This window comes from Hypanus sabinus, chromosome X2 (genome assembly GCF_030144855.1).
Source record: "Hypanus sabinus isolate sHypSab1 chromosome X2, sHypSab1.hap1, whole genome shotgun sequence".
Classification (NCBI taxonomy): Eukaryota; Metazoa; Chordata; class Chondrichthyes; order Myliobatiformes; family Dasyatidae; genus Hypanus; species Hypanus sabinus.
Window position 1 is genome coordinate 21,364,157 of NC_082739.1, and position 72,089 is coordinate 21,436,245.

The window sequence follows — 72,089 nt, forward strand, 5'->3', positions numbered from 1 at the left end:
TAAGACTCTGTTAGACATATAACCATATAACAATTACAGCACAGCAACAGGCCATCTCGGCCCTTCTAGTCCGTGCCGAACGCTTACTCTCACATTGTTACATTCTCACATTGTTAATATGGAATGCTGCAAATCTGATTCACTGATTTATTGGCGGCTGGCAGGGGCAGACGGCAAGGGCTGCATCGTCTCAGTTGTAGAGAGTACTAGACCTCAAGCAGGGGAGTTGCCCGTTTACAGCCACGCAGGAGAGCAATGTCAGAGATGGTGCGCTCCAGCAGAGGCATTGTGGCCCGGCATCCAAGCTCGAGTTGGTGCTCCCTGCTGGTGTTTCCTTGGGAAAAGTCAAGCCATTTTGTGTTGGATTGCATATAAACCGTAAGTCATAGGAGTCATAGGAGCAGAATAAGGCCATTTGGCCCATCAAGTCTGCTCCACCATTCAATCATGTCTGATCCTTTTATCCCCTCCTCAGCCCCACTCCCCGGCCTTCTCCCCAAAACCTTTGTTGCCATGTCTAATCAAGAACCTATCAAGCTCTACCTTAAATACACCCAACAACCTGGCCTCCACAGCTGCCTGTGCTAATAAATTCCACAAATTGACCTCCCTCTGGCTAAAGAAATTTCTCCGCATCTCTGTATTAAATGGACTCCCCTCTATCCTGAGCCTGGCTAAAGAAATTTCTCCGCATCTCTGTATTAAATGGACTCCCCTCTATCCTGAGCCTGTGCCCTCTTGTCCTGGACTCCCCACCATGGGAAACATCCTTTACACATTTACTCTGTCTAAGCCTTTCAGCATTCAAAAGGTTTCAATAAGATCCCCCCTCATCCTTCTGAATTCAAGTGAGTACAGGCCCAGAGCCATCAAACGTTCCTCATATGATAATCCCTTCATTTCTGGAATCATCCTTGTGAACCTACTCTGAACCCTCTCCAATCTTTTCTTAGATGAGAAGCCCAAACCAATTCACAATACTCGAGGTGAGGCCTCACCAGTGCCCTGTGAAGCCTCAGCATCACATCCTTGCTCTTGTATTCCAGACTTCTTGAAATGAATGCTAACATTGTATTTTCCTTCCTCATCACTGACTCTACCTTTAGGGTGTTCTGCACAGGGACTCCCAAGTCCCTTTGCATTTCAGATTTTTGGATTTTCTCCTTGTTTAGAAAATAGTCTGCACATTTATTTCTACTACCAAAATGCATGATCATGCATTTTCCAACATTGTATTTAATTTGCCACTTTCTTGCCCATTCTCCTAATCTGTCTGTCCTATCTGTTTCCTCATCACTACCTGCCCCTCCACCAATCTTCATATCATTTGAAAACCTGACAACAAAGCCATCTATTCCATCATCTAAATCACTGATAACAGCATAAAAAGAAGTGGTCCCAACACCGACCCCTGTGGAACACCACTAGTCACTGGCAGCCGATCAGAAAAGGATCCTTTTATTCCCACTCACTGCCTCCTACCAATCAGCCAATGCTCTAACCATGTCAGTAACATTCCTGTAATACCATGGGCTCTTAACTTGGTAATCAGCCTCATGTGTGGCACCTTGTCAAAGGCTTTCTGAAAGTCCAAATATACAGCACCCACTGCATCCCCTTTAACTATCCTACGTGTAATCTCCTCAAAGAATTCCAACAGGTTTGTTAGGCAGGATTTTCTCTGAAAGAAACCATGCTGACTTTGTCCTATCTTGTCCAGTGTCACTAAGTACTCCATCACCTCACCCTTAACAATTGACAACAACATCTTCCCAACCACTGAGGTTGCATTGCTGCAACCATTTTCGACTCAGAGTCTTGGTCTATTTTTTTTTGTATGACTGTATTTTACTGATACCTTATACGTGCTTGCTATCTTATATGTACTAATGTTCTCTGTGCTGTGTGTGACTGCTGGTACTGTGCTTTGACCCTTGGCCCTGGAGTAGCACTGTTTCATTTGGTTGTATTCATGTTGAATAACAATTAAACTTGAATATAAAGTGAATATAAAAGTAAAGGAAAGTTTTTTTACACAGGGAGTGATGGGTACTTGGAACACTCTGCTAGGCTGGTGATATAACAGGGACAGATGAACACAAATGGAGGATTATTGGTTGTGCGGGAGAGAAGAGTTAGAGGAGTAAGTTTATATTGGTTGTGGGCTGAAGGACCCAATCTGTGCTATAGTGTCTAACCCTGAATCTAGAGATGATGGGAGATTATGGCCAGGCCATTTCTAATTCCATTGGTTACGTTTCTCAGCAAGTTGGGATATATTCTATCTGGATGGGGTTTACTTGCCTCTACCGTCATGAGTAGATTTCCGTTTTGGTCTTTCCTACAGCCCGATCTCCACTGACATTAGAATACATTTCAATTCTATTTTATATTTGCTGCCAACCTTTTCTGGCACTTGTGGAGACAATGGGATAGTCAATGTTTCAGGTTGAGATCCTGCATTGCATCTTGTCTTAATTGAGGGTCTTGACCTGAAGCATCAGCCGTTTCCTTGAATGCTGCCTGGGTCACTAAATTCTTCCTGCAGTTTTTTTCTGCTCCAGATTTCAGCCTCTTCGATTTCTTGTGTCTCCTCCTTTTTGCATACTTTTTTTGCCTCTCCTACTTCCTCCTGTACTTCCTATGATCTGCCTGGTTCTCTCACTTGTGTTCACAACAAGAAACAAGACAGTAGTGTGGTGGTTAGCATCATGGTTTTGCAGCTTGCTAGGCAGGAGGCCACTGCAAATTGCCTCTCCTACACTGCTGTGTCCATAGCAACATCTTCTCATCGGTGCGCCCCATTTCCACCAAGCTTGCTATGTCCTGGCACGACCGACTGTCCGACGGTATATCTGGGTGGGTAGGCTGGGCTTGTTAGCCATGTCAGGCCATCCACCTAGGAGAAGGACACTCCGATGTACCTCCTACGACCCGAGGACCTCGCTGTCACCGTCCCAGCTTGCTAGGCTATGGCAGATGAACCCTGGGTATAAAGGGTGGGGACAGTACTGCGCACACTGCACTCCACCTAAAAAAACATTGCGCAGGCCAAAGGACATGCCCACGTCTATGATCATCCTCCTCGATTTTCCCTTGCAGCCGCTGCGACCGGGTCTGCCTGTCCCGTATTGGCCTCATCGGCCACCAGCAAGCCTGCAGCAGACATGGGCAGTTCACTTCCTAAATCTTCGTTCGCGAAGCCAAGTCATGATTGCAGCATCAGCTGTAATATCGGGGTTCACTTCCAGCCATGTCTATATGTTCTCCCTGAGAATGCATGGGTTTCCTCCAGGTCCGCTGATTTTCTCCCACATTCCAACGATGTATGGGTCAGGGTTAGTAAAGGGCATGCTATGTTGGTGCAGGAAGCCCCCTTGTGGGCACTTGTGGGCTATTCCCAGCACATCCTCTGACATATTTCACTTCATGTTTCAATGTTTCAATTTGTATGTGGCAAATAAAGCTAATCTTTGATTTTTAACAGCTGACGACAGGTTTCCTGTGGTGCCCCTTCTCCTTCCCTTTCTCCAGTGGTCCACTGTCCTCTCCTTTCAGACTCATTCTTCTTCAACACTTTATCTCATCCACCTCCCTCTCCCAACATTTTATTTTGTTCAACTCCCCCAAACCACCCACCTTCCCTTTCACCTGTTCTCCTACCCCTTACCAGCTTGTACTCTGTCAGAAACACACGGAGTCTCAGCAATTTGCAGAACGGTAAACTTTATTTTTCGAGTCTGCAGAGTCGGACCCAACCAGCTCCTGCTAGATTGAGTGCCGAATTACACTTTGCACAGTTTTTTATACCCTACTTGTTTACAACTTTGTGAGTTGCACCCATGTGAGGTGCAGACATTCTTCCTTAATCTCATTACAAAATTACAAATGTGATTACCCTTTGGCCCACTTATCAGCCTCAGCGCATTAACACCGTTTTTGTTCAACCGTTAAGCATGTCTTCCCGTTACCCGTATCGCTTCTTTAATCAGCAAGCTATTGTTTCATCCTGATTTTGCAAATTGGTTTATACGTTGCCCTGCAAGTTGCTTTGCACGCTCTTTCTGTGTCAGCACATTCTAAATGGACTCCTTAAGTACCGTCTTTAATTTAATCATTTCTCTCAATCCACCCTTTTTCTTTTTAGAATGTGCCATCAGTTGGGCTTTTGCCACGGGTTTACATAAGCTTCTTCCTCTAGCTCTATTTCCCTTTGTAGGAGTACCTGAACAGGATCAGCTGGGGCCCCTGGTTGCATGACTTGTCTTGCCACCCGAGCTACTAGCTCCCGCAAGCAGGGGATCAGACATGGTAGCAGAAGGAGGACCATCAATCCCCCTCCTATAACCCCTAAAGCGGTTCGCCACCAGCCTCCTTTCAACCATCCATCCAGCCAGTCCCAATACCCCAGCGGCTTCCAGGTCTGTACTGGCACGTGGGCCAGTTTCCTTATTTTATCTGATATTTTTTGAACCACCTTTCCGTTGTCATGCACTTATCACATCCCCCTTCAGCGCTTCTCAACAATAGCAGTATATACATTACAGTCCCAAAGTTCATTCTGTCCGTCTTTTGAGCTTTAGCACCATCGGGTCTTCTCCCTGGACGCAAGTCCATTCTGCACCTTCTTCGGGCTTTACGGGTCCCTTGATTCTCGCGGCGTGGGTCCACCCTTTTTCTTTTGTCCTTACTGCGGCTTCGGTGGTCAGTAGCACCTGGAATGGGCCTTCCCACTGCGGCTGTAACTTCTCTGGCTTCCAAGTCTTAATCAGGACCCAGTCACCGGGCTGAGTTCGGTGGAGTGCGAAGTCCAGAGGTGGGGTTTGTGCGAGTAACCCCTTCCTGTGCAATTCTGCAAAAGAACGAGACAGTGCCTGTAAATAGTCCCTTACAAAGACATCTCCCCCTTGCAGGGAAGGATAGCCCTCCACCTTGTTCCAATATGGAAGGCCAAACAACATTTCATAAGGGGATACTCCTATATCTTTTCGAGGAGCCGTGCGGATTCTTAGTAGGGCCAGGGGTAGACACTTGGTCCAGGGTAGCTTGGTTTCCATCATTAGTTTTGTCAATTGCGTCTTCAAAGTACTGTTCATCCTCTCAACTCTTCCTGAGCTCTGAGGGTGCCAGGGGGTGTACAGCTTCCACTGGATTCCTAAGGCGTCACAGATTAGCTGGTGTGTTTTTGAGGCAAAGTGTGTTCCCCTATCTGAATCAATAGACCCCATTATTCCATATCTCGGGACTATATTTTCTAATAGGATCCGTGCCACTGTAGGGGCGTCCGCTTTAGTGGTTGGGAATGCTTCCACCCACCGAGTGAAGTGATCCACAATTACTAACAGGTACTTCCATCTCTGAACTTGTGGTAGTTCCTGAGAGAAATGATTCTTAAGGAGTCCATTTAGAATGTGCTGACACAGAAAGAACGTGCAAAGCAACTTGCAGGGCAATGTATAAACCAAATTGCAAAATCAGGATGAAACAATAGCTTGCTGATTAAAGAAGCGATACGGGTAACGGGAAGACATGCTTAACGGTTGAACAATAACGGTGTTAATGCGCTGAGGCTGATAAGTGGGCCAAAGGGTTATCACATTTGTAATTTTGTAATGAGATTAAGGAAGAATGTCTGCACCTCACATGGGTGCAACTCACAAAATCGTAAACAAGTAGGGTATAAAAAACTGTGCAAAGTGTAATTCGGCACTCAATCTAGCAGGAGCTGGTTGGGTCCGACTCTGCAGACTCGAAAAATAAAGTTTACCGTTCTGCAAATTGCTGAGACTCAGTGTGTTTCTGACAACGTGGGGGCTCGTCCGGGATCCACACTCCGGCCGCGGTGGACACGAGGAAGGACATCGGAGACGGTGCACCCCGCCGAGTTTGGCGGTCCCTGACTCCTTGCTCGTCGCTCCGGCGCGGCTTGAGCGAGTGATATCCGGACAGCGCAGAGTGGTAAACGGGGAGAAGGGGACAATACCTGGTACTGGAAGTCCCCAGGACGCACCGGGTAAGTGCCTACTATTATAGTAGAAGGGTGCGGGAATAAGTAAGGACGGAGAAGACCGGGATCGCTACCCGGGGGTCCTCCTGATAAAAGTCCTTGGGACGCACCGGGTAAAGTGCCTACTGTTGCAGTAGAAGGGTGCGGGATTAAGTAAGAGCGGAATAAGATGGGAGGGGGTGGCTCTAAAAAGAAAGAGGAAACGGAAAGACCGGGACCATACCCGGGGGTTCCTCCTGATAGCCCCCTCGGTAGAATGTTTGAGAATTGGGGATGTGGAAGACTAAAAGGGAAACAAAAAAAAAATGATACAGTACTGTTTAATTTGGTCGAAACAGCCGATAGAAAAACCTGCGGTCTGGTGGCCGCGGCTTGGGTCTGAGGAGGATTGGGTACGACAAGCCTTAAACATTTACGTTAATTCAAAACCAAATGTAAAACCGGAAGAAATTGCTTATGCTTTTTGTTGGGCTCCCTGGCCAGGAGTAACAACAAAGAGTTTTAAATTGGGCATTAAAGGGGAGCGGAAGTGGGACCCACTCGATCATTTACCCCCTCCCTATGTCCAGCCTTCTGCGCACCTTGCGGGAGCAGAGGGAGGACGTGAAGAAAGTTAAGGAAACTATAATCCAGAATGAGAAAAAGAAAATAGCTGAGGAAACTCAACACAGACAAAAAGCTGCAGTCTCCACAGACCCATCGATATACCAAGAAATAGAAAGGGAGATTACGCTACCAGACGTAAAAGAAAACCTCTTTATAGATCTGGCAACTCGGGTAGCAGGCAGTCTAAATATTAGCAACTGTTGGGTCTGTGGAGGGCCACACATGAGTGAACAATGGCCTTGGCGGGGTGAAAGCCTAAATACATGGGAATTAATTCAGCGGAACTGGACGGTGGTTAAGGATAGAAGGAAGCAGGGGTGGGAACTAACGAATCTCCCCGAAGGACAAATATGTGTTGCGCGGGACGGGGAAATAAAAGTAGGAAAAAGCCCCTGTCAGAGCATTAAGTATAAAGAGCAGAGCGGAAACATTACCTGGTGGCCAGAGGAACCGAAATGGTATATTACCATAGAACCAAAAGGAAATTGTACGCCCCTCGGGAATACCCCCGAAGTATGGAATTGTACTGGAACGGACCCATACCACGGAATTCCCGGGGTGAGCGAGGTTTGGGACAAAGGACAGGGTGTTGCCCCAGAGGGATTGTTTTGGATTTGTGGAGGTAGGGCATACACACGCCTGTTGCCCAACTGGGGGGGAGTGTGTTTCCTGGGAATTATCCGGCCTGAATTCTTCCTGTTGCCCGGTGAGAAGACGGCAATATCCCATTGCCATGGAAGGGAGGAGGGGATTACAACCTGTAATTGAGACATTAGTATCAGATGGACTCCTGGAAGAATGTATGTCACCCTTTAATACCCCCATCCTACCGGTCCGAAAGCCCGACGGCATGTATCGAATGGTTCAAGATCTGAGAGGCTTAAATGCGGTAGTCCAAACACGATACCCGGTAGTGCCTAACCCCTATACATTAATGAGCAAAATACCTCCTGAACATGAATGGTTCAGTGTGATAGATCTAAAAGATGCCTTTTGGAGTTGCCCGTTGGAGGAAGGTAGCCGAGATATGTTCGCATTTGAATGGGAAAATCCCTTCACTGGGCGGAAGAAGCAACTCCGGTGGACCGTCTTGCCCCAAGGGTTCACGGAGTCCCCAAACCTATTCGAACAGGTACTGGAGCAAGTATTGGCTGGATTCCATTGTACCGAAAAGAACCAACTATTACAGTATGTCGATGACCTACTACTATCGGGACCAGCAGAGGAGGTAGTGCGAGACGATACTATAAGACTCCTGAATTACCTAGGAGAAAAAGGATTGCGGGTGTCCAAGAAGAAACTGCAATTTGTCGAGAAGGAAATAACATATCTCGGACACAGAGTCAGTAAAGGGCACCGCCAAATAACCCCAGAAAGAATAGCGGGAATAATTAAAATACCGCTTCCCAGGACAAAGAAGGAAATAAGACAATTTCTGGGCTTAGTGGGCTATTGCCGGATTTGGATAGAGAATTATACCTCCCTGGTGAAGTTTATGTACGACAAATTGGCAAAGGAAGACCGGGGAATAATCAGCTGGACCGAAGAAGAAGAACAGAAGTTCAGGAAAATAAAAGGGCAACTAATTCGGGCCCCGGTATTAACACTGCCAGCACTGGAAAAGCCCTTTCAGCTGTATGCAACAAACAATGAAGGAACTGCGTTAGGAGTACTAACCCAAGAAAAAGGAGGAAAGCGGCAACCTGTGGCCTTTTTATCAAAAATGTTAGACCCGGTATCCCGGGGATGGCCGACGTGCATACAAGCCGTAGCGGCAGCAGCCGTACTAGTAGAAGAAGCACGGAAATTAACCTTTGGGGGAAGAATGACGGTGTATACCCAGCACTCCGTTAGCACCCTCTTAGCCCAAAAAGCTCAGCGGTGGTTGACGGACTCTCGCATACTGAAATACGAAACCATTCTGATGGTCGGGGATGATGTAAGCTTTGAAAGGAACAATAGTTGTAACCCGGCACAGTTCTTATACGGGGAATCAACAGGGGAGCCCGACAAACATCAGAAGGCGAGTGGAAGACCCCCGACGGACGGCAAGTACTGAATAAGGAAGTAACTCGTCATATACTGCAACAACTACACCAACAAAGCCATTGGGGAGTGCAAGCTATGTGCGACACTATCCTAAGGGACTATGTTTGTAAAGGGATATTCACACTAGCTCAACAGGAGGTGTGGGGCTGTTACACCTGCCAAAAGGTAAACAAGAAAATGATGCGTGCCACCCATAAGGGGGGACAAACACTAGCCGTCCGACCGTTCCATCGGATCCAAATAGACTTTACGGAACTACCCCAAGTTCAGAGATGGAAGTACCTGTTAGTAATTGTGGATCACTTCACTCGGTGGGTGGAAGCATTCCCAACCACTAAAGCGGACGCCCCTACAGTGGCACGGATCCTATTAGAAAATATAGTCCCGAGATATGGAATAATGGGGTCTATTGATTCAGATAGGGGAACACACTTTGCCTCAAAAACACACCAGCTAATCTGTGACGCCTTAGGAATCCAGTGGAAGCTGCACACCCCCTGGCACCCTCAGAGCTCAGGAAGAGTTGAGAGGATGAACAGTACTTTGAAGACGAATTGACAAAACTAATGATGGAAACCAAGCTACCCTGGACCAAGTGTCTACCCCTGACCCTACTAAGAATCCGCACGGCTCCTCGAAAAGATATAGGAGTATCCCCTTATGAAATGTTGTTTGGCCTTCCATATTGGAACAAGGTGGAGGGCTATCCTTCCCTGCAAGGGGGAGATGTCTTTGTAAGGGACTATTTACAGGCACTGTCTCGTTCTTTTGCAGAATTGCGCAGGAAGGGGTTACTCGCACAAACCCCACCTCTGGACTTCGCACTCCACCGAACTCAGCCCGGTGACTGGGTCCTGATTAAGACTTGGAAGCCGGAGAAGTTACAGCCGCAGTGGGAAGGCCCATTCCAGGTGCTACTGACCACCGAAGCCGCAGTAAGGACAAAAGAAAAAGGGTGGACCCACGCCGCGAGAATCAAGGGACCCGTAAAGCCCGAAGAAGGTGCAGAATGGACTTGCGTCCAGGGAGAAGACCCGATGGTGCTAAAGCTCAAAAGACGGACAGAATGAACTTTGGGACTGTAATGTATATACTGCTATTGTTGAGAAGCGCTGAAGGGGGATGTGATAAGTGCAGGACGACGGTAAGGGTGGGCATGACGGTTTTTCCAGGGTCCTTTGTATCACACTCGCATGTAAACGAGAAATGTTATGACTACAACAAAAAGGAGGATAATGTGGAAAGTTTAATCTAACCAACTGCTGCTTAAAGATAGATGACAACGGAAAGGTGGTTCAAAAAATATCAGATAAAATAAGGAAACTGGCCCACGTGCCGGTACAGACCTGGAAGCCGCTGGGGTATTGGGACTGGCTGGACGGATGGTTGAAAGGAGGCTGGTGGCGAACCGCTTTAGGGGTTATAGGAGGGGGATTGATGGTCCTCCTTCTGCTACCATGTCTGATCCCCTGCTTGCGGGAGCTAGTAGCTCGGGTGGCAAGACAAGTCATGCAACCAGGGGCCCCAGCTGATCCTGTTCAGGTACTCCTACAAAGGGAAATAGAGCTAGAGGAAGAAGCCTATGTAAACCCGTGGCAAAAGCCCAACTGATAGCACATTCTAAAAAGAAAAAGGGTGGATTGAGAGAAATGATTCTTAAGGAGTCCATTTAGAATGTGCTGACACAGAAAGAACGTGCAAAGCAACTTGCAGGGCAATGTATAAACCAAATTGCAAAATCAGGATGAAACAATAGCTTGCTGATTAAAGAAGCGATACGGGTAACGGGAAGACATGCTTAACAGTTGAACAATAACGGTGTTAATGCGCTGAGGCTGATAAGTGGGCCAAAGGGTTATCCCATTTGTAATTTTGTAATGAGATTAAGGAAGAATGTCTGCACCTCACATGGGTGCAACTCACAAAGTTGTAAACAAGTAGGGTATAAAAAACTGTGCAAAGTGTAATTCGGCACTCAATCTAGCAGGAGCTGGTTGGGTCCGACTCTGCAGACTCGAAAAATAAAGTTTACCGTTCTGCAAATTGCTGAGACTCAGTGTGTTTCTGACAGTTCCGTAAAGTCTATTTGGATCCGATGGGACGGTCGGTCGGCTAGTGTTTGTCCCCCCTTATGGGTGGCACGCATCATTTTCTTGTTTACCTTTTGACAGGTGTAACAGCCCCACACCTCCTGTTGAGCTAGTGTGAATATCCCTTTACAAACATAGTCCCTTAGGATAGTGTTGCACATAGCTTGCACTCCCCAATGGCTTTGTTGGTGTAGTTGTTGCAGTATATGACGAGTTACTTCCTTATTCAGTACTTGCCGTCCGTCGGGGGTCTTCCACTCGCCTTCTGATGTTTGTCGGGCTCCCAGCTGGCTCATAGCGTCTATTTCTACTTGGGTGAAGACTGGTAGTTTGTTAAGCCCTTCCCTTATTGGTATCAGGGTTAGAAGTCGGACCGTTTTTTCCATTGCTGCCCGTTTGGCTTCTTCATCTGCGAGCCGGTTTCCTATTGCTTCCGGGGCTGTTCCTCGTTGATGTCCTGGAACGTGAACCACTGCAATTTCTTGAGGTAATGTTAGGGCTTCCAGAGTCATGCTTATCATTTGTTCGTGAGCTAATTCCCTTCCCCTGGCTGTTATCAACCCCCGTTCTTTCCAAATCTTTCCGAAGGTGTGTACCACTCCATAGGCATACTTAGAATCGGTGTATATAGTGCCTATTTTGTTTCTTAACAGTTGCAGTCCCCTCTGCAAGGCATATAGTTCACAAGACTGGGCTGACCAATTACCCGGGAGCCAGCCGGACTCCACCGTCTCCCTAGTCCTCCCGTTTATAATAGCATATCCACTGTGTCGTACCCCATTGATGCATCTGGAGGAGCCGTCGATATATAGTTCCTCGCCTTCAATTAGGGGAACTTCTTGTAGATCTTCCCTACTTTTTGTCTGAAGGTCTGTTAGCTCCACGCAGTTATGCTCGGTTTCCTCCCCTGTTGATTCCCCGTATAAGAACTGTGCCGGGTTACAACTATTGTTCCTTTCAAAGCTTAAATCATCCCCGACCATCAGAATGGTTTCGTATTTCATTATGCGAGAGTCCGTCAACCACCGCTGAGCTTTTTGGGCTAAGAGGGTGCTAACGGAGTGCGGGGTATACACCGTCATTCTTCCCCAAAGGTTAATTTCCGTGCTTCTTCTACTAGTACGGCTGCTGCCGCTACGGCTTGTATGCACGTCGGCCATCCCCGGGATACCGGGTCTAACATTTTTGATAAAAAGGCCACAGGTTGCCGCTTTCCTCCTTTTTCTTGGGTTAGTACTCCTAACGCAGTTCCTTCATTGTTTGTTGCATACAGCTGAAAGGGCTTTTCCAGTGCTGGCAGTGTTAATACCGGGGCCCGAATTAGTTGCCCTTTTATTTTCCTGAACTTCTGTTCTTCTCCTTCGGTCCAGCTGATTATTCCCCGGTCTTCCTTTGCCAATTTGTCGTACATAAACTTCACCAGGGAGGTATAATTCTCTATCCAAATCCGGCAATAGCCCACTAAGCCCAGAAATTGTCTTATTTCCTTCTTTGTCCTGGGAAGCGGTATTTTAATTATTCCCGCTATTCTTTCTGGGGTTATTTGGCGGTGCCCTTTACTGACTCTGTGTCCGAGATATGTTATTTCCTTCTCGACAAATTGCAGTTTCTTCTTGGACACCCGCAATCCTTTTTCTCCTAGGTAATTCAGGAGTCTTATAGTATCGTCTCGCACTACCTCCTCTGCTGGTCCCGATAGTAGTAGGTCATCGACATACTGTAATAGTTGGTTCTTTTCGGTACAATGGAATCCAGCCAATACTTGCTCCAGTACCTGTTCGAATAGGTTTGGGGACTCCGTGAACCCTTGGGGCAAGACGGTCCACCGGAGTTGCTTCTTCCGCCCAGTGAAGGGATTTTCCCATTCAAATGCGAACATATCTCGGCTACCTTCCTCCAACGGGCAACTCCAAAAGGCATCTTTTAGATCTATCACACTGAACCATTCATGTTCAGGAGGTATTTTGCTCATTAATGTATAGGGGTTCGGCACTACCGGGTATCGTGTTTGGACTACCGCATTTAAGCCTCTCAGATCTTGAACCATTCGATACGTGCCGTCGGGCTTTCGGACCGGTAGGATGGGGCTATTAAAGGGTGACATACATTCTTCCAGGAGTCCATCTGATACTAATGTCTCAATTACAGGTTGTAATCCCCTCCTCCCTTCCATGGCAATGGGATATTGCCGTCTTCTCACCGGGCGGCTGTTTGGCAACAGGGTGATTTTCAGTGGGGTGATGTCCAGGCCGCCCCGATTACCTTCTTGATACCAGACACTGGCCTTTATTTCCTGATCATCCTTTTCAGTCATTACGAACAGTTTCACCTGAATTTCACCTTGATATGGCACCGTCCCGATCCCTAGCAGTGCCTGCAAATCTCTTCCCAATAAGTTGAATCCGGCTGACGGAAGTAATAACACATCCTGGATACCTTCCCGGTCGTCGCATTTTATCTGTACATCTTCTATTATTGGGACCTGCATAGTTTTTCCTCCTATTCCGGAAACCCCAATGGTTTTGGTCCCAATCTTGGTTCCCGGAGGGGCTTGGATTATACTAGTTCTTTCAGCTCCTGAGTCGACCATGAAGGTTACTTCTGACCCTTGAGGACCTAATTTTAAATTTACCAGGGGTTCCTGTTTGTATCTCGTCCCCAAGGGTTGGGACCCCTGACACCCCTATTCTTCTTCCATGAGGGCATAAGCTCGGACTTCTTTTCGATATCTTGGGCACTCCCTCTTAAAGTGGCCTTCCTCATTGCAGTAAAAACATCGTGCCGCCCTCCTCATCCTCCTTCCCTCTCCGGGTCTATTTCTTCTGTTTTTTTCACTTTCTTCATGTCCTCCCTCTGCTCCCGCAAGGGGCGCAGAAGGCTGGACATAGGGAGGGGGTAAATGATCGAGTGGGTCCCACTTCCGCTCCCCTTTAATGCCCAATTTAAAACTCTTTGTTGTTACTCCTGGCCAGGGAGCCCAACAAAAAGCATAAGCAATTTCTTCCGGTTTTACATTTGGTTTTGAATTAACGTAAATGTTTAAGGCTTGTCGTACCCAATCCTCCTCAGACCCAAGCCGCGGCCACCAGACCGCAGGTTTTTCTATCGGCTGTTTCGACCAAATTAAACAGTACTGTATCATTTTTTTCTTTTGTTTCCCTTTTAGTCTTCCACATCCCCAATTCTCAAACATTCTACCGAGGGGGCTATCAGGAGGAACCCCCGGGTATGGTCCCGGTCTTTCCGTTTCCTCTTTCTTTTTAGAGCCACCCCCTCCCATCTTATTCCGCTCTTACTTAATCCCGCACCCTTCTACTGCAACAGTAGGCACTTTACCCGGTGCGTCCCAAGGACTTTTATCAGGAGGACCCCCGGGTAGCGATCCCGGTCTTCTCCGTCCTTACTTATTCCCGCACCCTTCTACTATAATAGTAGGCACTTACCCGGTGCGTCCTGGGGACTTCCAGTACCAGGTACTGTCCCCTTCTCCCTGTTTACCGCTCTGCGCTGTCCAGATATCACTCGCTCAAGCCGCGCTGGAGCGACGAGCAAGGAGTCAGGGACCGCCAAACTCGGCGGGGTGCACCGTCTCCAATGTCCTTCCTCGTGTCCACCGCGGCCGGAGTGTGGATCCCAGACGAGCCCCCACGTTGTCAGAAACACACTGAGTCTCAGCAATTTGCAGAACGGTAAACTTTATTTTTCGAGTCTGCAGAGTCGGACCCAACCAGCTCCTGCTAGATTGAGTGCCGAATTACACTTTGCACAGTTTTTTATACCCTACTTGTTTACGATTTTGTGAGTTGCACCCATGTGAGGTGCAGACATTCTTCCTTAATCTCATTACAAAATTACAAATGTGATTACCCTTTGGCCCACTTATCAGCCTCAGCGCATTAACACCGTTATTGTTCAACCGTTAAGCATGTCTTCCCGTTATCCGTATCGCTTCTTTAATCAGCAAGCTATTGTTTCATCCTGATTTTGCAAATTGGTTTATACGTTGCCCTGCAAGTTGCTTTGCACGTTCTTTCTGTGTCAGCACATTCTAAATGGACTCCTTAAGTACCGTCTTTAATTTAATCATTTCTCTCATACTCCATCCTCTTCCCTCACTTTTGCCCCCTAACTTTCCAGTCTTGATGAAGGGTCTCTGTCAGAAATGCTGACTGTTTTTCCCCTCCATAAATGCTGCTTCACCTGCTGAGTTTCCACCAGCATTTTGTGTGTGTTGCTCAATATTTCCAAAATTTGCAGAATCTCTCATGTTTGTGTGCCATTTGCTCTTTCTCCCTCTGCTCTGTTTTACTCTGTATCCTCAGTAATGCAGAGAGCTTTTACCATAATTTCCCAACCCTTCTCTCTCATGGGATGTATCTGTGCTGTATGTAACATCTCCGCATTAAAGGCCTCTCATTGTTCAATAATAGTTTTACCTGCCAAGCTTTGATTCCAATGTATACAGACTTAATCTGCTTTCAACTGATTGAAATTAGCATTTTTTACAACTGAATAAAACTATTCAAAAGGCTCATGGCACATGTCAAGACAGAAGCATTAATTACCAACATTTTAAAACTGCTAAACAGCAATATCTTTCAAAGTCAATATATGACAATGAACTGCTCTTCCAAAGTGCATTGGTTGGAGATATTATTTAGTTATGTCTATGGATCATTATTTAAAACAATCTATAACCATTACCCAAAGGAATGAAAGGCTAAATATTTTTCCTTCACAATTAGAACATAGAACAGAATCGGAATTAAAATCAGGTTTAATATCATTGGCATATGTCATGAAATTTGTCATCCTTGTGGCAGCAGTACAGTGCAATACATAATATTAAAAAATGTAAATTACAGTAAGTACATATTTTAGTTAATAATAAGTCCTGTAAAAATAAAAATTGAAAAGATGTAGTGAGATGGTGCCCATGGGTTCATTGTCCATTCAGAAATTGGATGTCAGAGAGGAAGAAGCTGCTCCTGCAGCATTGAGTGTGTGCCTTCAAACTTTTGTATCTTCTTCCTGATGAGAAGAGGGTGTGTTCTGGGTGATTGGGTCCTTAATAATGAATACTGCCTTTTTGAGGCATCACTCCTTGAAAATGTCCTGAATACCAGGGAAGCTAGTGCCCATGATGGAGCTGGCTTAAGTTTACAATTCTCTACAGCTTATTTTGATCCTGTTCAGTAGACTCCTCCCCATATCGGATGGTGATGCAGCCAGTTAGAATCCTCTGCATGGTACCTCTATAAGTTTTCTTAGGTGACATACCAAATCTCCACTAACTTCGAATGAAATCTAGCCACTGTCATGCCTTCTTTGCAGCTGGATTAATATGTTGGCCTCAGGGTAGATCCTCAGAGATAATGACATGCAGGAACTTGAAATTACTCATTCTTTCTACTTCTGATCCCTTGATGAGGACAGGTGTGTGTTCCCTCATCTTACCCTTTCTGAAGTCAACAATCAGTTCTTTGGTCTTAGTTATGTTAAGTGCAAGGTTGTTGCTGAGACACCACTCAACTAGCTGATATATCTCTCTCCTGTACGCCCTCTCATTATCACCTGAGATTCTGTCAACAATAGTTGTATCATCAGCAAATTTGTAGATGGCATTTGAGCTATGCCGAGCCACACAGTCATGTGTGTAGAGAGAGTAGAGCAGTGGCTAAGCACACACCCCTGAGGTGCATCAGTATTGATCGTCAGCAAGGAGGAGATATTATTACCAATCCACACAGGTTGCGGTCTTACGGTTAGGAAGCTGAGGATCCAATTGCAGCAGGAGGTACAGAGGCCCAGGTTTTGTAGCTTTTTGATCAGAACTATAGGGATGATTGTGTTAAACGCTGGAATGATTGTGTTAAGTGCTGAGCTGTAGTCAATAAACAGCAGCCTGACACAGGCATTCGTATTGGTCAGGTGATCCATGGCCTCTTGAAGAGGCAGGAAGATACAATGAGAGCCGATGAGAAACAGTCCTCCAGAGGAACAGGTCCTTCGGCCCACAATGCTGTACTAAACCAATTAAATTAGTAATCAAATGGCCAACTAATCACTTCTGTCTACACAATGTCTGTATCCTTCCATTTTCCTCACATTCATGTCTCTATCTAAATGTCTCAAGTTTCAAAGTAAATTTATAATCAAAGTACATGTATGTCATCATATACAACACTAAGATTTATTTACTTGCAGGCTTACACAGTAGGTACAATGAAAAACCATTGAATCAATGAAAAATCACACACCACAAGATGGACAAACAATCCCATGTACAAAATACAACAAACTGGGCAAATAATAGTAACAGCTTTAGAGTCAGAATCCCACAAGTTATATTACGACTGATATTACAGATAGGACAATCGAGAATAACCATCTAGATATAATAGTACAGGATAAACCAACAAGAACAATTTGCTTAATAGACATAGCCATTCCAAACACACAGAAATCAATAAGTGAAAAGCACCAGAAATATACTGAATTAAAAGTGGAAATTGAAAGACTATGGAACATAAACATGTCCCAATGGTGATATCTGCAACTGGTGTCATCCCAAAGTCACTGCACAACAGCACTAAACAATTAGGGCTACACAGCAATATCTATGTAAATCTTCAGAAAGCCATAATACTAAACACAGCTAGAATAGTCTGAAAGTTCCCAGCAAGTGAGAAATGATCGTGGTTGGCTATGCCCGCATCTCAGGTTTTACCAGCTTGACCTGAGCAAAGTCGTTTTTAAACAATAATAATAAATAAATAAGCAAATTCTTATTGAGATCATGAGATGAAAAGTCCTTGAAAGTGAGTCCACAGGTTGTGGGAATAGTTCAGTGTTGGGGTGGGTGGTTAGGTGATGTAATCGCCTCTGCTTCAAGAGCCTGAAGGTTGACAGGTGATATCTGTTCCTGAACCTGGTGGTATGGGACTTGAAGCTTCTGTACCTTCTTCCTGATGGCAGCATCAAGAAGAGAGCATGATAGCAACAGCTCCCTTAAAAGTCCCTAAGGTTTCTACCTCTACCACCACTCTAGGCTGTGCATTTCAGGCATTCATTACTCTTTGTATAAAAAACTTGATCCCCACATCTCCTTTGAAATCACCCCCTCTCACCTTAAATGCATGTAAACATAGAAGCATAGAAAACCTTCAGCACAATATAAGCTGTTTGGCCCACAAAGTTGTGCTGAACATGTCCCTACCTTAGAAATTACTAGGCTTACCCATAGCTCTCTATTTTTCTAAGCTCCGTGTACCTATCCAAAAGTCTCTTAAAAGACCCTATTGTATCTGCCTCCACCACTGTTGCCACAGTCCATTCCACGTACTCATAAAATCTTGAATGCTGAACTCTGATATACTTTGGTATTACACATTTAAATCCTGGGAAAAAGATATTGTTTCTATTTATACCTCTCATAATCTTAGAAACCTCTTTTGGATCTCCCCTTCGTCTCTGCCCTTAGAGTAAACAAACCAAGTTTGTCCAACTTCTTGTCATAGTACATGCCCTCTAATGCAGGCCACATGGAAGGATATGCATCACATCATCACATGCATATTCTTCCATTGCATGCACTTTCTCTGTAACTGTATTCTGTATCAAAGCATACAAATACTGGAAGAACTCACCAGTTTAGGCAGCATCTATGCAGGGAAATAAATTCAGTACTGTAGAAAAATCTCAGGTGCATACTGTCTTCATAGCCAGGCTGCCTGAGACTTGTGCACAGTACTGTATTTGTCAATGTGAAGTGGAGAGCGAGTTTGTAGATCTGGCAGGAGCAAAGGATGTTGGGAAAATAGTGAAGGTGAAGCACCATGGGTGTGTGGGACAGGTGGCAGAGAAGGAGTGTCAGGGCAGGGGATGCCCCGGGTGCAAACACACCAGGCAAGCTTGTTTGATTCCAAACAACTGGTTCATTGATCATTATAGATTGTCACTCTGGTGTTTCCCTCTCCCTTCCCCTTTTTCCAACCATGATTCCCCTCTCCCTGCCCCCTTCCCACTCTCAGTCCACAATAGAGACCCATATCAGAATCAGGTTTATCATCACTCACATATGTCATGAAATTTGCTTTGTGGCAGCAGTATAATGCAATACATAAAATTACTACAGTATTGTGCAAAAGTCTTGGGCACGCTAGCTATATACGTATATAAATGGCTTTTTCACAAAGCTCCCTTCTGGAAGTTGTTATAGGGCTATTAAAATGAAAAATTCACACTAATTTAAAAGTCTCTTTCCCTAGGTAGTTAATCTGATTAATCATTATAGATAGCCCCTCTATCTATTGGCTCAGTTACTACACTGTGCTGTAAACACTTTAAACCACTTTTCATAACCAAGGTAATATGCCAGAATGACTGGCATCCTGTCGCACTCACCTCAATAATAAGCAAATGCTTTGAGAAGCTGGTCAAGGACTACATTTGAAGCTTGCTGCCACCCAAACTGGACCCCCTACAATTTGCCTACCGACACAACTGATCAACAGATGACACAATAGCCACTGCCCTACATACCGTCCTTACACATCTGGAGAAGAAGGATGCTCATGTGAGAATGCTGTTATTGGACGACAGTTCAGCATTCAACACCATGATTCCATCCAGGCTCGACAAGAAGTTCAGAGACCTCAGCCTTCACCCTGCCTTGTGTTTCTGGATCCTGGACTTCCTGTTGGATCACCAGCAGGTAGCAAGGATGAGCACCCTCACTTCTGCCCCTCTGACCCTCAACACAGGAGTTCCCCAGGACTCTGTCCTGCACTCCCTATACTCCCTATACTCTCACAACTGTGTTGCCATGCACAGCTCCAATCTGCTGATCAAATTTGCTGATGACATGACATTGATAGGCCTTAATTCCAAAAATGATGAGACAGTCTACAGAGGAGAAGTCAACGTCCTGACACAGTGGTGCCAAGAAAACAATCTCTCCCTCAAAGTTGAAAAAACAAAGTTGATCGTGGACTACAGGAGGAATGGAGACAGGCTAACCCCTGTGATGTCAAGGGACTGTAGTTGACAGGGTAAGTAGTTTCAAGTTCCTTTGTATACACATCACCAAAGATCTCACCTGGACTGTACATACCAGCTGTGTGATGAAAAAAAGCACAATAGCGTCTCTTTCATCTTAGACAGTGAAGAAGTTTGGCATGAGTCCACAAATCCTCAGGACATTCTACAGGGGTGCCATTGAGAGCATCCTGACTGGCTGTGTCACCACCTGGTATGGGAACTGTACTTCCCTCAATCACAGGACATGGCAGGGAGTGGTGCAGACAGCCCACTGCATCTGTGGATGTGAACTTCGCACTGTTCAGGACATTTAAAACAGCAGGTGTATAAAAAAGTGCCTGAAGGATCATCAGAAACTCTAGCCACCCCAACCACAAACTGTTTCAGCTGCTTCCATCGAGCAAATGTTACCTGAGTTTCAGCAATTAAGTTACAGAGAAAGGTTGAACAAGTTAGGTCTCTATTCATTGGAGCATAGAAGGCTGAGGGGGGATTTGATCGAGGTATTTAAAATTTTGAGAGGGATAGATAGAGTTGACGTGAACAGGCTGTTTCCATTGAGAGTAGGGGAGATTCAAACTAGAGGACATGATTTGAGAGTTAGGGGGCAGAAGTTTAAGGGAAACACGAGGGGGTATTTCTTTACTCAAAGAGTGATAGCTGTGTGGAATGAGCTTCCTGTAGAAGTAGTAGAGGCCAGTTCAGTTGTGTCATTTAAGGTAAAATTGGATAGGTATATGGACAGGAAAGGAGTGGAGGGTTATGGGCTGAGTGCGGGTAGGTGGGACTAGGTGAGATTAAGGGTTCGGCACGGACTAGGAGGGCCAAGATGGCCTGTTTCCGTGCTGTGATTGTTATATGGTTATATGGTTATAAATGGTAGCGCAGCACAAAGGCCCGGGCCAACAGGCTGCGGGACAGCTTCTTCACCAGGCCATCAGATTTATCAATACACATTGATCTGATTGCATATCTGACCCTTTCTAATGAAGCATCTTTCTATAGATTTCACAGATGCTGCCTGATGTGCTGGGTTCCTCCTGCATTTTGTGTGTGTTGTTCAAGACTTCCATCATCTGCAGGATCTCCTGTGTCTCTATATTCTGCATTCAGTTTTGTCATCCTTTTCTAGTACCTCCATGAAAGGGATGAGCTATCTGAATGGCATACAAACCAAAGCTTTTCACTGTATCCAGGTACATGTCAGAATAATAAACCAATAAACATTACTAATTATTCATTTGTCTATATAAAAACCTCTTAAATATTACTTAACGTATTTGATTCCACTATTGCTCCTACAATCTAGCACTCTCTGTGCTAAGTCTCTACCCCACACATCTCCTTTAAACTTTCCCCCCTCTCACCTTAAAGCTGCAGACTGTATGTCTTCTGATCTTATTTAGGCTGTCAAAGGTTACGGGGAGTAGGCAGGAGAACGAGGATCAGAGGGATAATAAATCAGCTATGATGGAATGGCAGAGCAGACTTGATGGGCCAAATGGCCTAATTCTGCTCCTTTGGCTTATGGTGTCATGGTCTGATGTTGCCTTTATTGCGAAAGGGTTAGGGACTAAAATAAGGAGATTTTGTTACCATTGTCTAGGGTGTCCGTGCGGCCATGTCTGGAGTACTCTGCACAGCCTTGGTCACTTAACTAAAAAAGGAGATCGTAGTATTGGACATGGTATGGGCCAAGTCTAGATTCACCAGTCTAATTCCACGGAGGAAACGGTTGTTGTATTAAAAGAGGTGAGACAGTTAGGGTCTGTATTCTTGAGTTCGGAAGAATGAGGTTTGAATTCATTCAATATAAGATTGTAAGGAGACTAGACAAGGTACAGTCGATGTTGAGATGCTTTCACTAATGGGGATAGAGCTACTAAATAAGGAGGTAGTTTTTAAAAACTGAGGTGCTTAGAAATTTCTTCTCTTAAAGAGGAGTGAATCCAGAGGCTGGTGGAAGCCAAATCATCAGAAAGATTTAGGATGGAAATATATAAATATTTGTAAGATTGGGTGTTATGAGAGCTGGCACAGAAGAAGAAAGGAAATCATGATCATATGTCTCATGGTCTACACCTTCTGGTATTTGCTACACTGGGGACTGTCCATGTTCCTCATAAATTTATAAACTTCTTTCAGGTCTTCACTCAGCCTCCAATGTTCCAAAGCAAGCAATTCACTTCTGTCCAGCCTCTGCTTCTAGCTAATATCTTATATTCCAGGTATCATCCTGGAAAATCTCTCCTGCACCCTCTCCAAAACCTGCACATCCTGATTCAGATTTATTTATTTATCACATACAGTGAAATGTATTATTTGCCCTAGCAGCCAGCACAACCTAAGAATGTGCTGAGGGGAGCCCAGAAGGCATTGAAAAGTACAGTACAGAAACAGGCCCTTTGGCCCATCTAGTCAAATCGTTTAAACTGCCTACTCCCATCGATCTGCATTCAGACCATAGTCCTCCATACCCCTACCATCCATGTACCTATTCAAGCGTCTCTTAAATGTTGAAATCAACCTTGCATGCACCACTTGTGCTGGTAGCTCATTCCACACTCTTGCCACCCTCTGAGTGAAAAAGTTTCCCCTCATGTTTCCCTTAAAATTTTCACCTTTCACCCTTAACCCATGCCTTCCTGTTGATGTCCCACCCAACCTCAGTGGAAAAAGTCTGCTTGCATTTACCCAATCAATACCCGTCATCATTTTGTATTCCTTTATCAAATTTGCTCTCAATCTTCTACTTTCCAAGGAATCAAGTCCTAACCTATTCAATCTTTCCCTATAACTCAGGCCCTCCAGACCCAGCAACATCCTTGTAAATTTTCTCTGTATTCTCTCAACCTTATTTACATCTTTCCTGTAGGTTGCTGATCAAAACTGCACACAGTACTCCAAATTAGGCCTCAGCAACGTCTTGTGCAACTTCAACATAACATCCCAATTCCTGTACTCAGTGATTTGATTTTTGACAGCCAATAAGCCAAAAGCTTTCTTACTGACCCTATCTACTTGTGACACTACTTTCAATGGACCTGTATTCTCAGATACCTTTGTTCTACCACACTCCTCAGTGCCCTATCGCTCACTCTGTAAGACCTACCTTGGTTGGTCCTACCAAAGTAAAAAACCTCGCACCTGTCTGTATGAAATTTCATCTACCATTTTCCAGCCCATTTTTCTACCTGATGCAGATCCCTCTGCAAGCCATAATAGCCTTCCTCACTGTCTGTTACACCCCCAATCTTGGTGTCATCTGCAAATATGCTGATCCTGTTAACCCCATTACCATCCAGATCATTGATAATAGATGACAAACAACAACTGACCCAGCTCCGATCCCGACAGCACTCCACTAGTCAAAGGCCTCCGGTCAGAGAGGCAACCGTCTACTACAAAGCTGATGTCTAATCTAATTTACTACCTCATCCTGAATGCTGAGCAACTGAACCTTCTTGACCAGCCTCACATGCAGGACCTTGTCAAATAACTTGCTGAGATCCATGTAGACAATATCCACTGCCTTGCCTTCAGCATCTTTCCAGGTAACTTCCTCAAAAACTCTATAAGATTAATTAGACATGACCTATCACACACAAAGCCATAACATGAGGAAATCTACAGATGCTGGAAATTCAAGCAACACACAAAGCCATGCTGACTATCCTTAATCATTCCGTGTCTATCAAAATTCTTATATATCTGGTCCCTTAGAATGCCTTCCAATAACTTTCCCACAACTGATGTCAGACCCACCGGCCTATAAAATTCCTGGTTTATGTTTGGAGCCTTTCTTAAGCAGTGGAACAACATTGGCTATCCTCTAATCCTCTGGTACCTCACCTGTTACAAAGGATAATTTAACTATCTCTGTGAGGGCCCCAGCAATTTCTGCACTTGCCTCCCTCAGGATCCAAGGAACCCCTTGTCAGGCCCTGAGGATTTATCCATCCTAATTTGCCCCAGATAACAAACACCTCCTCCTCTGTCATCTGTACAGGGTCAATGAAGTTTATGTTGCTTTGTCTCACTTCTATAGACTCTATCCATATACAAATGCAAAATACAAATAAGTAAATACAAATGCAAAAAATATATATTTAAGATCTCCTTCATCTGTTTTGACTTCAAACATGGATTACCATTCTGGTCTTCCAAGGGACCAATTTTGTCCTTGGCAATCTTTTTGCACTTAACATATCTGTAGAAACCCTTAGGATTCTCCTTCACCTCGTGCCTTCTTTTAGCCCTCCTGTTTTTTTGTGTTCTCTTGCATTTCTTATGTTCCATAAGCACCTCATTTTTTCCTCCTTGCCTATACCTGCTATGCACCTCTTTTTTTCTTAACCAGGACCTCAATATCTCTTGAAAGCCAAGGTTTCTTACACCTGTTATCTTTACCATTTATCCTGACAGGTACACACAAGCTCTGTACTCTCAAAATTTCACTTTTGAAGGCCTCCCACTTCCTTTGCCAGAAAACAGCCTGTTCTAATCCACACTTGGCAGATCATTTCTGATACCATCAAAAATGACCTTTCTCCAATATAGAATCATCCCACAAACCAGACCTACGTATGTGTTTATTTATTCACTTCCAAACTAATGGCATTGTGGTCACTGGATACAAAATGTTCCTCTACACAAGCTTCTGTCACCTGTCCTGCACCAGTCCCTAATAGTAGATCAAGTATCGCACATTCTCTCGTTGAGACTTCTATGTATTGATTAAGGAAACATTCCTGAACATATTTGATAAACTCTATCCTATCTAGTCTTTTACAGTATGGGAGTCCCAGTCAATATGTGGTAAGTTAAAATCACCTGCTATAACAACCTTATGTTTCTTTCTCTACTGTAGTCTGCAATCTCTCTGATAATTTGTTTCTCTAAGTCCCTCAGACTGTTCGGTGGCCTGTTATATAGCCTCATATAGCTTCATTAACTTCTATTATTTCTCAATTCCACCCATAATGCCTCGCTAAATGAGTCCTCCAGTTCTCCAGTCTGTCCTGACTGCAGGAAGGTTCCGAATAAAAGGCCACTGTGCGGATTAAACCATTGTTCAGCTTAGAAGTCAAATATCAAAGATCAGCTTCATTCACCATATTGATTTACTTGTATTAGGAATTTGCTGAGTGTCAGCACTCATTCTGCCAGCAACATAGCATACCCGCAGTGATTAGTAACAACAAAGCAAATCAACAACTAGCCTTCAACCCTGAAACCCTCTGACCAGCAGTCCTTGACTCTGAACTCTCAGACTCTCGTATATCAGGTTTCCAAATTCCCTGGCACCAACTCCAAGACTCATACCCCTCTGACCCTTGGACACGCCAACCCAGGGCTTCAATCTTCAGGCCGTGACCTCCGGACTCGCCGACTTTGATCTTCGATCTTCAGGCATTCACCTTCCTGTTATGGGTGACCAAAACTGCACACAGTACACTAAGTGTTGTCAAAACAGAACTTAAAAGCCAGCTCCTCCACCACAACTGTTTACTTTGCTGTAGCCCTTGACTCAAAAAGGAACTGAAAGGGCTTGAAAGAGGAATTAGACAAGGTAATTCATCATCGTCATCAAGTACGGCCACTATCTTGCTCGTACCACCTGGCAGCCTTAGGGCCCACATCATCAGATTCAGGAACATCAGGCTCCTGAATGAGCATGGATAACTTCACTCACTTCAACTCTGAACTGATCACTGAACATAACCTATGGACTCAATTTCAAGGACTCCGCAACTCACGTTCTCAGTATTATTTATTTATTTATTAGGTGTATTTTATTATTTGCATTGGTTGTTTGTCAGAGTTTGCTTGCTTGTATGTTTTCATTGATTTGATTGCATTTGTCTGTCTGCCTATGAATGCCTGCAAGAAAATGAATCTCAGGGCATTATATATACTGTACTTTGATAATAAATCTACTTTGAACTTCAACTTTGATACAAATCTGAACCGACAGCGCAATTCATCCAAAAACTGTCAATGTTTGAATTGAAAAGCTCTGAACTGAACGGACAGTAGTATTAATTTTGAGTGGTGCATTCACTTTCATAAAATATTTATTAACCCATCTTGTTCACTTTTGAAATATTGAGAGATGAGGCAGATTGCTGCAATGGAAATTGTTACAACAGTGGTGTGCAGAAGAGCATCTCTGAACCTTGAAGTGGATGGGCTACAGCAGCTGAAGATCATGAACATACACTCAGTGGCCATTTTATGAAGTACTGGAAAGTACAAAATAAATGGCCACTGAGTGTATTAAACCATATTTCAGTGTAGAGGTCAAGGATCAGCTTTATTCACCATATACGTTTGCATATATTAGGAATTTGCTGTGGTGTGTGGTCATTGTGTGACACGTAACAAAAAAAACAACAACATTCAACATAAGGGATAACAAAGAACTCTATATAAAAATAAAGTTAGAATTACAGTTACAGAATAAAATGTGCATAAATACCAGCATGTATTTACAATGCAAATTGTACAGTGCAAATGTACAGTGCAATGATTAGAGTAATAGGCAGAGGGGAGGGGAGGGGCTAAACAGAATGATCAGATTAACTGCCAGAGAGAAGAAACTTTTAAAATGGTGTGAAGTTTTTGTTTTAATAGCCCTTTCACACCTTCCAGAAGGGTTTTTTTGGAAAAGGTAGTTAGCTTGCTGGGTAGTCAGAGGCAGCACTTCACTTGCTTAAAGAAACAATTTAGTAATTACTGTAATTTTCTGTGCTTTTGACTGTTGTGACTTTTTATTTAAACTGTTTAATAACTTTAAACAGATAAAGCCTCCTTTGTTTTCTGATACTTGGCTGGTTCTGGAAGGGATCCTATGGGAATCTGAGCTCAAACAGGATTTTGTTTTCCACCTCTGAAGAAATTACAAATTGCTTCTCTGTCCAATTCTGGAGCTCTCTGATAGCACCCAGAGTCACAATCACTAAAAGAAATAGTCACAACTCTTCTAAACCGGGGCGGGAGATTGGAGAATGAAAAATAGGTTCTCCCCCTGTTACAAATACCTGTCTATATATACTCAGTGGCCTGTACACCTGCTCATTTATGCAAATACCTAATCAGCCAATCATGTGGCAGCAGCTCAATATATAAAGGCATGCAGACATGGTCAAGAGGTTCAATTATTGTTCAGACCAAATATCAGAATGGGAAAGAAATGTGATCGAAATGACTTTGACTATGAATTTGGACAACCGGACTGGGTTGTTTAAGTATCTCAGAAACTGGTGATCTCCTGGGAATTACACACACAACAGTCTCTAGAGTTGCAGAGAATGCAGAGAAACAAAAATCATCCAGTAAATGACAGTTCTGTTGGTGAAAGTACTTTGCTAATGAGAGAGGTCAGAGAAGAATGGCCAGACTGGTTCAAGCTGACAGGAAGGTGACAGTAATTCAAATAATCACATATTACAACAGTGGAACCCAGACGGATAACCCAGCATCAACCAAGGTACTGGAAACAACAACGGCAAAACCAGCCCTGTCAACCCTGCAAAGTCCTCCTTACTAACATCTGGGGACTTGTGCCAAAGTTGGGTGAGCTGTCTCACAGACTAGTCAAAAAACAGCCTGACATGGTTGTACTGACAGAATCAGACCTTACAGTTCACATTCCGGACTCCACCATTGCCATTCTTGGGTATGTACTGTCTCACTGGCAGGACAGGCCCTAGCAGAGGTGACACAGTGGCATACAGTGGAGAAGGAGTTGCCCTGGGAACTCTCATCATTGACTCTAGGCCCCATGAACCCATGAGGTCACATGGCACCAGGTTAAACATGGGCAAGGAAACCTCCTGCTAATTACCACGTGCCGTCCTCCCTCAGCTGATGAATCAGTACTTCTCCATGTGGAGCAGCACTTGGAGGAGGCATTGAGGGTGGCAAGGGCACAGAATGCACTCTGGGTGGGGGCTTCAATGTCCATCACCGGGAGTGGCTCGGTAGTACCACCACAGACCGAGCTAGTCGGGTCCTACTGGACAGAGCTACTAGACTGGGACTACAACAGGAGGTGAGGGAACCAACACGAGGGAAAAACACACTTGACCTCATTCCCACCAACCTGCCTGCTGTGGAAGCATCTGTCCATGACAGCTTTGGTAGAAGTGAACACTGCACAGTATTTGTGGAGACTTAATCCCACCTCCACATTGAAGAAACCCTCTACCACATTGTGTGGCCCTGCCACTGTGCTAAATGAGATAGACTTCGAACAGATCTAGGCATCAAGACTGTGCATTATGAGATGCTGTGGGCCATCAGCACAGCAGAATTGTACTCAACTGCAATCTGTAACCTCATGGCCCGGCATATCCCCCAGTCTAACATTACCACCAGGCCAGGTGATCAGCCCTGGTTCTTTGAAGAGTGCAAGAGGGCATGCTGAGAGCAACACCAGGCATACCTCAATATGAGGCGTCACCCTGGTGAAGCCACAAGACAGGACTACTTGCATGCCAAACACCATAAGCAGCAAGTAATAGACAGAGCTAAGGGGTCCCACAACCAATAAATCAGATCTAAGCTCTGGAGTCCTGCCACATCCAGCTGTGAATGGTGGTGGACAATCAAATAACTCACTGGAGGAGGAGGCTCTACAAATATCCTCATCCCCAATGAGAGAGGAGCTCAGCACACCTGTGCAGAAGATAAGGCTGAGGCATTTGCAACAATCTTCATTCAGAAATGCTGAATAGATGATCCAGCTCAGCCTCCTCCAGAACTCCCCAGCATCCCAGATGTCAGTATGTAGTCAACCTGATTAACAAGAAATGGCTGAAAGCACTGGATATTGCGAAGGCTTTGGGCCCAGTCAAAATCCCGGCAATGGTCCTGAAGACTTGTGCTCCAGAACTTGCTCCCTCACTAGCCAAGCTGTTCCAGTACACCTGCAACACCAGTATCTACCCGGCAATGTGGAAAATTGCTCAGGTATGTCCTGTACACAAGAAACAGGACGTCCAGCCCAGCCTACCACCCTATCAACCTACTCTCAATCATCAGCAAAGTAATGGAAGGGGTCATCAACAGTGCTATCATGCAACACCTACTCAGCAATAGCCTGCTTACGGATGCCCAGTTTGGGTTCCGTCAAGGCCATTCAGCTCCTGACCTCATCACCTCCTTGGTCCAAACATGGACCAAAGAGCTAAATGCCAACGGTTAAGGGAGAGTGATAACCCTCAACATCAAGGTAGTATTTGACTGAGTATGGTATCAAGGTGCCCTAGCTAAAATGGAGTCAATGGGAATTAGGGTTGGAATCATACCTGACACAAGGGAAAATGTTTGTGTTGGTTGGAGGTCAATCACCTCAGGACATCACTGCAGGAGTTCCTCAGGAAAGTATCCTAGGACCAACCATCTTCAGCTGCTTCATCAATGACCTTCCTTCTGGCATAAGGTCAGAAGTGGGGATTTTCGCTGATGACTGTACAATGTTCTGCACCATTTGTGACTCCTCAGATAGTGAAGCAGTTCATACCCAAATGCAGCAGGGCCTGGACAGTATCCAGGCCTGGGCTGACAAGTGGCAAATAATATTCGAGTCAGGCACATGCCAGGCAATGACCATCTCCAACAAGAGAGGCTCTAGCCATCATCCCTTGACATTCAGTGGCATCAACATCACTGAATCCCTTACTATCAACATCTTGGGGTTTACCATTGACAGGAAACTGAAGTGGTCTAGACATAAACACCGCACTACCAGAGCAGGTCAAAGGCTAGGAATCCTGTGGGATGTAACTCACTTCCTGATTCCCCAAAGCCTGTCCACCACCTACAAGGCTCGAGTCAGGAGTGTAATGGAATACTCGCCACTCACCTGGATGAGTGCAGCTCCATCGACAATCAAGAAGCTTGACACCATCCAGTACAAGACAGCCCATTTGATCATTACCCCTTCCACAAGCATCCAATCCCCCAACCATCGACGGACAGTTGCAGCAGTGTGTACTATCTACAAGATGTACTGCAGAACACACCGAAGTTCCTAAAGCAGCACCTTCCAGACCCATGACCACGACCATCTAGAAGGACAAGAACAGAAGATACGTGGGACCACCACCACTTGGAAATCCCCCTCCAAGTCAGTCACCATCCTGACTTGGCAGCATATCACCATTCCTTCATTGTTGCTGGGTCAAAATCATGGAATTCCCTCCCTAACAGCACTGTGGGTCTACCTACACCTCAGGGACTGCAGCAGTTCCAAAAGGCAGCTCATCATCACCTTCTCAAGGGCAACTAGGGATGGGCAATAAACGCTGGCTTAGCTGGTGATGCTCACGTCACATAAATGAATGAATAAAGAAAAAGTGGTGTGCAGAAAAGCATCTCTGCATGCACAACACTTTGAATCTTGAAGAGGATGGGCTACAACAGCAGAAGACCATGAACATACCCCCAGTGGCCACTTTATTAGGTACAGGAGGTACACAATAAAGTGGCTACAAAGTGTATATTTATGAATGTATGTGGCACTATTGCAATAGATTAATTGGCTGCTGTGGATTGTAGCTATCTTTTGCTGCTGTCACGGTCCTGATCGTTTATTCTCTAGTTTCTTCTAATTTCCTTTGATTGTGCCACGGTTCCGACCGTTTATTTCCCAATTGCTTTTAATTCTCTTTGATGACTGCACACCTGGTTTCCATCAAGACTGGCAGCATAAGAACCCCGGCATTACAACCACTGGTTACCAGATCGTTGGTCTTTTCCTATGTGAGAACTAACATTTCCCGACTGCTTAGAACCGTTTTTTCTAAGTTTAGCTCCAGTTTCAAGGTTTACCTATGAGACTCCATCTCTCTGAGTCATGGCTCCATCTCAAGGCTCCGTGTCAAGATCTCTCCTGTTTGTTGTTTGGCATTTATGCCCGTGTAACCCTCCTAACTCAATCTCTGTGCCTGTGTCCTGAACTTGAGTTCCCCTCATTCACCACGTTCCATTGCAACAGCTGCTTGGGATTTTGTTCCATGGATGCATTCCCAACCTGTGAACTGACAAGGTTGTGATTGGTTCACGGAACCCTGCTGTAACCTGGAGAGGAGCTGTATCCTAGACGGACCACCATTGCGAGGAATGGCAGGTGTTTAGGAACAATGCATGTTGTGGAAGAACTAAAGAGGGATATACAGGAGGTGATTCTGTTCCAGATGGTAAGGCTTTGAGCAGGTTAATGCTCTATCCTTTTGCCATTCCAGTCATGGAAAAGTCACCATTTAATATTAGGACTAAATCTTATATAAACATAATATTTATTCTGACAGTCCCTGAAATAACAGGTCATCTCTTCAGAATCAGAATCAAAATCAAATTCAAGTTCAGGTTCAGGTTCAGGTTTATTGTCATTCAAGCATACACATGTACACAGCTCAATGAAGTGTGGTTCCTCTGGGGCCAAGGTGTAAAACACAGTCTATATAGTCACACACAGCATATATACAGTGCATATAAAAAGTATTCACCCCTCTTGGAAGTGCTCATGTTTTATTGTTTTACAAAATTGAATCACAGTGGATTTAATTAGGCTATTTTGACACTAATCAACAGAAAAAAACTCTTTTGTGTCAAATTGAAAACAGATCCCTATAAAGTGATCTAAATTAATTACAAATATAAAACACAAAATACTTGATTCATAAGTATCCATTCCCTTCAAGTCAATATTTAGTAGATGCACCTTTGGCAGCCATGAATTCTCAATTGGATTGAGTTCTGAACTTTGACCTGGCCACTCCATGACATTAACATTGTTGTTTTTAAGCCATTCCTATGTAGCTTTGGCTTTATGCTTGGGGTCATTGTCTTGCTGGAAAACAAAATAACCATATAAAAATTACAGCATGGAAACAGGCCATCTCAGCCCTTCTAGTCCATGCCGAACGCTTACTCTCACCTAGTCCCACCGACCTGCACTCATCCCATAACCCTCCATTCCTTTCCTGTCCGTATACCTATCCAATTTTACTTTAAATGACAATACCGAACCTACCTCTACCACTTCTACTGGAAGCTCATTCCACACAGCTACCACTCTCTGAGTAAAGAAATTCCCCCTCGTGTTACCCCTAAAGTTTTGCCCCCTAACTCTTAACTCATGTCCTCAGAAACTGATTGGAAAGCTGAGCCTACTGGGCCTGAACACCTCCCTCTGCAACTGGATCCTAGACTTCCTGACTGCAGAGATCTCAGTCAGTCCGGATTGGGAGCAGCATCTCCAACACCATCACACTGAGCACGGGGGCCCCCCAGAGCTGTGTGCTCAGTCCACTGCTGTTCACTCTGCTGACCCACGACTGTGCTGCAACACACAGCTCGAATCACATCATCAAGTTCGCCGATGACACGACCGTAGTGGGTCTCATCAGCAAGAACGACGAGTCAGCTTACAGAGAGGAGGTGCAGCAGCTAACGGACTGGTGCAGAGCCAACAAGCTGTCTCTTAATGTGAACAAAACAAAAGAGATGGTTGTTGACTTCAGGAGGGCACGGAGCGACCACTCCCCGCTGAACATCAACGGCTCCTCGGTAGAGATTGTTAAGAGCACCAAATTTCCTGGCAGAGAATCTCACCTGCTCCCTCAACACCAGCTCCATAGCAAAGAAAGCCCAGCAGCGTCTCTACTTTCTGCAAAGGCTAAGTCCATTTCCCAACCCCATCTTCATCACATTCTACAGGGGTTGTACTGAGAACATCCTGAGTGGCTGCATCACTGCCTGGTTCAGAAATTGCACCATCTCGGATCGCAAGACCCTGCAGCGGATAGTGAAGTCAGCTGTGAAGATCACTCTCTTCCCACCATCACGGGCATTTACACAACATGTTGCATCCACAGAGCAAACAGCGTTATGAAGGACCCTATTCACCCCTCATACAATCTCTTTTCCCTCCAGCCGTCTGTGAAAAATGTTCCGAAGCATTCCAGCTCTCACTACCAGACTATGTAACAGTTTCTTCCCCCAAGCTATCAGACTCTTCAATACCCAGAGCCTGCACTGTTTTTGTGCACTTTACGTGGTCCTGAGTAGATCTGTAGCCTAGTGTAGCTTTCTCTGTGATGTTTTTTTTTAAGTAATGTTACGTATTCAGGCAACAATAAATATATGAGTTCGCAAGCGTTTTTATAACAAACAACACTTTTATTAAACACTGAAAACAAACCCCCCAAAAGTAAACAAACACTAATGTAACCAGAATCAGCTGCTGTGCAGCAGCTTAAACAGTTCTTAAAGCGACGCAGCTCAAACAGTTCTTTAAAGTAGTATTGCCAAAAGTTCGAAATGCTCACAGTCCATTTAAAAGGAGAGACGATTTAAATTCTCTTTCATGTCGTCCTGCTTCGATCCCCGACGTTGAACTTTTCCCACGAAGAATTTACGAAACGAAACAGCTTAAAGGCACTGACCTTTCCTTTATCACTGTCCTCAATCTTCTGCTATCCTGCAGAGATTAACATGAGAAAAGTCAATGAATTCCTTTTGAATAAAGTTTAAATAAGGTTGAACACATTTCACCATCATAAATTGGTTCTCCTCGATCTTTAACTCCTGAACTCCGATCTTCACTCTCCACTGATTCTCAAACTAGCAGTATTGTAAAGAACCTGATGGCAATGACCTTTTAAACTTTAGGCATTAGATAAAACTTCATCCTTCAACTAAACTGCGCTATCACATTAAATCACGCAGTGGCATGAAGTCAACTTGGCAAATCCAGCCACAAACTGCCCCTCCACACAGGGTGGGGTCTTCCTTTTATAACCTGTAAAAAAAACCTGTCACATGATCTCTACTGGCGGGAAAATGACATCTCTCCACCATCACAAGACCATTACCTCAAGTCCAGTACAGCTTCAACCCCAGTCATGTGACAAGGGTACCACTGTCATGTCACGAGTACGTAACACCTCCCTCCAAAAAGAAACATTTTTGGTCTGACAAGAACAAAAATTTTTAACAATTGCTTACAAGAAAACAAATGTATAAATATTATAACATACACAATATACAATACCATCATATAACATCTTACAATACAGTAGGAGTGTTACAATTGAAAAAAAAACCCACTCCATAAAAAAAATTGCATTGTAAATTTAACATCGAGATAGACAATCACAGTGGCATGTCCAAATTCACTCTTAGCTAAATTAATAGTTAAGTTAGCTTTTGAAAGCCTTTCAAACAATTTCTCCACCGAAATAACGCGTGCTTCCCAAGCATCATTCCCTGTCACTAAATCATCAATATAAGCATCAGTTTCTTTCAACCCCTGAATTACAGAGTTAATCATCCTCTGGAAAGTACCTGGGGCATTCTTCATCCCAAATGGAAGAACATTATACTCATATAACCCAGATGGAGTTACAAATGCAGAAATCTCTCTACCTCTGTCTGTTAATGGAACACACCAATACCCTTTCAATAAATCAATCTTTGTAAGGAACTTTGCTTTTCCAACTTTATCTACACAATCATCTACTCTAGGAATTGGATATGCATCTGTTTTTGTTACAGCATTCACCTTCCTATAATCCGTACAAAACCTAATACTACCATCTGGCTTTGGCACCATAACACATGGCGAACTCCAATCCGAGTTAGAATGTCTAATTGTATTATTCTCTAACATATATTCAATTTCTTTCTCAGCAAGTTCACATTTTTCTATGTTCATCCTATATGGATGTTGTTTGATAGGTTTGGCATCTCCAACATCTACATCATGTGAAACTATAGTAGTCCTTCTCGGACATCTGGAAACAACTCCTTATATTTAAAAATTAATTCCTTCATCTGTTGTTTCTGCTCTAGCTGTAAATGTGCTAATTTCTCATCAATATTTTCCAGAATGGTTGAATTTGGTAAACTAACAGAAACAATGTTGGATTTAGAATGAAAGTCAGATGAATCATCTATCATGTTCCGAGTTAAATCAAACTCATTCTCACTAACCACAACAGTCACAGTATCAGATTGTTTCTCAAAATATGGTTTTATCATATTTGTATGGCAAAGTTGTGTTGACCTTCTACGATCTGGAGTTTTTATCACGTAATCCACATCATTGACTTTAGACACAATTTCATAAGGACCATGGAATCTAGCTTGTAAAGGATTTGTCTGCACTGGGAAAAGAACCAACACCTTATCTCCAGGCTTAAACATCCTCATCCTTGCTTCTTTATCATACCAAGTCTTCATTTTCTCCTGAGCCAACTTTAAATTTTCCTTGGCTAAGCTACAAGCTTTATGTACCCTGTCCTTAAATTTCAAAACATAGTCCAACAAATTAGTGTGTACTTCCTTACTAATCCACTGTTCTTTCAATAAAGCTAAAGGTCCTCTAACTCTATGCCCAAACACAAGTTCAAATGGACTAAAACCTAAAGAATCCTGTACCAATTCGCTTACTGCAAATAAAAGTAAGTTTATACCCTCATCCCAGTCACTTTCATTTTCCTCACAATATGTCCTAATCATATTCTTGAGGATAGAATGAAACCTCTCCAAGGCACCTTGCGACTCTGGATGGTATGCAGACGAAGTGATTTGCTTAGCTCCCAATTTATAAACTATCTGTTGAAACAATCCAGACATAAAATTACTGCCTTGATCAGTTTGTATTTCCTTAGGTAATCCAAAATAAGTAAAAAAATTTATAAGGGCCTTTGTCACAGTTTTAGTTTTTATATTCCGAAGTGGTACTGCCTCTGGAAATCTAGACGAAATACACATGATAGTCAACAAATACTGATAACCAGTTTTTGTCTTTGGTAATGGACCAACACAATCTACAATAACTTTAGAAAACTGTTCACCAAATGCTGGAATAGGTTGTAATGGAGCTACTGGTGTAACCTGATTTGGTTTACCCACAATTTGACAAGTATGGCACGTTTTACAAAACATCGCCACATCTTTTTCTTAAACCAGGCCAGTAAAAATGTTTTAAAATCTTGTCCACAGTTTTCCTTACGCCTTGATATCCACTATGAGCTAAAGTTAAAATCTCATTTCGATAAACTTTCGGGACAACTTCCTGGTAAACAGCATTCCAATCCTCACTTGCAGGAATTATAGGCGATCTCCACTTCCTCATCAACACTCCTTTTTTCAAGTAATATGCTACTGGCATCTTCTCAATTTAACTACCTAGTAAAGCTTGTTCTTTTAATTTTATAATCTCAGGGTCTCTATTCTGCTCTGCTATCATCTCCTTCCGAGACAAAGATAAATCTTCATAGTCAGACTTACTCCAAGAATCTTGTTCAAACAATGAAGGTAAGAAAGTCTCTGACACATCCTCAAAACTCGAATCCTGAGTTGAACAGTCCTGAGTAACAACCTCATTCTACGCATCAATCTTTTTAGCCATAGCTCTAGTCACAACACAGGAAGAACCTGTGTTAGAATTCAACTCTGGTTCCTCTGACTCCATTGTCAAATACTCTTCAGGAAAAACTTGTCCACCTGCCAAGTCATTACCTAACAATAAAGAAATACCCTTCACAGGTAAGCTATGCTGTAATCCTACTTTAACAAATTCTGTAACTAACCCTGACTTCAAATTTACTTTATGTAAATGTACAGGCATAAAATCACTTCCAACACCTCTTATGTAATTTACCTCACCAGTATCAGACTCTTCATTAAACTTCAACACACAGTCTAACATCAGTGATTGAGAAGCTCCAGTATCCCTAAGGATTTTTATTGGCACCAGAGTAGATCCTTCCTTCAAGGATACAAACCCTTCAGTTACAAAATGATCATATCCCTTTTTAACTTGGTCAGACTCTAACAAAGTCTCATTTGTGTTTATCAAATCCTGTAACTTTACAGGTGCTTCAGTATGTTGCACACAAGCATCTGGAACTGTTTCCTTCTCTTTCTTTTTCAATCTGAAACAGTTAGCTATGACATGGCCAGGCTTCTTACAATCATTACAAATAAGACCAAACTGTCTTTCCTTCACAGGTTTTCCTTCTTCCTTACCTTTCTCATTAACATCTGATTTAATTTCTAATATACCTTGAGTCTCTGTGTTATTTTTCCTCTTAAAAATTCTGCCCTGAGGAAATTTATTCTTATGGATTAAAACATACTCTTCAGCTAAACTAGCACAGTCCTGCAATTTACCAGTACCCCTCTCATTTAAGTAGGTCCTCACTTCAACAGGGATGCTTCTTTTAAATTCCTCCATTAAAATCAGCTCTCTCAATGTATCAAAGTCCCCATTTACATATTTAGAAGAAACCCATCTCTCAAAACACACAGCTTTATCATAGGCAAATTCCGCATAAGTTTTTTCCACAGACTTTCTCAAACTTCTGAATCTTTCCCTATAAGCTTCTGGGACTAATTTGTATGCGTTTAGAATATGCATCTTCACAATATCATAATCAAGTGCTTGTGCAGCAGTTACAGCTGTGTAAACTTGTTGTTCTTTACCTTTAATTACACGCTGTAACAACACTGACCGTTTATCTTTCGGCCACTCTGACATCCGAGCAATAGTTTCAAAATGTTGAAAATATCTTTCCACTTCTGTTTCACTAAATGGAGGGACCAATTTAATTTCTTGACTAGTAACAAACTGTTTTTTAGAACCAGAAGACTGTTTCCCAGACCTTAATTTCTCCATTGCATATGCAGATTCTCTCTGCTTTTGTTCAGCCTCCAATTTACAATGCTCAAACATCATTTGTTCGATTTGCAACTGCATCTCCAGATTACTTATTGGAAACAACTCTAAATGACCGAATCATCAAAAACACCCGAATCCACATAGTGTGACGCGGTTTTTCTCTGTATCACAGCCTTAGATGTAGTCTGCAAAATACCTTTAAGTCGCAATCTACGAGCTATCTCAAACACCTCAGTTTTTTTCGCCTTCGCCAACAACTCCGCATCTGGTGAAACCAGAAACTGATCAATATTCATTGTTGCCGAATAACACTCACAAGCCAATCACACAAAAGAATCAAGTATTCCCCTTTTCCAAAACACCGATTCAAAAGTTAGCAAGCATTCAAACTCAAATGATCCAATCCGGACGCAGCCCCCATATTTATGTTACGTATTCAGGGAACAATAAATATATGAGTTCACAAGGGTTTTTATAACAAACAACGCTTTTATTAAACACTGAAAACAAACCCCCCAAAAGTAAACAAACACTAACGTAACCGGAATTAGCTGCTGTGCGGCAGCTCAAACAGTTCTTTAAAGTAGTATTGCCAAAAGTTCGAAATGCTCACAGTCCATTTAAAAGGAGAGACGATTTAAATTCTCTTTCACGTCGTCCTGCTTCGATCCCCGACGTTGAACTTGTCCCATGAAGAATTTACGAAACGAAACGGCTTAAAGGCACTGACCTTTCCTTTATCACACTGTCCTCAATCTTCTGCTATCCCGCAGAGATTAGCACGAGAACAGTCAACGAATTCTTTTCGAATAAAATTTAAATAAGGTCGAACCCGTTTCACCGTCGTAAATTGGTTCTCCTCGATCTTTAACTCCTGAACTCCGATCTTCACTCTCCACTGATTCTCAAACTAGCAGTATTGTAAAGAACCTGATGGCAATGACCTTTTAAACTTTAGGCATTAGATAAAACTTCATCCTTCAACTAAACTGCGCTATCACATTAAATCACGCAGTGGCATGATGTCAACTTGGCAAATCCAGCCACGAACTGCCCCTCCTCACAGGGTGGGGTCTTCCTTTTATAACCTGTAAAAAAAACCTGTCACATGATCTCTACTGGCAAGAAAATGAAATCACTCCACCGTCACAAGACCATTACCTCGTCCAGTATAGCTTCAACCCCAGTCATGTGACAAGGGTACCACTGTCATGTCACGAGTACGTAACAGTAGTTCAGTCTAGTTTTTGTACTGTGTCACGTAACACCATGGTCCTGAAAAACGTTGTCTCATTTTTACTATGTACTGTACCAGCAGTTATAGTCGAAATGACAATAAAAGTGACTTGACTTGACTTGATTGAATACTATCAATGGAAAAAGCCATTGATGGCAACTCTATCTATCCCCCTCATATTTCAAATACCTCTGTCAACTCCCCCCTCAACCTTCTATGCTCCAAAGAATAAAGATCTAACTTGTTCAACCTTTCTCCGTAACATAGGTGCTGAAACCCAGGTAACATTCCAGTAAATCTTCTCTGTACTCTCCCTATTTTGTTGACACCTTTCCTATAATTCGGTGACCAGAACTGTACACAATACTCCAAATTTGGCCTTACCAATGCTTTGTACAATTTTAACATTACATCCCAACTCCTATACTCAATGTTCTGATTTATAAAGGCCAGCATACAAAAAGCTTTCTTCACCACCCTATCTACATGAGATTCCACCTTCAGGAATGTTCAGATTCAGATGTGGATCAGATTCCACATCTGCTTGCTAATGTAAATATTTGATCAGCCAATCATGTGGCAGCAACTCAATACATTAAAAATGCAGACATGGTCAAGAGGTTCAGTTGTTGTCCAAACTAAACATCAGAATGGAGAAGAAATGTGTTCTAAGTGACTTTGACTGTGGAATGATTGTTGATGCTGGACAGGGTGGTTTGAGTATCTCAGAAACTGCTGATCTCCTGGGATTGTCATGCACAACTCAGAGACTCACAACCCACAACATGAGATTCCACCTTCAGGGAACTAGGCACCATTATTCCTAGCTCACTCTGTTCTACTGCATTCCTCAATGCCGTACCATTTACCATATATGTCCTATTTTGATTAGTCCTACCAAAATGTAGCACCTCACACTTATCAGCATTGAACTCCATCTGACCTTGTTCAGCCCATTCTTCTAACTGGCCTAAATCTCTCTGCAAACTTTGAAAACCTACTTCATTATCCACAACGCCACCTACCTTAGTATCATCTGCATACGTACTAATCCAATTTACCACCCCATCATCCAGATCATTAATGTATATGACAAACAACATTGGACCCAGTACAGATCCCTGAAGCACACCACTAGTCACTGGCCTCCAACCTGATAAACAGTTATCCACCACTACTCTCTGGCATCTCCCATCCAGCCACTGTTGATTCCATTTTACTACTTCAATATTAATACCTAACGATTGAACATTCCTAACTAACCTTCCGTGCAGAACCTTGTCAAAGGCCTTACTGAAGTCCATATAGACAACATCCACTGCTTTACCCTTGTCAACTTTCCTAGTAACCTCTTCAAAAAATTCAATAAGATTTGTCAAACATGACCTTCCACGCACAAATCCATGTTGACTGTTCCTAATCAGACCCTGTCTATCCAGATAATTATATATACCATCTCTAAGAATACTTTCCATTAATTTACCCACCACTGACATCAAACTTACAGGCCTATAATTGCTAGATTTACTCTTAGAACCCTTTTTAAACAATGGAACAAGATAAGCAATACACCAATCCTCCGGCACCAACCCCTTTTCTAATGACATTTAAAATATTTCTTTCAGAGCCCCTGCTATGTCTACACTAACTTCCCTCAAGGTCCTAGGGAATATCCTGTCAGGACCTGGAGATTTATCCACTTTTATATTCCTTAAAAGTGCCAGGACTTCATCCTCTTTAATCATCACAGTTTCCATAACTTCCCTACTTGTTTCCCTTACCTTACACAATTCAATATCCTTCTCCTTAGTGAATACTGAAGAAAAGAAATTGTTCAAAATCTCCCCCATCTCTTTTGGCTCCACACATAGCTGTCCGCTCTGATTCTCTAAGGGACCAATTTTATCCCTCACTATCCTTTTGCTATTAATATAACTGTAGAAACCCTTTGAATTTATTTTCACCTTACTTGCCAAAGCAACATCATATCTTCTTTTAGCTTTTCGAATTTCTTTCTTAAGATTCTTTTTACATTCTTTATATTCCTCGAGCACCTCATTTACTCCATGCTACCTATATTTATTTTAGATATCTCTCTTTTTCCTAACCAAGTTTCCAATATCCCTTGAAAACCATGGCTCTCTCAAACTTTTACTCTTTCATTTCAACCTAACAGGAACTCTGTTACCTCAAAATTTCACTTTTAAATGACCTCCATTTCTCTATTACATCATTCCCATAAAACAAATTGTCCCAATCCACTCCTTCTAAATCCTTTCACATCACCTCAAAGTTACCCTTTCTCCAATCAAAAATCTCAACCCTGGGTCCAGTCCTATCCTTCTCCATAATTATATGGAAACTAATGGGATTGTGATGACTGGACCCGAAGTGCTCCCCAACACATACCTCCGTCACCTGACCTACTCATTCCCTAACAGGAGATCCAACACTGCCCCTTCTCTAGTTGGTATCTCCATGTATTTGTGCAAAAAACTACCCTGCACACATTTTACAAACTCCAAACCATCCAGCCCTTTCACAGTGTGGGCTTCCCAGTCTATGTGTGAAAAATTAAAATCTCCCACAATCACAGCCGTGTGCTTACTACAAATATCTGCTATCTCCTTACAAATTTGCTCCTCCAATTCTCGCTCCCCATTAGGTGGTCGATAATACACCCCGATAAGTGTTACTACACCTTTCCCATTCCTCAATTCCACCCAAATAGCCTCCCTGGACGAGTCCTCTAATCTATCCTGCCAGAGCTCCGCTGTAATATTTTCTCTGACAAGCAATGCAACACCTCCCTCTCTTGTCCCTCTGATTCTATCACATCTGAAGCAACAAAATCCAGGAATATTTAGTTGCCAATCACACCTCTCTTGCAACCATGTTTCACTAATAGCTACAACATCATATTTCCAGGTATCAATCCATGCTCTAAGCCCATCCTTTCCAGGTATCAATCCATGCTCTAAGCCAGGCATGGGCAAATTACGGCCCGTTAAGCTTTTTAATCTGGCCCGCAGAACTTGATGAAATTATATTAATAAACCTTGTTAACGTTTTTCCCCGCAATTCTGGCGTTTTCCCAATAGATGACGCACTCTATATACATTGACCTTTGTTGCGGTGCAGCATATTACTCCACATTTGCGCTTTACTCTTTGCTTGGCTCGACCTATTTGTGTGAACAGGCGTTCAGCATCATGAACATCAACAAAGCCAGCCACAGATCCAAGTTAACTGACCAACACCTCAGATCCATCCTGAGAATCGCCACAACAAAACTAAATCCAGACTTTGATGCGCTGGCTAAAAAGGGAGACCAACAACACCGTTCCCACTGAAATTAAAAATAAGTTTCTTCGTTGTGTTATGTAAAAAATGCATTTGAAAATATTTTTTTCAATAAGCCTTACATGTTACGTGTCATTTCTGTTAAGTGATGGACATGAGTAGTGCGCAGGTGCACGTATGTTCTCAAAATAAAAAATGCGCTCCAGATCAAATAACGCGCTCCGCGTACTGGCGCGCTGTCACCGTTCTGTCTTTGTGCTGGTCGTTGTTGAGTTTTGGCACAGGGAACAATTGAATAAGAAGGAGCAGGACAAGTAGACCTGCATCTCCTATCATTTTTGAAATAAAGACAGTCAGGAAGAGAGTGATGATGATAATATCTTGAAGGATAACAGAATTTTCAGTGCTTTAAAATAATAACTGTTGCTATTAAAAAAAAGCTGTATTTTATTCATTTAATTTTCAGTGTTTTAAAAGTCATTTCAATAAATAGCTAAATACCATGGGACTTCAAAGACAGATATTTTGTTGTAATGCATTTGTTCATTTTCAATTGAAATTAAAGCACATGTTTTCTACATATCGCATGATATTTTATTTTCTCTTATGAGGTGTATTACCAAAACACTCCATCCATCTGCTCCTGGTCCGGCCCCCCTGTCAAATTTTAGAACCCTTTGTGGCCCTCAAGTCAAAAAGTTTGCCCACCCCTGCTCTAAGCTCATCCAGGTCACAGTTCTATTACAGACTGCATCAGATTTTCCTCCAGGATTTCCCTGTATTTTGCTGCATTCATTTTACCCTCCACCTTCACAAGCCTTCCGGGGCTTACGCCAAACATAGCGTTTTGTCTGATTTTGGTTTCATCAGACCATAGAACCTTCTTCCAGCTAACATCAGAGTCTCTCACATGCCTCCTGCCAAATTCTAGCCAAGATTTCATGAGAAGTTTTTTCAACAGTGGCTTTCTCTTTGCCACTTTCCCGTAAAGCTGCAACTGGTGAAGCACCCGGGCGACAGTTGTTGAATGCCAAGTCTCTCCCATCTCAGTCACTGAAGCCTGTAACTCCTCCAGAGTTATCATTAGTCTCTTGGTGGCTTCCCTCACTAGTCCTCTTTTTGCACGGTCACTCAGTTTTTGAGGACAGTGTGCTCTAGGCAGATTTACAGCTGTGCCTAATCTTTCCATTTCTTGATGATTGACTTAACTGTACTCCGAGGGATATTCAGTCACTTGGAAATTTTCTTGTATCCATCTCCTGACTTGTGCTTTTCAATAACCTTTTCACAGAGGTGCTTGGAGTATTCTTTTGTCTTCATGGTGTGGTTTTTGCCAGGATACTGACTCACCAGCAGATGGGCTTTCCAGATACAGTTGTATTTTTACTACAATTGAAACACCCTGTCTGCACGTTGGTGATCTCTACCTAATTATGTGAGTTCTAAAACCAATGGCTACACCAGTAATGATTTGTTGTGTGAATATTTATGCAATCAATTATTTTGTGTTTTATATTTGTAATTAATTTATATCACTTTTAATTTAGATCTGTTTTCACTTTGACATGAAAGGGTCTTTTTTTGTTGATCAGTGTCACAAAAAGCCAAATTAAGTCCACTGTGATTCAGTGTTGTAAAACAATAAAGCATGAAAATTTCCAAGGGGGTGGGGTGGTGATTACTTTTCTCGGCACTGTATTACGATCCAGCACATACAGTGACAAAGTAGTATTAATACAAGTCGGACATGGTACATATAGTTAAGATAGAGCACATATAGTTACTATAAAGCAGAATACAGTCACAAAATAATATTAGCACTAAGACCCTGAGTGCCATGGCCTGGAGATTGATGATGCATGGATGTTGTCCGGAATCAGAATCAGAATCAGTATCATTATCACCGTCATATTGCTGCTTTGAAGCAGCATATTCATAAAAAATGTTCAAGTTTAGATGATAATGTTCATTAACATGACCATTGGGACATTCATTCCGTCAAGATATAAGATTCATTCTTCATCGATTAAAGACTATTAGACACAAAATCTTGTTGCAAATGATTTAGAGAAATAAACATAAAAATGACACAAACCTTTCAAATTTACAATCAGGCAAACAGGTGGGGAACGGCAATGTTTAATTTATATCCAATTAAATGAGCTCCTTAACCTCTTTTAGTTCATTAGCAACTTGGACAGAAAGGTCTAGAATTTTTGGTGAATTCAATTCTTGTTTATTGTTTCAGCAGGAGTTTTAGATTTTGTATATCACCAAAGACTCTAACAAATCTCTATGGATTTACAGTCGAGACCATTCTGACTCGTTGCATCACTGTCTGGTGTGGAGACTCCAATGCACATAATCGGGAAAAGCAGCAGAGCATTGTAAACTCAGCCAGCTCCATGATGGCCACTAGCCTCCCCACCAGTAACAGCATCTTCAATAGGCAATGCCTCAAGAAGGAGGCAACTATTATTATGAGAAGGGTGTCGGCCCAAAACAGCAACTGTTTGTTCATTTTCATAGCCTGACTTGCTGCGTTCCTCCAGCATGTTGTGTGTGTTGCTTTAGACTTCCAGAGGCTGCAGAATTTCTTGTGTTCATGGTCCATTATTAAGGACGCTCACCATCCAGGACATGCCCTCTTCTCATTGCTACTATCAGAACAGAAATTCAAGAGCCTGAAAACATATACCTAACATTTAGGAACTGCTTTTTCCCTTCCACCATCAGATTTTCAACAATCCATGAACACTACCTCAATATTTTGTTCTCTTTTTGGACTACTTATTTGTTGTTCATATACATTTCTTATTGTAACAGAGTAACTTTTCTCTATTGCACTGTACTGCTGCCACTAAACAATATATTTCAGGACATATGACAGTGATTATAAACCTGATTCTGACTCGAATTCTGCTTCTGAATTGGCTGTATTTTCAGCATAGGAAATATATCGCAGTACTAATTCATCCAATAGATGGGACACTCCACTCAAGCCAACTTTGAGTATTTTTAATTTTGGATGAAATAATTTCAACGGTTTAAGCTAATATTGTTGGATCTGGTGCTATTGATCAAGAGGGTTTTCAGAAGTCAAGAATGAGGCATAAAACTTAGAGATTCTGGCCATTTTATTCAGTGTTACAAGAACAAAGGAAAGAAAAAGAGAACAAAAACATTGCAACTGATTTATACAAAAATGAGCTCCATTGTGATCCTTGATGGTGAATACTGTTTTCTTGTGGCTGCATTCTTTGTAGATGTGATCACTTTGCCTGTGATGGACTGTGCTGTATCCACTACTTTTTGTAGGCTTTTAGTTTTTCTTGTAGGTTAATAACTGTTCCTGAACCTGGCCATCTGGGATCCAAGGCTCCTATACCTCCTGCCCGATGGGATGCATTGAAGAAGTCAACTGTAGTCCAGCTGGGTGCACATTTCAGATCTGCTGAGACCACATTATTCTTCAGAACTTTGGGATTAATGTAACACTTGGCTGCACAACTGTGTAATCCAGAGGGGGATAAAATGTTCTGTCACAATGTATACAATTGTAAAACAGTGTAGATGCAGCTGTAATATGGTAGTACACCTATGGAATCCAGCAGATCCTGAAGCATGTCACACACACTATGCTGGAGGACCTTGTCTCTGCCATCATGTTGTTCCTTCTACTACAGCCCTTTGCCTCTTCCCAGCTTCTCAGTTCATCCTCCTCCTCCACCCACTCACCTTCACCCTAACCTGGTTTCACCTATCACCTGGCAGCTTGTACTTCTTCCCATTCCCCCACTTTCTTATTCTGGATTCTCTCCCTTCCTCTCCTGTCTCGATGAAGGGTCAGACTCCTGAACCAGTGTTGATAACTTCACTCACCCCAATGCTGAACTGACTCCACTTTCAAGGACTCTAAAACTCACCTTTTCAATATTACTTTTTATTTGCATGATTTGTGTTCTTTTACACATTAGTTGTTTGTCAGTCTTTTGTTTATGTGTAACTTTTCATAACTTCTATTGTATTTCTTTTTTTCTTGTAAATGCTTGAAAGTAAATGAATTTCAAGGTATACATGCTTTGGTAATAGATTTAATTTGAACTTTGAAATATCAACTGTGCTTTCCTCTCCACAGATGCTGCCTGACCTGTCGGGTTCCTCCAGAGTTAGTCAGAGATAATCTATAGAAACTCACTTGATATTGTCTGTTCCCCATACCAGGGGAAGAATTCAATGGAATACCATAATTCAATCGTTCAAGTACATGGATGTCCTGTGTGCAAATATTGCTTATTGCCATGGGTATTTATAGATATGTTGTCACCATGGAGATGAAGCCAATTGGTTGTGATAATATGTCTTCTGATTTATCTGGCTCTCTCTCAATTCATCCTTCCAAGCCTTTCAGAAGAAGTATTTCCAATTGCAGTTCTTTTACAAAGTATCTTTTTAATGATGCAGAACAATTTTATTCTCTGGAACATAGGAGATGGAGGGGTGAATTGATAGAGGTCCATAAGATTGAAAGGCCTAGCTAGAATGAATGTGGAGAGGATGTCTATGCTAGAGGGGGAGTCTAGGACTAGAGGGTACAGCCCGGTAAGAAAAAGATATCCGTTTAGACCAGAGGTGAGGAGGATTTTCTTTAGCCAGAGAGTGGTGAATCTGTGGAATTCATTGTATTGCCCATGGACAGCTGTGGGGTCCAAATCATCTGATATATTTAAAGAGGTAGTTGATAGATTCTTGATTAGTAAAGGTTACAACAGAAAAGCATGAGAATGTGTTTAAGGGGGATAATAAATCAGCCATGATAGAATGGTGGAGCAGACTCACTGAGGTGAATGTCTTAATTCTGCTCATATGTCTAATGGTCTTATCATGAATTATACACAGGGTGAAAGCACATAGTCTTTTTCCCAGGTAGGAGTGCTAAAAGAAAGAGGGCTTAAGTTTTGGGTTGGGAAATTTCAAAGGGTCATCAGGGGTACTTCGTCATGCAAAGGATTAAAATAGAACGTTTCAGCAGAGTACAGGCCTTTCAGCCCACTATGTTGTGTACAATAGGTGTTAATGCTCCAAAATAAAACACACAAAATGAAATGCTGGAGTGACACAGCAGGTCAGGCAGCATCTAAGGAGGGGAATAAATAGTCGATGTTTCAGGCTGAGACCTTTCGTTAGAACTCATCAGGACTTTGATGTCTGAAAGAAACTTGTAACTTGTAATTCACACAAGCAAATGATCGAGACAACATTTCTAAATTGTTTCATCCACTCAATGAGGAGAGATTTACACTATTAAAGGCAGAAGTAGTAGCAGAGAAATATTTATAAACTTCTGAACCATGCCCTGGAAAACACTTCTAATGTGTTCAAAATTGGAAGTTGACAAAAAATAAGTTAAAAAAAAGAAAACTGCAACCATGGTGACTTATTCCTTCATCTTAGTGACTGATTCATTTCCATTAGTATCAAGCTGCAAGTTCACTGCTCTAAATCATGTTACTAATTGTTTGTGTGTGCATACATATCTACAGAACACCTTTGCAGAACTTGCACGATAATTAAAATGGCTTGCAAAAGCATCGATCATCAGAAGAAATAATAATTTTCTGAAGGAAACATTGGAAGATTAATACATACAGGGTGCTGGAGGAACTCAGCAGGTGAGGCAGAGTCAATGGAAAAGAGTAAACAGTTGATGTTTTGGGCCGAGACCTTTCATCAGGACTGAGAAGGAAAGGGGAAGATGCCAGAATAAAAAGGTCAGAAAATCAGCAGAAAAAAATCCCACTGTCAGTCCCGAAGCAGATTGGGAGACCACTTCGCCAAACACCTACATTCCGTCTGTCTGAAAAAGTGGGATCTCCCAGTGGCCACCGATTTTAATTTCACTTCCCATTCTCATTCTGATGTTTCTATCCATGGCCTCCTTCACTGCCGTGATGAGGCCATACTTCGGTTGGAGGAACACCACCTTATATTCCATCTGGGTAGCTTCCAACCTGATGGCATGAACTTTGAATTCTCGAACTTTTGGTAATGTCCCCCACTGTCTCTCCTTCACCATTTCCCAGCCCCTTTTCCCTCTGTCACCTTACCTCCTTGCTGGTGCTCCTCCCAGCTTTTCTTTCTTCCATGGCTTTCTGTCTCTTTCACCAAATAATGTCCTAGTTCTTTACTTCATCCCTCCCCCACCAGGCTTTACCTATCACCTTGTGTTTCTCTCTCCCCTCCCCCCACCTTTTAAATCTACTCGTCTTATTTTCTCCAGCTGAAGAGTCTTGACCCGAAACATCAACTGTTTATTCTTTTCTATAGATGCTGCCTGACCTGCAGAATTACTCTAGCATTTTGTGTGTGGTGCTTGGATTTTCAGCATCTGCAGATTTTCTCTTGTTTGTTGGATAATCTTCCTTGTTTGTACTTGGGCATTTTGGCAGTATTGCCCTTACTGTGTATCCTTAATTGCTTTATTTTTTATTGATGTAGAGATAGAGCATGGCAACAGGCTCTTGTGCCACAATGAGCCCGCGCTGGCCAATTACACCCATGTGACCTATTAATCTACTAACCCAAATGCCCTTGGGATGTGGGAGGGAAACAGGAGCACTTGGAGGAAACCCATGTAGTCACTGGGAAAATGTACAAACTCCTTACAGACAACAGCTCTTAAAGATAAGCTATCCTCACTTCCGTGGGTAAGAGTGCTCTCACAACATCATTAATAGGTTAGGATATAAATTCAAGAACAATTAAGAGGTGCTTGAACGAACAAGGCTTTAAGGTATCTTGCATTAGTGCAAATTAAGGTGGATTAGCATAGACATTGTGGGCTGAAGAACCTTTCAAAGGTTTTAAAGGTACATTTAATGTGTATACAATATACACCCTGAAATGCTTTTTCTTCACAACCATCCATGAAAGCAGAGGAGTGCCCCCAAAAAATGAATGACAGTTAAATGTTAGAACCCCAAAGTCTCCCCCAAGCTCCCCTCCCTCCTGCGCGTAAGCGGCAGCAAGCAACAATTCCCCCCCCCCCACCAACAAGGAAAAGCACCTGCACCCACCACCGAGCACCGAGCAAAGCAACAGCAAAGACACAGACTAGCAGTACTCCAAAGACTACCTGTTCACCTGGAATTCGACATACCACAGGCTCTCTCTCTCCCTAATAAAGGAAAAAGAGATGTCTCCATTTCACAGTGAGTGGGGAGACATAACAAACAGCTCACTGGTTTACGATGTTAAAAGTCCATTGCATTGTTTTTCCTGAGCTCTGTGCCCAAAGATCTCAGGTCTCTGGGCACACAGCCAGATATCATTTGTCTCCAACGACACACCAATCTCCTGCAGAGGCACTGACCTCTGATCCCCCTGTCTCCAGAGCCATGAAATCTCAGTCCTCTGAAGGCGAGCGAAGCTCTTAGGCCAAGCCCTTGGTCTGCTGAATAACGGCCATTCATGAAACCCCGAGAGTGGGTCCCATTCCCGCAAAGAACCATAGTCAGTGTGTAACTCCAGGTCAGGGTCTTCAAAAGAACCCTGAGTGGGAAAAACAGAGATATTAAAGATGAAATAGAGCTGTTTCTGAAGATGCAAGCAAAGGAGTTGTCGTTAGGTGCCATTAATCATCCTAAATCCTTGAGCCAGTTTCAATGCTGTCCAAATCTATAACTCCATGAGTTACCAGCAATACTTTAAAAGAATAATCTATTCCCAATCCCAAATAGATTTTACTTTAAAGGCCAAAGTGAATGTAGATGCTGGAGTCTGCAACAAGAAACAAAAAAACTGGAAGAACTCAGTAAGTCAAGCAGCAACTGTGAAGGCAAAAGGTCGAAGGTTCAGGGATTCCCAAACCTGGGGTCTACAGACCCCTCAGATTGGGAGCCCCTGGCTAAGTCAACATTTCGGGTGAAGACTCTGTGAGGACAGAGGAGTGGTTGCCAGTGTGAAAGATTAATTTTGTTTGTCACATGTACATTGAAACACTGGAACATACAGTGAAATGCGCCATTTAAATCAACAACAAACAATCCGAGCAGCATGCAACTGTCCCCACATATACCAGTGCCAATGGACAATGTTCTGACAATGTTCAAACACAAGCAACAACAACAAGTTTATCTATTAACCCACTAACCTGTACATCTTTGGCCTCTGGGAGGAAACTGGAGCACCCAGAGGAAACCCACACCATCATGGAGTGAATGTACAAACCCCTTACAGATAGTGGTCCAATTGAAAGTGGGTTGCTGACAGAGTAATTGTGTTACGGTTACTGCCATGCTACTGTGGCACCCAATTAAGTGATTAATTAAGGTAGGATTAAATATGCTTCTGAATGTCCAATCCAGGATTCTGGAATGGCTAATCTGCTCAAGACCTCTGACAAATCTGTCCCACCTGATACTGAAGTGGCATCCTAATGGTCTATATGCTTTGGTCTATAGGGCAGCAAATGAAGCTTGGACTTAAAGTGCCTCAGCATAGCTGCATCCTGCTGATGAGCAACTATCTCATCAAGGATGCTGTGACATAGTTCACTGCTAATTTTGCTCATGTGATCCAGTTACTGCTACAGTACAGTTGTGATCTGCAAGCTCATTCCAATGCCAGCTTCCGGACTTATATGTCTGTGTTATTTCACTTTGATCTTGTTGAATCTGGAGACAGAAAACTGAGATTTACAATCCATCTGCTTTAGTGTCATCCTATCTGTAATTGTTTGAAAACATTGTTTGCAAAATGTCAAACAAGAAAATCAGCAAGTGCTGGAAATCCAAAGCAACACACACAGAATGCTGGAGGAACTCAACAGGCCAGGCAGCATCTATAGAGAGGAATAAGTAGTTGACATTTTGGGCCAAGATGCTTCATCATGTGCTGACTCAGGGGCATGAAACGCTTTAAAAATCTGCCACTGCACTGGTTATTTTGTAACTTAAGGAATAAAAGTTTAGCTCTACAGAACCTGCAAAGCAGCTGAAAGGTCATGGACCTGATACAGATTACAGAGGAGGAGGAGGCAAAGCAGCAACCATGCCAGATTGGAGAGGTGGAGCTGTTTGCTGTATATCCCCAGGGCCTTACAAAGTGTTCCCTCAGACCCTGTGGGAGGCTGGCACAGAAATTGCAGGAGCCTTAGCAGGGATACTTGAAACATCTTTGGATGTGGGTGTGGATTGTAGTATAGCCAAATTTGTATAAGAAAAACTCAAAGAATAAACCAGGAAATTATTGGCCAGTGAGGCTGAGATCAGTAGTGGGGAAGTTAGTGGTAGATATTCTAAAGGACCAGATATACTGTACAAGCTTTTGAATAGACAGGAACTGACTAGGGATAGTTGACATGGCTTTGTGCATATTGAGTCATGTTTAAGCTACCTTATAGTGTTTTTTAAGGAAGTTACCAAAAAAATTGATGAAGGCAAGGCAGTAGAAGTTGTTTGCATGGACTTTGACAAAGTCTTTGACAAGGTCCCACATGGACGATTGGTCAAGAAAGTTCAGTTGCTCAGCTTTCAAGATGAAGTAGTTAATTAGATTAGGCATTGGCTTCAAAGAAGAAGCCAGCGAGTGGTACTAGATGGTTGCCTCTCTGACTGGAGGCCTGTGACTAGTGGCGTGCCACAGGGATCGATGCTGGGTCCATTGTTGTTTTTCATCTATATCAATGATCTCGATTATAATGTGGTAATTTGTGGATCTGCAAGTTTGGAGATGACACCAAGATTGTGGGTGTAGTGGACAGTGAGGGAGACTGACAAAGCTTGCAGTGGGACTAAACTCACTGGAAAAATGGGCTGAAAATTGGCAGATGGAATTTAATGCAGACAAGTGTGAAATGCTGCATTTTGGCAAGACAAACCAAGGTAGGTCTTACACAGTGAGCAGTAGGGCACTGAGGAGTGTGGTAAAACAGAGGCATCTGGGAATTCAGATCCATAATTCCTTGAAAGTGGCATCAGAGTTAGACAAGACCATAAAAAATGCTTTTGGCATGCAGGCCTTCATAAATCAATGTATTGAGCAGGAATTATGATGGGATGTGGAAATTGTATAAGATATTTCAAGAGGCCTAATTTGGACTATTTTATGTAGTTTTGGTCACCTACCTACAGGAAAAACATAAATTGAAAGTGTAAAGAGAAAATTTACAAGGATGTTGCTGGGACTTGAAAACCTGAGTTATAGGGAAAGGTTGAATGGGTTAGGACTTTTTGCCCTGGAACATAGAAGGTTCTGAGGGAAGATTCCATATGGGGTATAAAAATTATGAAGGGTATTGATAGGGTAAATGCAAGCAGGCTTTTTCCACTGAAGTTGGGTGGGACTAGAACTAGCGATCATGGGTTAAAGGTGAAAGGTGAAGTGAAAGGTGAAAGAGGAACATGAGGGGAAACATCTTTACTCAGAGGGTAGTGAGAATGTGGATCAAATTATCAGGTGCATGTGGGTCTGATTTCAATATTTAAGAGAAATTTAGATAGGTACATAGGGGTGTGGAGGGCTATTGTTCAGGTGCAGGTCAATGGGACTAGGAAGGTTAATAGTTTGGCACAGATTTGATGGGCTAAAGGGCTTTTTACTGTGCTGTAGTGCTCCATGTCTCTTTAACTCTATGGCTCAAAATGTCACATGTACATTGAGACATGTAGTGAAATTTGTCATTTGTGTAAAATCAAATTCAGTCAACGAGGATGTTTGGGGTCAGCATGCTTCCAGTGCGAATACAACACGTGTATAACTCACTAACCCTAACCCGTTCATCTTTAGAATGTGGAAGAAATTCAGAGAATTCAGAGGAAACTCACACAGTCATGGGAAAAATGCACAAACTTCTCAGAGACAGTGACAGTAATTGGACTTGTCTCTAATATTATAGCAAAAGGCAGTGGGACCATTATGGGCAGTTTCTTAGTGGAGAAATTGAAGTCCAAAATCGAGGTACATTATGACCTTGCTGCACACTTAGAAATGTGTAGCAAAGGTCAAGTGCAATCAAGCACAATCTACCTACCATTCAGACTCATTTTCCAGCATAAAAAAAGATAGAGTAATTTGAAATAACAGTTGGATAAACCGACACTTGATGCTCTTTAACTTCAATGTGAAAAAAAACGGTAATTTGAATTAAGTGGCTTTGAATGAATGGAAGAAGATTGCAACGCTGGAGATTTAAATGCTATTAACTGCGAACAGATTCCCAGGAGCACGGAGTTATATAAACCACACTGGTCTCAAACAATTAGAACTCATATAAAAAGTAGTTGCACTTGAGAATTTTTGCTTTTTGAAGAATCAATGAAATAATGGGATGTGAAATTTAAATTCAGAGCCCATGAAATGTTAGAACATGCACTCAGTGGCCACTTTATTAAACATGTTAATGTAAATATCTAATCAGCCAATCATGTGGTAGCAAATTAATGCATGCAGACATGGTCGAGAGGTTCAGTTGTTGCTCTGATCAAATGTCAGAATGGGGAAGAAATGTGATCTAAGTGACTTTGTCTGTGGAATGAATTTTGGGGCCTGATAGGAAATTTGAGTATCTCAGAACTCCTGATTTCTTGAGATTTTCACACAGAAGTTTCTGGAGTTTACAGAGAATGGTGCAGCAAAAAAACAACACTCACATTCAGTTCTGTGGGTGAAAACACCTTGTTAATGACTTGTCAATAACTGGGAATGGTCAGACTGATTCAAACTGACAGGAAGGTGACAGTAACTCAAATAACACACACAAAATGCTGGAGGAACTCAGCAGGCCTGGCAGTATCCATGCAAAAAAAGTACAGTTGACGTTTCGGGCTGATGTGTTGCTCGGATTTCCAGCACCTGCAGACTTTCTCTTGTTTGTAACTCAAGTATCACACGTCACATAAGTGGTGTGAAGAAGAGCATTTCTGAACAGACAACAGGTCAAATCTTAAAGTGGATGAGCTACAGCAGCAGAAGACCATGAGTGGCCTTTATTAGTGGTACCTAATAAAACGGGCACAGGGTATAGAACACAGTGTCAGCTCACAACATTACGCCCTTTACAACCCCATAATCCTCCATTTTTCTGCCTATTTAAGATTCTCTTATATATCTCCAATTCAACATTGTTTAATAGTCATTATTCTGTACACAAATGTAAAATTGAGTCGTCAAGTCAAGTCATGTCACTTTTTATTGTCATTCTGACCATAACTGCTGGTAAAGTACACAATAAAAATGAGACGTTTTTCAGGACCATGGTGTTACATGATACAGTACAAAAATTAGACTGAACTACATAAAAAACAACACAGAAAGAAAAAAAAACAACTGCACTAGACAACAGACCTACCCAGGACTGCATAAAGTGCACAAAACAGTGCAGGCATTACAATAAATAATAAACAAGACAATAGGCACAGTGGAGGGCATAAGTTGATGTCAGTCCAGTCTCTGGGTATTGAGGAGTCTGATAGCTTGGGGGAGAAACTGTTACATAGTCTGGCCGTGAGAGCCTGAATACTTCGGTGCCTTTTCACAGACGGCTGGAGGGAGAAGAGATTGTATGAGAGGTGTATGGGGTCCTTTATAATGTTGTCTCCTTTGCAAATGCAGCGTGTAGTGTAAATGTCGGTGATGGTGGGAAGAGAGACCTCGATGATCTTCTCAGCTGACCTCACTATCCGCTGTAGGGTCTTGCAATCCGAGATGGTGCAATTTCCGAACCAGGCAGTGATGCAGCTGCTCAGGATGCTCTCAATACAACTCCTGTAGTATGTGATGAGGATGGGGGTGGGAGATGGACTTTCCTCAGCCTTCGCAGAAAGTAGAGACGCTGCTGGGCTTTCTTTGCTATGGAGCTGGTGTTGAGGAATCAGGTGAGATTCTCTGCCAGGTGAAAACCAAGAAATTTGGTGCTCTTAATGATGTCTACCAAGGAACCGTTGTTGTTCAGCAGAGAGTGGTCACTCTGCGCCCTCCTGAAGTCAACAACCATCTCTTTTGTTTTATTCCAGATAACACGGTAGTGTAGCGGTTAGCAGGGCATTGGAGTTCAGAGTTCAATTCCGGCATCCTCTGCAAGGAGTCTATACGTTCTCCCTGTGGAATGTGTAGCTTTCCTCTGGGTGTTCCAGTTTCCTCCCATAAGTCCAAAGATGTACCAGTTGGTAAGTTAATAGGTCATTGTAAATTGTCCTATCATTAGGCTAGGGTTGAATAGGCGGGTTGCTGGGCAGCTTGGCTCGAAAGGGGGATATTCCATGCTGTATCTCAGTAAACAAATACATTTTCTAAAATATGTAGCAGCATAAAAGTAACAATAAACATAAAGAACACATTTAAAAAACAATACGTATAAATAACACACACAAAATGCTGGTGGAACACAGCAGGCCAGGCAGCATCTATAGGGAGAAGCGCTGTCGACGTTTCAGGCCGAGACCCTTTGTCAGGACTAACTGAAAGGAGAGATACTAAGAGATTTGAAAGTAGTGGGGGGAGGGGAAAATGCAAAATGATAGGAGAAGACCGGATGGGGTGGGATGAAGCTAAAAGCTGGAAAGGTGATTGGCAAAAGTGATACAGAGCTGGAGAAGGGAAAGGATCATGGGATGGGAGGCCTTGGGAGAAAGAAAGTGGGGGGGGGGGGATGCACCAGAGGGCGATGGAGAATGGGCAAACAACTAAATATGTCAGGGATGGGGTAAGAAGGGGCATTAGAGAAAAATATTGTGAAAAGAAAAAGAAAGAAAGAACGCAGCAGGCCGGGCAGCACCTGTGATATATTCTCCTTGCAGAGTCCTGACGAGTGGCCTTGTTCTTCTCGAAGTTCCGGGCCAGCAGCAGCGTCCGCACCACCACGCAGTAGCAGAAGCTCATTACCAGCAGCGGCAGGAAGCCGAACGAGATCTGCAGGCTGGTGGTGTAGATGAAGGTGCTATTGTCCTGGCTCATCCGGCAGTAGACGGTGTCGTCGGTGCGGAGCACCTCGCTGTAGACCAGCTCGGGCACCGAGAAGACGGTGGAGAAGAGCCAGACGCCCACCGAGACCATCTTGCTGCAGCGCACGGCCTTGGAGCGGTAGCGGTGGGCCGAGGCGGCGCGGACGATGGAGAAGTAGCGGTCGATGCTGATGCACATCAGCAGGAGCATGCCGCTGATGACGCTCAGGTGGTAGAGGCCGTGCTAATCAATCTTCCCTGCTCACTCAGGAACCGCCCGTCCCAGTAACATCTTTGTAAATCTTCTCTCTACTCTTCCAAGCTTATCAACACCTTCCCCTGTGGGTTGTGCGGCCGGACCTTGCACACGATACTCTAAATCGGGCCTCACCAGCCTCAGCATGACGTCCCATCCGCTGCGCTCGATACTTTGGTGTCTGAAAGCCCATGTGCCAGAAGCTTTCTTTATGGTCCTACCTGCCCGTGATTGTGGATCTGTATCCACTGGCCCCATTCGTTCTAACGCACTCCCCGGTGTCCCACAGTTCACTGTGCAAGACCCCAGTTGCTCAACATAGAAGAGTGAAGCGCAGGAACAGGCCATTCAGCCCGCTACGTTGTGCTAGACCAGCTAAAAAGCCAATCAAAAACACCCAAACACTCACCCCACAACGTCGTCTACGCACTGGTGTCGATGAGCAGCACGCTGTTGTAGGGCAGCTGGAAGAGCAGGAAGGCCAGCACCACGGCGATGATCACTTTGATGGCCTCTTGTGTGCGCTCCTTCCGTCCCATGATCCTTTCCCTTCTCCAGCTCTGTATCCCTTTTGCCAATCACCCTTCCGGTTCTCAGCTTCACCCCAACCCCTCCCGTCTTCTCCTATCATATCACATTTTCCCCTTCCCTCCTACTTTCAAATTTCTATCTTTAATGTCAGTTAGTCCTGACTAAGGGTCTCGACCTGAAACGTCAACAGTGCTTCTCCCTATAGATGCTGCCTGGCCTGCTGTGTTCCACCAGCATTTTGTGTGTGTTGCTTGAATTTCCAGCATCTACAGATTTCCTCATGTTTGCTTTTCAATAAGTATAAATACATGAGTTTAGCTAAACCTATACCTTAAGTGACGTTAAATACAGGAGTATCTGTACATAATATATCTGCCTCTGCAACATTTCCAGCATCAACCACTGTCTGTGTAAAAAATGTACCTCTAACATCCCCCCTATACTTTTCTTCCATCACCTCAAAATTATGCCTCCTCTTATTACCCATTTCCCCCCGCCCCCCAGGGAAAAAGTCTTTAGCTGTCTATTCCATCTATACCTTTATGAAGACACCTCTCATCACTCTTCGCTCCAAAGAGAAAATCCCTGGCTCACTGAACCTATCCACAAAAGACATGCTCTCTAATCCAGGCAGCATCCTGGTAAATCTCCTCCACACCCTCTCTAAAGTTTCAACATCCTTCCTATAATGAGGCAACTAGAAATGACCACAATACTCCAATTGTAGTCTAACCAGAGTTTTTATAGAGCTACAACATTAGCTTGTGGCTCTTGAACTCAATTCCCCAGCTAATGCAGACCAAGATAAATCAACCATGAAGGAACAGTGGAGCAGACTCGCTAGGTCAAATAGTTTAATTCTGCTCCAATGTCTTGTGGCTTTATGGGAATGACAACAAAAACAAATTGGCAGAGGGGAAGAAGCTGTTCCTGAATTGCTGAGTGTGTGCCTTCAGGTTCCTGTATCTCCTACCTGAGGGTAACAGTGAGAAAAGTGCATGCCCTGGGTGCTGGAGGTCCTTAATAATGGACACTGTCATTCTCAGTCACAGCTTCTTGAAGATGTCCTGGGTACTTTGTAAAATGGAGCCAACTAAATTTACAACCCTCTGCAGCTTCTTTTGGTACTGTGCAGTAGCCCCTCTCCACCCCTCTCATACCTGTCAGAATGCTCTCCATGGCACACCTATAGAAAGTTTTGAGTGTATTTTCTGACATACAAAATCTCTTCACACTCCTAATGAAGTATAGTCACTGCGTTGTCATCTTTGTAACTGCATTGATATGTTGGGACCAGTTTAGATCCTCAGAGATCTTGACACCCAGGAACTTGAAACTGCTCGCTCTCTCCACTTCTGATCCCTCTATGAGGATTGGTATGTGTTCCTTCGTCTTACCCTTCCTGAAGTCCACAATCAGATTTTTTGTCTTATTGACATTGAGTGCATGGTTTTTGCTGCGACACCATTCCACTAGTTGGTATATTTCGCTCCTGTATGTCGTCTTGTCTCCAACGGAGATTCTACCAACAATGGTAGAATCAGCAAATTTATAGATAGTACTTGAGCTATGCCTAGCCACACAGTCATGGATATCGAGAGAATAGAGCAGTGAGCTAAGCACACACTCCTGCTGATGGGTGTTGATCACCAGCCAGGAAGAGATTTAATCACCAATCAGCACAGATTGTGGTCTTCTGGTTAGGAAGTTGAGCAGAGGGAGGTACAGAGGCCCAGCTGTGAATGATACTGTTAAATGCTGAACTATAGTCGATGAACAGCATCCTGACATAGTTGTTTGTATTGCACAGGTGGTCTAAGGCTGCGTGAAGAGCCATTGAGATTGCATCTGCCATTAGCCTATTGTGGTGATAGGCACATTGCAATGGGTCCAGGTCCTTCCTGAGGCAGGAGTTCAGTTTAGTCATAACCAACCTCTCAAAGCATTTCGTAATAGTCATTAAAGCAGTCCACATTATTCTTCTTAGTCACTGGTATAATTGTTGCCTTTTTGAAGCAAGTGGGAACTTCTGCCCATAGCAGTGAGAGGTTGAAAATGTCCTGCTAGTTGGTTGGCACAGATTTTCAGAGTCCTACTGGGTACTCCGGGTACACCATTGCCGCCTTCCGCCTAACATCGGCTTCTGAGACAGAGATCACAGGGTCATCAGGTGCTGCAGGGATCTTCACAGCTGTAGTTATATTCCCCCTATCAAAGTGAGCATAGAAGGCACTGAGTTCATCTGGTAGTGAAGAATCGCTGCCATTCATGCTATTGGGTTTCACTTTGTCTTGCAAACCCTTCCAGAGTGACAGTCAATGTCACCTCCAACCTTGTTTGAAATTTCATGTGTCTCTAAGTTTTCCCTATTTCCTTTCTGTTGTGTGTTCATGGAGGGGTGCAGGAAATATGTTGTGAAATCCTATTAAAACCAGCATATAATTTTTGCTGTTCTTTATTGGCATTATGCCAAACAATAATATAACAAATATTATTTCAATATTCTGTGCAGTAGTCTAATAATACAAGTTTAGGCTCTCATCAATTCTTGTAATTATTTTTGCTGTGGCTTCCTTTAAATCAGTTATTGGTGAACGATTCCATTCTCTTGGGTAAGTAACGGATCACTAGTTCAAGATGAGAACGACAATGCTTTGACTGTGTGTTCTGAGTTGACACTGAATTGTTCCAGAATATTAAAAATTCTGTTGAAAACCATGTGGTCTCTTCATATGAAAAGGCTGACACTTTTGACCAGTCACTAACCTCTGGAACAATGAGTGATCACTGAACCAGTGAGTGATCGAGTTGTAATGGTGTGATCCCTTGATGTTCTCTTAAGGTGTACACCCTTAATGGAGAATGCCTGTGTGTGACTTTATATAATGTGGGAAGGCTGATTTATGGCCAGCCTCTGGACGGTACTTGATAGATAGGGGTCAGGGTCCAGTGACATGGAATACAAGCTTCATTGCTGCAGCCATTGTGATATCTCATCACCTTCCACGAGCTCCACCACGGAGATGTTGGTTGGATTTTACTTTGTCTGGAACCTTCCCCTCGAACTTACCGCCATGGGTGACCCTTCTGGAGCTGAGGACTGCCTTCAAGATCTCAGGAACTCACATATCTCTCTAACATGTCCAGGTGATGATTCTTGGAGAACTGTGAGTGATCTACAACCTGGCCACTGATCCATAGTTGTATAATCTACAGCTTAGGAAGCTGGAAAAATCAGAATCAACAGCTTCTGAATATATAAAAATTTATCAGTTCCTATTGTTATAAGGAAGATCTGGCTTTTCCACCACCCAAAAAGGCAACCAGCATAATTAAGGATCCCTCCCACCTTTTCTCTCCATTTCCCTCCCATTGGGTACTAGGTATAAATGCTTCAGAGCATGTACCATTAGACTCAAGGATAACAGTTTTCATCCCCTTGTCCAAGAAAGGATGTGCTGGCAATGGCGAGGGTCTAGTGGAGTATGAGAAGAATGAGGGGGAACCTCATTGAAACCAATCAAATATTGAAGGGCCTAGATAGACTGGATGTGAAAATGTATTTCCTATAATCGGGGAGTCTTGTACCAGAGGGCACAACATCAGAATACAAGGACATCGATTTAATTTGAGAAGAAACTTCTTTGGCCAGAGGGTAGTGAATTTGTAGCATTCATTGTCACAGACAGGTTATATTTAAAGTGGAGGTTGATCAGTTCTTGATTTATAAGAACATTGAAGATTATGGGGAGAAGGCAGAAGATTGGACTTAAGATGGAAAATAAATCAGCCATGATGGGCTGGTGGAGCAATCTATGCATTGAGCTAGGATGAGGTAAAATATGAACAATGCAGAATAAAGTGTAAAAGTGACTGATAAAGTGCAGTGCAACTAAACAATAAAGTGCAAGATCATAACAACATCGATTATGAGGCCAAGGGTCCATCTTATCATGCAAGAGGTCTGTTCAGGAGTCTGATAAAAGTGGGATATGAGCTGCTCTCGAGCCTGGCAGCATGTATCTTCAGACCTGTGTATCTTCTTACCGAGAGAAGAGGGGAGAGGGGAGAAGAGAGAATATCCAGGGTGGGTGGAGTCTTTGATTATGCTAGCTGCTTTACTAATACAGCGGGAAATATGGACAGAGTCCATAGATGGGAGATGAGAGCTTGGATCCCTCAAACTTGTTGTGTGAGCTGATAGGGTGGTTTCAAGAGGTGTATGGTGTTCATTAGTCACAAGTGCCAGGGATAAGTGCCAGGTGGGAGATCTGTGGGGAGGGACATGTGGACCAGGCAGTCGCGGAGGGAATGATCCCTGCAAAAAGCAGAGAGGGGTAGAGAGGAAAAGATGTCCTTAGTGGTGGGGTCCTGTTGAATGTGGCGGAAGTTGCGGAGGATAATATGCTGGATAATGTGCTACACCTGTCCTACACCTCATCTCTTACCATCATTCAATGCCCCAAACAGTCCTTCCAGGTGAGGTAACACTTCAGTTGTGAGTCTGTTGGGGTAATCTATTGCATCCGGTGCTCCCGGTGCAGCCTCCTCTACATTGGCGAGACCCAACGCAGATTGGCGGACCTCTTCGTCGAGCACCTACGCTCCATCTGCCACAACAGACAGGATCTCCCGGTTGCCACTCACTTCAACTCTTCTTCACATCCCCATTCGGATATGTCCATACATGGCCATGATGAGGCTAAACTTCAGTTGGAGGAACAACATCTCATCTACCGTCTGGGTAGTCTCCAGCCCCTTGGTATGAACATTGAATTCTCCAACTTCCGGTAATTCCCTCCCTCTCCCTTCCCCCATCCCACCTTCACTCTGTCTCCTCTTCTAGTTGCCTATCACCTCTCATGACTCTGCCTTCTTCTACTACCCATAGTGCTTTCCCCTTACATTCCTTCTTCACCTCTCCTGCCTATCCCCTCCCTGCTTCCCCTCCCCGTCCTTTCCTCTGATTGGTTTTTCACCCTCTCCCCACCTTCTTTATAGGGTCCCTGCCCCCTCCTTATTTAGTCCTGATGAAGGGTCTCGACCCGAAACGTTAACTGCTCCTTTCAATGGATGCTGCCCGACCTGCTGAGTTCATCCAGCTTTTTTGTGCATCTTGAGTGAGTTTGTTGAATGCCTATGAGATGCCTTTTCAGAGAAGTGTATCATTAAGCCTACGAGGGGATCAGCTACTGGATTGGGTGTTATGTAATGAACCGGAGGTGATAAGGGGGTTTAAGGTAAAATAACCCTTTGGAGACAGTGATCGCAATATGAGTTCAACTTGAAATTTGATAGGGAGAACGTAAAGTCTGATGTAGCAGTGTTTCATCGGAGTAAAGGAAATCACAGTGGTATGAGAGAGGAGAGGAGTTGGCTGAAGTAAATTGGAAGGAGATGCTGGCAGGGATGACAGCAGAGCAGCAGTGGTGTGAGTTTCTGGGAATAATGAGGGAAGTGCAGGATAGATGTATTCCAAAAGCAAAGACATACTCAAATGGCAGAAGAATACGACCGTGGCTGACGAGGGAGGTCAAAGCTAATGTGAAAGCAAAAGAGGGCTTACAACAAAGCAAAAATTAGTGGGAAACCAGAGGATTGGGAAGCTTTTAAAACCCTTCAGAGAGCAACTAAAAGAAGCATTAGGAGGGAAAAGATGAAATATGAAAGCAAACTAGCAAACAATATCAAAGTGGATAGTAAAAGCTTTTTCAAATGTGAAAAAATAAAAGAGAGATGAGAGTGAATATAGGACCGCTAGAAAATGAGGCCAGAAAAATAATAATGGTGACAAGGAGATGGCAGATAAACTAAACGAGTATTTTGCATAGCTGTGGAAAACACTAGCAGTGCGCCAGGTGTTGAAGGGTATAAGGGGGGAGAGAAGTGAGTGCAGTTACTATTACAAGGGAGAAAGTGCTCAAAAAGCTGAAAGATCCAAAGGTACATAAGTCACCTGGACCAGATAAACTACACCCTAGTGTTCTGAAAGAGGTAGCGGTAGAGATTATGGAGGTATTAGTAATGATCTTTCAAAAATCATTAGACCCTGGCATGGTGCCAGAGGACTGGAAAATTGTAAATGTCACTCCACTCTTGAAGAAAGGAGGAAGGCAGCAGAAAGGATATTAGCCTGATCTCAGTGGTTGGGAAGATGTTGGAATCAATTGTTAAGGATGAGGTTTTGGAGTACTTGAAGACACAGGACAAGATAGGACAAAGCATGATTTCCTTGCCTAATGAACCTGTTGGAATTCTTTGAGGAGATTACAAGTAAGATAGATAAAGGGGATGCAATGGAAGTTTTATATTTGGACTTTCAGAAGACCTTTGACAAGGTGCTGCACAGGAAGCTGCTTACCAAGTTAGGAGCTCATGGTATTACAGGAAAGTTACTGCCATGTTTAGAGCATTGGCTGGTTGGCAGGAGGCAGAAAATGGGAATAAAAGGATCCTTTTCTGTTTGGCTTCCAGTGACTAGTGGTGTTCTGCAGGGATCAGTGTTGGGACTGCTTCTTCCTATGCTGTGTGTCAATGATTTAGATGATAGAATAGATGGCTTTGTTGCCAACTTTGCAGATGAGATAATGATAGGTGGTGGGGCAGGCAGTGTTGAGGAAACGGGTAAGATGCAGAAGGATGTAGACAGCTTAGGAGAATGGGTAAGAGAGTGTCATGAAATACAATGTTGGAAAATGTATGGTCATGCACTTTGGTAGTAGAAATAAATGTGCAGACTATTTTCTAAATGGGGACAAAGTCCAAAAATCTGAGATGCAAAGGGACTTGGGGGTCCTTGTGCAGAACACCTTAAAGGTTACCCTGCAGGTATAATTGGTGGTGAGGAAGGCAAAGGCAATGTTAGCATTCATTTCAAAAGGTCTAGAATACAAGAGCAAGGATGTGATGTTGAGGCTTTATAAGGCACTGGTGAGGCCTCACCTCGAGTATCGTGGACAGTTTTGGGCTCCTAATCTTAGAAAAGATATGCGGGCATTGGAGGGAGTTCAGAGGAAGTTCGCAAGGATGATTCTAGGAATAAAAGGGTTATCGTACAAGGAACGTTTGATAGCTCTGGGTCTGTACTCACTGGAATTCAGAAGGATGAGGAGGGATTTCATTGAATGTTGAAAAGCCTAGACAGAGTAGAAGTGGAAAGGATGCTTCCAATGGTGGGGGAGTCTAGTACAAGAGGGCACAACCTCAGGATAGAGGGGCATCCATTTAAAAAAGAAATGTGGAGAAATTTCTTTAGCCAAAGGGTGGTGAATCTGTGGAATTTATTACCACAGGCAGCTGTGGAGGCCAGGTTGTTAGGTGTAGTTAAGACAGCGCTTGATAGGTTCTTGATTGGACACGGCATCAAATGTTATGGGGAGAATGCTGGGGAGTGGGGATTAGGAGGGCAAACAAATGATCAGCCATGATTGAATGGTGGCACACTCGATGGGCCAAATGGCCTAATTCTCCTCCTATCTAGTACAAGGACTTGACTTGTAGGTAAGTATCCTGGCAGTTATCAGCTCAGCTGCAACTGGTTGGATCTGCCGTCCTGGAAATGATGAAGAGTATGAACTTTATTTGTCCCTGCTCCTCACATCTCAGACCTACCACAGGTTCTCAGTTCTCATCCAAAAACAGAAACAGCAAACTTAGTAAACAGGGTGGTAGAGCGGCATTACAGCTAGAATAATGTTCAACAATGCCAATGATCATAGTTCAATTTCTGCTGTTATCTGTACTGAACTTCACTCTCTTCAACTCTGAAGTGATTTTAGAATCTACAGACACACATTCAAGGATTGCAATTCAGTTTGTTTAATTATCTATCTATCTGTTTATTTACGCACAATTTGTATTCTTTTCCTCACTGATTGTCAGTCTTTACTTACTGTATGTATTAATCATCATTCATTCTTTGGGCCGTTAACTCCTAATTAGACTATAGGTATCGATGACCTCCCATCTGCATCGTCCCCTGAAGTCGATGATCTGGTTGGAGTTCATCAATGCTTCTGCTATCCATTGCATCCACTGGAAAGGGATTAGCTGAGACAGCTTCACCAGAGCCCTGTTGGCCAGCTCTCGCAAAGGGGATGTAGAGTTGGACTTTGAGAGGCTTATTTAGAAACATAAAAAACCTACAGCATAATACAGGCCGAAAAGGTTGTGCTGAACATGTCCCTAACCTAGAAATTACTGTGTGCTCTGTCTGTGAGGCTGGGTTCGACGAAGCTTTCACTGTGTGCTGCGTCTGTGAGGCTGAGTCCGGTGGCGCTGTGGAAGTCTGTAGCGGGGGTATTCCCTTCTGCTGCCTGCGTGGGATGACAAGTCTGTCGGATCCCTGGGGACTTGTGGAAACTGTGTGGTGGTTTCTTTCAAACTTATAGTCTTTTAACATCTTTGGACTATTTTTACTGTGCCCATGGTCTGTTTTTTTTTATCAATTATGCTATTGTTTGCACTGTTGTAACTATGTGGCTTTGTGCAGGTCTTGTAGCTTTAGTTTTTGGTCTTGTTTTGTCTGGTGGATTGGAGCTCCTTTCTGGGTAAACGTGCTACGAAGGTAGCGTGATATTAATACGCAACAGCCTCTCCGGACTCTGGATTGGGGATTGCCAAACGCTATGTGGATTTTCTGGTGTAGTCTGTTTTGTCATGTGCTTTTGTGATATCATTCTGGAGGAACGTTGTCTCTTCTTTTAACTGCATTGCATTTGTGATTTCTAAATGATAATAAACTGAAACTGAACTGAACTGAACTGAAATTACGAGGCTTACCTATAGCCCTCTATTTTTCTAAGCTCCATGTACCTATCCAAAAGTCTCTTAAAATACCCTATCGTATCCGCCTCCACCACCATTGCCAGCAGCCCATTCCATGCACTCACCACTCTCTGAGTAAAAAACTTACCCCCGACATCTCCTCTGTACCTTCTCCCCAGCACCTTAAACCTGTGTCCTCTTGTGGCAACTATTTCAACCCTGGGAAAAAACCCCTGACTATCCACATGATCAATGCCTCTCAACATCTTATACACCTCTATCGGGTCACCTCTCATCCTCCGTCACTCCAAGGAGAAAAGGCCAAGTTCACTCAACCTATTCTCATAAGGCATGCTCCCCAATCCAGGCAACGTCCTTGTAAATCTCCTCTGCACCCTTTCCACATCCTTCCTGTAGTGAGGTGACCAAAACTGAGCAAAGTACTCCAAGTGGGGTCTGACCAGGGTCCTATATAGATTCAACATTACCTCTCAGTGCCTAAATTCAATTCCACGACTGATGAAGGCCAATACACCGTATGCCTTCTTAATCACTGAGTCAACCTACGCAGCTGCTTTGAGTGTCCAATGGACTTGGACCCCAAGATCCCTCTGATCCTCCACACTGCCAAGAGTCTACCATTAATACTATATTCTGCCATCATATTTGACCTACGAAAATGAACCACTTCACACTTATCTGGGTTCAGCTCCATCTGCCACTTCTCGGCCTAGTTTTGTATCCTATCAATGTCCTGCTGTAACCTCTGACAGCCCTCCACACTATCCATAACACCTCCAGCCTTTGTGTCATCAGCAAACTTGCTAACCCATCCCTCCACTTCCTCATTCAGGTCATTTATAAAAATCACGAAGCGTAAGGGTCCCAGGACAGATCCCTGAGGCACTCCACTGGTGACCAAACTCCATGCAGAATTTGACCTGTCTACAACCACTCTTTGCCTTCTGTGGGCAAGCCAGTTCTCGATCCACAAAGCAATGTCCTCTTGGATCCCATGCCTCCTTACTTTCTGAATAAGCCTTGCATGGGGTACCTTATCAAATGCCTTGCTGAAATCCATATACACTACATCTACTACACTTCCTTCATCAACATGTTCAGTCACATCCTCAAAAAATTCAATCAGGCTCGTAAGGCACGACCTGACCTTGACAAAGCCATGCTGACTGTTCCTAATCATATTATACTTCTCCAAATGTTCATAAATCCTGCCTCTCAGGATCTTCTCCATCAACTTACCAACCACTGAGGTAAGACAAACTGGTCTATAATTTCCTGATCTATTTCTACTCCCTTTCTTGAATAAAGGAACAACATTCACAACCCTCCAATCCTCTGGAACCTCTCCCGTCCCTATAGATGATGCAAAGATCATCGCCAGAGGCTCAGTAATCTCTTCCCTCATCTCCCACAGTAGCCTGGGGTACATTTCATCCAGGCCCGGCGACTTATCCAACTTGATGTTCTCCAAAAGCTCCAGCACATCCTTTTTCTTAATATCTAAATGCTCAAGCTTTTCAATCTGCTGCAAGTTGTCACTATTATCAGCAAGAGCCTATTTCTTCCAGTTTCGTACACACTTTCCCACTGTCACATTTGATAGGTCCTATTCTTTCACATCTTATCTTCCTGCTCTTGACATACTTAAAGAATGCCTTGGGGTTTTCCTTAATCCTGCCCACCAAGGACTTCTCATGACCCCTTCTGGCTCTCCTTATTTCCTTCTAAAGTTCTTTATTTTATAGCCTTATAATCTTCTAGATCTCTAACACTACCTAGCTTTCTGAACCTTTTGAAAGCTTTTCTTTTCTTCTTGACTAGATTTATTACAGCCTTTGTACACCACGGTTCCTGCATCCTACCACAACTTCCCTGTCTCATTGGAACGTACCTATGCAGAACTTTACACAAATATTCCCTGAACATTTGCCACATTTCATCTGTACTTTTCCTTGAGAACAACTATTTCCAATTTAAGCTTCCAATTTCTTGCTTGATAGCCTTATAATTCCCCTTACTCCAATTAAACACTTTTCTAACCTGTCTGTTCCTATCTCGCTCCAATGCTATGGCAAAGGAGATAGAATTATGATTACTATCTCCAAAATGCTCTCCCACTGAGAGATCTGACACCTGACTGGGTTCATTTTCCAATACCAAATCAAGTACAGCCTCTCCTCTTGACCCCTTCATGTTCCTAATTTCCACCCACAGAGACTCTGTAGACAATCCCTCCATGGCGTCCACCTTTTCTGCAGCCATGACACTATCTCTGATCAACGGTGCCATGCCCCCACCTCCTTTGCCTCCCTCCATCCTTTCTGAAACATCTAAAACCCAGCACTTGAAGTAACCATTCCTGTCAAGCCATCCAAGTCTCTGTAATGGCCACCACATCATATCTCCAAGTATTGATCTATGCTCTAAGCTCATCTGCTTTGTTCACAACACTCCTTGCATTAAGATAGATACATCTCAAACCTTCGGTCTGAGTGTGTCCCATCTCTATCACCTGCCTATCCTCTCTCACATACTGTCTCCTATCTTTCTCTATCTGAGAACTATTTATGTATAGCTTTTCCTGAGTTCTATTTTATCCTTTTATTTTCCTGTAAATGGTTGCAAGAAAATGGATCTCAGGGTAGTATATGGTGACATATATATACCTTGATAATAAATTTACTTTGTCTTGAGTTGTATGTCTACCCAGGGACCCTGTGAGTTTTCTCTGGGTGCTCCCACATTCCACAGATACATGTTAGTAAGTTGTGGGCTACTATATTGGCACCAGAAACATGGCGACACTACATCCTTGGAATGTATTGATCTTCGATGCAACAACACATTTCAATGTATTTTTCAATGTACCATAAATAGAGCTCATCTTTCTATATTTTCCAGTGATCAAAAGAAGTGGGAGGTTTGTGTTGGGTACAACATCAGCAGGGATGGATTGGACAAATCTCTATACTGTATGATCCAACTTGTGACCCAGTCCCAGCAGAGAATGGTTACAGAAGTGCACTGCTGATTGGTTAACTGATAGCTGGATCTGCTGTTCTTCCCCACATGTTAAAGTGGGTGAAGGATTTGTTCCATCTTTTCCTTCTGGCCAAGGACTGTCAATATTTAGCCTGAAGCTTATCTCTAGCCTTGTGCTTACTTGCCATTTCATTTTATGCTCCACTTGTGAAATGTGGTTTCGTTGAAGGTAAAAGACAAGTTGTACAAACATTGATAAAGAAATATTTGAACAGACAGGGATAAAATATGCTGATAGCTGGAGTGAGAGGTTCTGTGATTGAATTGGAGCTTTATACTGTGAGCGTATAAATTAAACTATTGGAACTGTAGGGATGGATGTTTGGGACCCAGGAATGGAGGCAGGTGGAATATTTTGAAAACTCCAGGCCTAACAATTTTATTTGCATTTACCTGTCAGGACTTTAGTTTGGTATTCATCGGGTGTCATTGAGCATGATGAGCTGGTGCCCTACCAAGTCCCGAGATTAGGAGATTCCTCTGCCAATTAAGCTTGATGACTATACCAACCTTCAAGGGTCTCAGTCTGAGTTGTCAACTGTTTATCCCCCTCCATGGATGCTGTTCCTCCAGTATTTTGTGTGTTTTACTATGGATTTCCAGCATCTGCAGAATCTTTTGTGCTTATGATACATGCCACTTTGTGGCAAAATGAGTGGAACTAATACCAATGGGATATGGTCCCTCTTTCGATTGCGGACCAAGCCTTTCAACATAGATTGCTTGGAGCTTGAAGGCCCAATGTCTGCGGGTCTGAGTATGGGGCTGGGACCAAGGACTGAAAGCCCATTGATGATCTGTTCTGGGTTAGAAGTCTGTCTGTGTGTGCGTGGGAAAGGGACTTGCTTTGCTGTTGTCGAGTTGCTTTGCTTAGTTGTGTTGTTGCTGCTGGTGTGTTTTTGCTTAATATTAAGGATATGCTATGTTGGTGTGGCAACACTTACAGGCTACACACAATACATCACTTAGTGTGTTAATTGTTAGACCATAAGACATAAAAGCAGAATTGGGACAATCAGCTCATCAAGTCTGCTTCATGGCTGATTTATTATCCCCCTCAACCCCATTCTCCAGTCTTCTTCTCATAACCTTTGATGCCATGACTGAACTTGGTTGATTGGAATCTCATGTGGATAGGGTGGTGAAGAAAGCATTTGGTATGCTGGCCTTTATAAATCAGAGCATTGAGTACAGGAGTTGGGATGTAATGTTAAAATTGTACATGGCATTGGAATTTGGAGTATTGTGTACAGTTCTGGTCACAGAATTATAGGAAAGATGTAAAACAAAATAGAGTACAGAGAAGATTTACTAGAATGTTACCTGGGTTTCAGCACCTAACTTACAGAGAAAGGTTGAACAAGTTAGGTCTTTATTCTTCAGAGCTTAGAAGGTTGAGGGGGGACTTGATAGAGGTATTTAAAATTATGAGGGGGATAGATAGAATTGAGGCTTTTTCAATTGAGAGGAGGGGAGATTCAAACAAGAGGACAAGAGTTGAGAGTTAGGGGGCAAAAGTTTAGGGGTAACACAAGGGGGAACTTCTTTACTCAGAGAGTGGTAGCTGTTTGGAACGAGCTTCCAATACAAATGGTAGAGGTAGGCTCGATATTGTCATTTAAAGTAAAATTGGATAGGTATATGGACAGGAAAAGAATGGAGGGTTATGGGATGAGTGCAAGTCAGTGGGACTAGGTGAGAGTAAGCGTTCGGCACAGACTAGAAGGGCCAAGATGGCCTGTTTCTGTACTGTAATTGTTATATATGGTTATATGAACTAGAACCCAACAGACTCTGCTTTAAATACACAAATGACTTAGCCTCCACAACTGTCCATTGCCATGAATTCCACAGATTCACCACCCTCTGGCTAAAGAAATACCTCTTCATCTGTTATAAATTGCTGTCCCTCTATTCTGAGCCTATATCCTCTGGTCTTGACTCCAATTCTATAAGATCATCTTCTCTACATCTACTCTATCTAAGCCTTTCAATATTTGATAGGTTTCACTGAGAACTCCAGCAAGTACAGGCTCAGACACTCCTCATATGTTAACACTTTCATTCCCAGAATCATCCTTGTCAACCTCATCTGGACTCTCTCCAATGCCAGCACATCTTTTCTTAGATAAGGAGCTCAGAACTGCTCACAATACTCCAAGTGCAGTCAGATCAATGCCTGATAGAGACTCAGCATTACATCCTTGTTTTTATATTCTAGTCCACTCAAAATTGTCAGCAAAGGGGGCAGGATTGGACCCAAATGCAGAACAGAGACACTGAAGTACTAGGGGTAGAACAGGCAGGAGGATCCCAGAGTTCTGACGAGGCAGGGCAGGAGGATCCCTCATGGCGGGCCACATGGATCCCGGGCAGGGCCACCTCCCAGGCGGAAAACACAGAGGTCTGGGCTAGTCGCAGACACCTGGGCAGGTGCGGGGCACAACCTTTAGGGAGCAATAGGTGGAAAGGGCAGAAATCTCCTCCGGCCAGCAGCAATCCAGCCGGACCTGCCAGACAGAGGTAACGGATAGGAAGGGGCAGAACCACCACCAGGCAGCAGCAGTCCGGCCAGACCTCCCCGACAGAGGCAACAGATAGGAAAAGGCAGATGGATGGAAAGGGCAGAACCCCCACCGGGCAGCAGCAGTCCAGCTGGAGCTGCCCAACAGAGGCAAGGGATCAGAAGGAAACTGGGTCCAGGGAGAGCAACAGGACTACCACGATACACCAATAAATTGGGAAAGGCAACCAACAGCGTGGCAGCACAAGCAAGAAGAATAAGGCAGAACAGCAGGACCAGCACACAGGAGAGAAGCAGGGGAACAAGACCAACCAGATAGAGCATATACAGAACAGGCCAGCAACTATGCAGAGCAGGATTCCAAGCAGGGCAGCAACCAGGGTAGAACAGGATTCCAAGTAGGTAGCAACCAGGGTAGAACAGGATTCCAAGTAGGTAGCAACCAGGGTAGAACAGGATTCCAAGTAGGTAGCAACCAGGGTAGAACAGGATTCCAAGTAGGTAACAACCAGGGTAGAACAGGATTCCAAGTAGGTAGCAACCAGGGCAGAACCGGATTCAGAGCCAGCCAACCAGGTACAAAGCAGGTTAAAACCACTTCAGAGCAGGACAACCCCACAACTAGGCTCAGTCCCCAAGCCCCTTATAAACACCTGCCCCCTAATAGGCAACAGGTGTACCTCCTAAGCCACGCTGATCCAATGGCTCCAGGTGACTGGAGGGCTGGCTGCAAGGCCTGCAAGACCCAGAAGGCGGGCTCCGGACCGGACCATAACAAATATGAACACTAACATTACACTGACTTTACCACAGACTCAAACTGCATGTTAACCTTTACGAAACCTGCACAAGGACTCTCATATCCCTTTGAACCTCTGATTTTTGAATTTTCTCTCCATTTAGAAAATAGTCAATGTCTTTATTCCATCCACCAAGAGCATGACCGTACATTTCCCAACACTATATTCTATCTG